The sequence below is a fragment of the Pseudonaja textilis genome, chromosome Z, assembly GCF_049901715.1.
Source record: "Pseudonaja textilis isolate UNSWEBS1 chromosome Z, rPseTex1.2, whole genome shotgun sequence".
Classification (NCBI taxonomy): Eukaryota; Metazoa; Chordata; class Lepidosauria; order Squamata; family Elapidae; genus Pseudonaja; species Pseudonaja textilis.
In genome coordinates this window covers 23,997,953-24,068,736 of record NC_142008.1, presented here as the reverse complement: position 1 = coordinate 24,068,736, position 70,784 = coordinate 23,997,953, and the positions used below count along the sequence as shown (strand labels likewise).

General features: G+C 38.7%; 1 protein-coding gene across 3 annotated transcripts; it reads right to left on the bottom strand.

Annotated features, from left to right (window-relative positions):
* Positions 1-17,942: 17,942 nt before the first annotated feature.
* STAM (signal transducing adaptor molecule) lies at positions 17,943-56,124 on the bottom strand. Of its 3 annotated transcripts, none has more exons than XM_026716076.2 (14): positions 55,857-56,124; positions 50,209-50,293; positions 46,201-46,276; positions 46,015-46,110; positions 40,979-41,125; positions 39,457-39,547; positions 37,752-37,944; positions 28,961-29,055; positions 24,302-24,390; positions 22,308-22,395; positions 21,953-22,007; positions 21,114-21,267; positions 20,260-20,435; positions 17,943-19,037 (listed from the first exon to the last, which is right to left on the bottom strand). In XM_026716076.2, the coding sequence occupies exons 1-14, from the start codon at positions 55,894-55,896 to the stop codon at positions 18,827-18,829; spliced, it is 1,596 nt and encodes a 531-aa protein (XP_026571861.1). In that variant the 5' UTR covers positions 55,897-56,124; the 3' UTR covers positions 17,943-18,826. The 3 variants fall into 3 exon arrangements, with proteins under 3 accessions (XP_026571861.1, XP_026571862.1, XP_087771796.1); XM_026716077.2 differs by having other exon boundaries at positions 46,036-46,110; XM_087915670.1 differs by lacking the exon at positions 55,857-56,124 and adding an exon at positions 50,563-50,579.
* Positions 56,125-70,784: the final 14,660 nt, after the last annotated feature.

Below are 70,784 nucleotides of genomic sequence, written 5' to 3'. Positions count from 1 at the left end.
AATTAATGTAGCCCTATTTTTCTAGTTGAAGGCTGCAAGTTTTTATGAATCTATCTGGTATATATCTTAATAAAATGTTTGAATAAACTACTACTGGGGAATCCCAAGACTGTGAAATCAAACATCATCCTGGAAAAAAAAACACTACCACAGTGTTATTTAGAAAACAATGTCACTGAATCTATGTAATATCTAAGATGTTTAATCTGACTGTTTATGATGTGACTAGACCTACTGCCTTCAGGTCTAAGGTGGGAGCATCTACATCAAATTCAGTGGTGGTATTCAAATTTTTTTACTACCAGTTCTGTGGGCGTGGCTTGGTGGGCATGGTGTGTTTGGTGGAAGTGTCTTTGTGGGCGTGGTAGGGAAGGATACTGTAAAATCCCCATTCCCTCCCCACCCACTAACCTGCTTTCCAGCTCCATTCTCCTGTGCAGGGCAACGAAAGAAGACCCAGCCAATCAGCTAGGATTCTGATCAGCTGGGACTTGGGAGGCAGCAAATAGATGGGGGCAGGCCAACCAGAGGTGGTATTTACCGGTTCTCTGAACTACTCAAAATTTCCACTACAGGTTCTCCAGAACCTGTTAGAACTGGCTGAATACACCTCTGATCAAATTGGCTTCTATCTTTATCTTTACCTTTATCTATCTATCATTGTTCAATTTGAGGCAACTTGTTGAAAGACAAACAATATTCAGAAAACACAGAATTCTTACACAATGTCTTCTCACTACAATCAATGATTCGGAGGAATAAGATTAAATTGTAAGGCTTATTTTCTTTTTTGATGGAGAGATTTGAAGTCTTTTGGAATTCTAATACACATTGTCTAACAAACAAATGAACACATTTCATTTTTCAGTCAAAACCATTGGGAAAACACACCACTTTTTTGTGCAACTGGAATATCAAATTTCAGCTGAATGTTGTATTGTATGAAAATTGGGCCCTTAAAAATGTTTAGTTTAGACTTTAAATAAGGGTTGACAATTTACAACCCCAAAAGCTATGTGAAGCCTTGAAACCGTTTTTGTGGCTCCTAAAAATATTTTTTTTATTTCAATTCAGTGAAAAGTTGCAATGTAGTTTCCTACCGGTATAAGGGAAGAAATAGTAAAACTCTAGTTCAGAAATAATTAAAAAGCCATATCCCTTCTCCCCTGCAAAAGGAGGGGGGAAAAAGGGACAACCCTGCTTACAGTCTGGTTCACAGACCGACACTCCTTTTGTCCAAATGACAAGAGGTAAATATGTGTGATGACATGACAACATAGCAAATGTTTGGGCTTCGCATCAGTCTAAAAGAGCCTCTCCTGGCTCTTTTCCTGAACAACCCAGGTCATAAATATGGCCCCATAAATGTGCCTCTTCTATGCCTTTTCTCCCATACATGCATTCACATGCAATCCAGTATGCCTCCACAAAATGATTATGCCTTCTTTCAACAAATACATCCTCTTTTGTTAGCCCTGCCCAACTTTTCTACTAATTGATGACATTTTTAGCTCCGTACTATTGAGAGACCAAGACTATATAGAACTCAGAGAGAATGGCCTTGGAGGACAGGAAGAGGAGGTACTGCAGTGCAGAGGTGTCAGATAAAATAAACCTGAATCTAGGAAAGAGCTGTAACATATGTGAAGAATGGAATGGAATGGAATAGAATGGAATGGAATGGAATGAAACGGAACGGAACGGAACAGAACAGAACAGAACAGAACAGAACAGAACAGAACAGAACAGAACAGAACAGAACAGAACAGAACAGAATAGAATAGAATAGAATAGAATAGAATAGAACTGGAAGGGACTTTGGAGGTCTTCTAGTCCAGTCCACTGCTCAAGCAGGAGAACATATACTATTTCAGATAAGTGCCTGTCTAATCTCTTCTTAAAACCTTCAGTGATGGAGCGCTCACAATTTCTGGAGGCAAGCTGTTCCACTGGTTAACTGTTAGAAAGTTTCTCCTTAATTCCAGATTGTTTCTCTTTTTGATTAGTTTCCAACCATTGTTTCTTGTCCTACCCCCTGGTGCTTTGGAGAATAATTTGACCCGCTCTTCTTTGTGGTAGCCACTCAAATACTGGAATTCTGCTATCATGTCACCCCTTAATCTTCTTTTCCTTAGACCAGCCAAATCCAAATCCTGCAGCCATTCTTCATATGTTTTCATTTCCAGAACTTTGATCATCGTAGTTGCTCTTCTCTGAACTTTTTCCAAAATCTCAACATCTTTTTTGTAGTATGGTGCACAAATTTGGCTGCAGTGTTCCAGGTGTGGACTTACTAAGGTTTTATAAAGTGGTACTAATACCTCCCATGATCTTGATTCTATGCCAAGGATTGTATTAGCCTTTTTTGGTGGCTGCTGCATACTGCTGGCTCATATTCAAGTGATCTTTCATTAAGACTCCAAGTTCCCTCTCACAGTTACTGTTTTTGAGCCAGGTCTTGCTTAATCTGTACTTACATCTTTAATTTTTCCTGCCTAAATGTAAAACTTTGCTTTTCTCCATATTAAAATTCATTCGTTGGATATGGTCCACTGTTCAAGTTTGTCAAGATCATTTTGGATCCTGAGCTTGTCTTTAGGGGTATTGGCTAATCCTGCCACTTTAGAGTCATCTGCAAATTTGATGAGTTCCGCTTTTATTCCTTCATCTGAGTCTCAGATCAGCTCCTCTCTTCTTCACATGAAGGAAAGAATGGGGAAGTGCATTCGGGTTTGCAAGATTCGGTGACTATAACTTTATGTTAAAAGTAGTATAGATCTACATAATTTTGATTTCTTTCTTTAGCATCTACAGCAATCCAATTTATCTGCATCACTTTTTCTATTCAAAAATTCCATTAAAAAAAGAAGCAACAACAGCAAAATCTTTCTAGTTTGAGAGTCTTTATATTTTTCTATTGTTGGAGTTTGCCAAATGATGAGTCGGTTGATTCTAAATCTTCTTCCACTACAGAGAGCAATATTTTTCTGTGAATGTTTTTAATTCTGCATTAGGCAACCTAGATTTTGTGGAACCACTAGTGACCAGGATAGAACTGCTGAAAAATAAGTAGTTTTCAGGTTCTCAGTGGGAAGCCTTTTCTTTTGCTGCTGCTTGTGAAACAATGTGTGTGTGTGTGTGTGTGTGTGTGTGTGTTAGAAACTATTGTAAACCTCATGTTTCCTTTGTCAAAAACAAAGGACAAAAAAATACTCTTTATTAGAAGTTCCTGCTGTTCATTTCCGTTAGCTATAACCCCAACAATTGTTGAGGTTTTCCATCTATAACTGTATAATATTTTAATAATTCTGAATCTCATATAATTATTATCCTCATGCATTGAAAATGCTTGATATTCTTTAATAATATTGAGGATACTTGCTCAATGGTAAACCTTAGATTATAGTAAGAACTGATCAAAAAATTTAATCTGGTATATTAAAGTTCTGATCTACCATTCCTAGTCATTGTGTACCTTGCATTCAAGTTAGTAATATTTTAGACAATTTAGCCTAACAATATTTGAATCTTTTACTATAGCTTGATTCTTCCACAATATATCCATAAGTATAATCACTATGTTACGATTTAAATTCATCCTGCTTTTTAAGTGTATTGTAGCTGCCATTTTGATTTTTTTTTTTTTTACCATATACCTATTTCAATAAAATTGTTGGATTACTCAACAATTAAAGATCTAAGTTATTAATTTTGGTTTACCTTGCTCAGCATCTTGCCATGGTATTTAATTAATAATTTAACTGATTGTTTTAATCTATTAACCAACTAAAAGGATGTCATAATAGCAGTCCTATCTCTAAAGTACAAAACTAGAAGGAATATTAGACAATGGAAAATACATACTGTGTTTCTCACAAAATAAGGCCGGGCCTTTTTTTTTTTTGACCCCCCAAAAAACGGCTAGGCCATCTTTTCGGGGGTGATTTAATTCCCGCCCTTGCATCCCCAGGTGGGCAGACGGCGACAGCTTGGATGTTGACCCTCGGCATTGGTGTGGTACTTCATATCGGGAAACCTTCCGCCACCGTTGCTTTCCCTTCCCCCCGTGCTGCCGCGCCATTTAGAGCAATGCCGCAGCGTTTGGCACAGCCATGCACAGCCAGCCAGGGCTCCTCCCTGCAACCGGAGCCTGGTGGAGACACTCGGCTTCAGGCGCTCCTGTCATAGCCTTCCCTTCGCCTTCGAAGGCAAAGCCAACTCTTTTAAAAATGACACCCTACTACTGGTATGACAAAGACTCCCCTGCCTAAGAGGGCAGCCCAACCCCGCATGGGGAGGCGAATCTCCTGGGGCTGCAGTGCAGGATCGGCCCACCCCAGGAGAAGCGCCCAGCCACCATCCCTGCCTGGCACCGGACAGAGCGCGAAGAGCTTCACCTGAGGCACCCAGCACAGCTGACAGGCGGGCCCTCCTGCCCAGTGTCAAAGCTCTCGCCAAGGCAGTGAGCACCTCCCCGCTGGACCCTCCGCTCATCCCGCCAGAACCGTGCAGGATGGGCACAGCCAGGAAAGTGAGCCACGGGTGTACGCCCACCTGCCAAGCAAAAGAGCCAGGCCAACCCAAGCTTGGCTTCCTTCCTAATTCCCTCCAGCCTGAACCCAAAGGGGCCACTTGGAGAGGCCGCCTAAGGCAGTTATAGCACCCACCCATCCATGGACAGGGAGGCAAGGCGACGGCCTGCACCACGTCCTCCTCCAAGTTGAGCCTCGCTGAGTGAGTGCCTCTGTCCAATGCCCATGCCGCTGCAGCATTTGGAGCAGCTAGCACATTTAGAGATGTGTGGGAATGAGCTGGGCGAGGGGTGGAAAGGACGGGCAGCTTCGGGCTCTCTCCGCTGGACCCGCAGGCCAGGGAAACAGCACTGATGTCACCTCACCTCCCTGTCTGCGGACAGGTGGGTGCTATCATTGCCTCGGGCAGCCTCTCCCAGTGGCCCCTTCGGGCTTTGAGGGACTTGGGAAGGAAGCCAAACTCAGGTCGGCCCAGCTCTTTCGGTTGGCAGGCGGGTGCGCACCTGTGGCTCGCTTTCCCAGCTCTGCCCAGCCCGCGTGGGGAGCAACACCGTGGCAGCACGGGGAGAAGGGAAAGCAATGGTGGAACGTCTCCCGATATGAAATGCTCCACCAACGGCGAGTTCAATGCAGGCAGCACCATATCCGGGTATGCAACAAAAGTGCTTCCTAACGACCAGCCCCCCCCCGCCACTCCCCCCCATTTCACATGTTTAATATAGGCCTTAATTTGGGGGGAGGGGCTTAATTTGATTTTATGCCTATAAAGCATGCTGGGACTTCCTATTGGGGGTGGCCATATTGTTGGAGAAACACGGAATATACACATACATATACACTTGGCCTTTGAGTTGTGCACAAGTCAAAAGTAAAAGAATGAAACCAGTTTAAAGAAGTGGCCAGTTCCAGCATTAAATTACATATAATTTAATTTAAACTTAATTATTTGGTTCCTTCCCTTCATTAATATAATATCTTTCTCTTTGCATATATTGAGCATTAAAATTTGATGACATTTGATGTTGTTCTAGTGGCAGCAAATCAAGCTTGGGGTTGCACATAAAATCTGGAACTTAAGCTCATCCACCTCTTTTACATAGGAGTCAATCAAAAAAGCAAATGTAAGATATAAAATGACCACATCACTGTAATTCAATTGTTCAGGTGGTCAAGGGCCTTTAGCTATAATCAGATCCCAGATGAAGAAAGAATTCATCCCAGCTGAAGCATCCAGGAAGTCAAGTGGTAGACATGACCATGTGATCACCTAGTTGTGGTGACTGTCTTGAAGTTTTTAGATGTCCAAAAGAAAACCTATCTGATTTCCATAGATTCCCCCTCCTCTCAAAGTCCTTATGCATTTTTTTCTTTCCTTCTCCTATTTCTTTTCATTTCCACTCTTTAAATGTCTTTAAAAACATTTTTTTTGAAAATGAAAAGAAAAAAAGTAGGAAGAATGAATATCTAGTCTATATCAGAACTTTTTGATGGAAATGGAGAAAAGTAATACTTTGTTCTGCATTGTAGCTGTTATCTAAATGTGGACTATTGGTGTAAGATTAAAGACTTCCAAACCTGGCATGATAAGTGTTCGTTTGAGGAAAACAAAAAGAGGACAAAAGAGCCCATCAGAATTTTAACCATAAATCCCATAGAAGGATTTCAATTGAAATTAGTACAATGTAGTAATCAGGGAATCTTGGCTGGTCTTGAAATACTAAGCTGGTTCAAGTGCTGATCTACACTTGGATGAAAAGACTCTAAAAAAAAGCTAAGGCTGTAAAATGGATTGCAACATTGAAAAGAATTGCTGGGAGAAGGAAATGTCAAACCATTTTTGCATTGCATCCCCAACCATCACCCAAGACCCCTTACAAGAAAATGCCTGCAATTTCACCATAAAAATACAGCAAACCCATTTTTTAGTTCCTTGTTTGCAATTTAATATATTAGAAACTCATGCATCAAAAAAAAAAAAAAAGGCATCTTGTTACTTTAGTGGTAATTTTGCCCATAACAAATAACAATCACATCTAGCTAGAAAGTACATTCATTGCCGTAATAAATGTTCTAGTTCATTAATGTAATTCTTTTTAAAGGAATCTATCTTGGCAAGCTATATATCCTCTTCTGAAAAAGTAGTGACTATGTTCATTTCAATAAACATAACTATTGTTCAGTAAATAGTAACCTTCAGGGACCTGGATAGTGAAATCTGTTTCCTTGCTTAAATCAATTGCGCAATGAGGTTGCTTTTATTTCAGGCGTGAGCCAAGCATCTGTTACATATTGTGAAACAGGGAAGATGGTTTCCTTCTAGATAAAGGGCAGCAAGTGAATGCTGTGATGTTTCCACAGAATGTTCTTATGGTTCTCTGGAGTAATTAATCTATGCTTAACATGTAAACAAGCTAAGTTTTGGAGGGGTCTTTTAAAAAGAAATCATCTGGCCTTTTATACTTTACGATTACAATAAATATAAACTGGAAGTGACTTCTTTATATATTTCTTTCCTTTGTGTTACTCCTTTTTTTCTTTTCTTTTTCCAACTTTTGTACTTTTCTGGGTTTTTTTCTTTCTATCACTGAATTTACCTTTTCAAGTAGTCCTCGTATTACAACTGAAGTGGACCCCAGAATTTCTGTTGTATTATCAATGATGGTTGTAAGTCAAGGCACCCATTTGACCAAACCATTCATATTTTGTGGCAGTTGTTAAGAGAATGCCATGGTCATTAAGCAAACACAATGATCTTTAAGCAAACCCATTTTGCACAATGTACATTTTTGTTTGCCCAAAACTGGAAGTAAACACTAGTTTTTGTAAATTATGGTCACATGACTATGGGATGTTATAAATGACCTTAAAATGTGGGCCAGTTGCCAAATGCCTGAACTCACATGACTGGATGGATGGAAGAATTGTCAGAACATTCAATCTAGGTCATAAATACCATTTTGTGGATCCACCATAACTTTGAGCAATCCCTAAGTGACAGGTCATAAGTCAAGAACTCCCTATATTGCTTGTTATTACTGTCATTAAAATATTTAATAGCATATTGGTAACTATTGATAGTAAACTGAAGTGGCTGAAAAAAACATCAGTCCCAATTACATTTCAGGGATCTGTACAAGCAGGGGTGGGATTCTACCAGTTCGGACCAGTTCTATAGAACCGGTTGTTACATTCTGCACAGTTCGGAGAACTGGCAAATCGCACCACTGGCTGGCTCCTCCCCTCCCCACCCGCCCTACCCAGGAGGCTTTCCTGAGGCCCAATCAGGGGTGGTATTCAGGGGGTTGGAGAAGAGAGTAGTGGCCTGAGAGCAGAGCTTCTATTTTTCAGTGCAGACTCAGGTAGTGAAGCTGTGATTCTGCAAGCAACTCAATCTGCCTACGTTTTGCCTGATTTGGGGTAAAAGTTGCTCTTTTTTTAAAATAAAAAATTCAATCTTTACATATATATTTACAATATTTACATACAAGCCATGCCCAGCCAGTCACATGGCCACCAAGCCACACCCACAAATTAGGCCCACAGAACCAGTGGTTAAGAAATTTGAATCCCACACCTGTGTACAGGTAATCCTTACTTAATAATTGGTTGTTTAGCAACTGTTCTAAGTTATAACAGATGCTCCAAAAGACTGCTTGTAGCAACCTGCTATCATATAACTGCAACTTACAACTTTTCTGCCAGAAACTGGCATCAACTTTACCAACAAAAAGTTATATAATCAGATCAGTCACCTGATGACCTGCTTAATGACTGACCTGATTTACAACTGAACAGGCTCAAGTTCTGGACTTGAAATCTGTTCTAGGATTATGGTCATTGATAATTCAAGAAAGCTCCATTAAATATGTAAAACGATTTTGGAGGTCAGATGTGATTGGCTGTCCAATTCAACCAGAGCAAGTAATGGTACATCTTTCCCCTTGAAATGTTTTTCTCCATAATCCTGAAAGTGAAGAGAGCTTAGTTTTTGTCGTAAGTTCCTCAATCTTAAGATTGAACAAAAATAACAGAATTTCTGTGTGAAATTCCCTCATTCCTCCAGGGACTTAATTGACTTAAGTTAATTACTATACTTTAATTTTAAGTAACAGCAAGATAGATGGGTGAATAACTTGATATGACCATGCTTCCTAGCAAAACATTTCAATGGCTAATAATTCCAAGATAGTAAGTGAAATTAATAATTTTGCTTAGGATTTGTCAGTGTATCAATATAATTATACACAAATGTCATTTGAATTTAAATTCTGTTGGCGCCCATATCATATCTATTCTAGACCATGATGTACAGGGGTGGGACTCAATTTTTTTAACAACCAGTTCTGTGGGTGTGGCTTAGTTGGTGGGCGTGGCTTGGTGGTCATGTGACTGGGTGGACATGGCTTGGTGGTCATGTTACTGGCTGGGCGTGGCCAACTCAACATCACTCACATCGAGGCATGCATCTCCTCGCCTGGCCTCTCATGACTGTGGGGATGCTGCAACAGTCATAAGTATGAAAAATGGTCATAAGTCACTTTTTTCAATGGTCATTCCACACCAGCAAAGTACCAGCAAAAGAGGGGGAAAAAAACTCCAGAGACATTTCTGAGACAGGAAGTCTAGTCCTGCCAAGAATGTAATAAGAGTTAACAGAGAGACAGTTTCTGTAAGCAACACCAGAATGTTTCCTTCCTGCCTTCCTTACAGGATTAGGCCAGTAATTTCTTCCAACAACCAGTTCTCTGAACTGCTTAGAATGTTAACAATCGGTTCTAGCGAATAGGTGCGAACTTGTAGAATCCCACCCCTGAGTCTGCATGTCTATTTGAATAAAAAGTATATTGTTTATTTCCCGCATTTCTCTCTCTCCATGCATCTTTTAAGTTTATTTCCTCTATCATTCGAAAGAAGGATTTTGGTAATGTCTTTCTAATTTTCTTTGTTGTTTTCTGTGTTTTGTAGTCCAATTTGTCATTAATTATTCTATTAAAATCTCCCATTATACAAATATTAACATAGTCCAGTTCAATTATTTTCATATGTAATTTCCTGTAAAATTCTTCTTGGTTGTCATTTGGAGCATAGATTGCTATTAAAAGTATTTTTACATTATTGTCCATTATCTCCACCATCAAGATCCTTCCATCATCATCTGTATAGATTTGTTCTGCAGGGATTGTATCTCTAATATATAAAGCCACTCCTCTCTTTTTACATTGTGTCAATGCTGTAAATAATTTCCCTAATTTTTGGTGTTTCAATAAGTGTTCATGTTGTTTTTTAATATGTACTTCTTGTAAGCAGATTATATCAAATTTTAATTTCTCTAATTTATGAAATACTTTTCTTCTTTTAGTAGCTAAATGGAGTCCATTTATATTAATTGTAATCAATTTTCTCTCATCCATTTTAGACTTTATAAGAAGGATTTGTTGCTCTAGTAGATCTTGGTCCTCCTTGCTCTCTGGGTACACCACCTACAGTTCCTTCTTTTTCAATTGTTGTTATACACTCCTCTTGGAATTCAATTAGCTACTCTTTTTTTCTTATATCTTCCTATATATTCTAGATAGAATAACTCAATTCAATTGTGTCAATTCTGTGTCTTTGTTCCTGCCAGGTGAACATGAGACCTTCTAGTATCAACCATCTGTAGTTTACTCCTCTCTTAAGTAACTCTTTAGTCAGAAATATCTATTCTCTTCTCATCTCTCTCACTCTTCTCAGTACTTGCTTCAGTACCACAATTTCTTTATCTTTATACTTTAACATTTTCTATCTTGCCTCCTGCAGTATCTGTGTTTTAATAGTTTTCTTAGTGAATCTAATATGAACTTCTCTTGGTAATTTATTTCTCATTGTGTATCTTATATAGACATGGAACACTTCGTCCATTCCATCCATCATCTTTTCTTTAGTTATCTCTAATGCTTCCACCAGGATTTCTGTCATTATTTTAGCAAGGTTTTCGCCCTTTTCTTCTTCTATATTTTGGAATCTAAGATAAAATTCTGACCTGTTGATTTCCCATCCTAATGATCTGCTCTTGTCTCTTTAAACTTCACTCAATCGAGTACCAATATCTCCAATTTTCTTATATCTTTGTACATCTTGTTCTTCAATTTTCTTAAATCTATCCTCATATTTCATCATCATCTGTTGGATATTCTCAACTTTCTCATCTGTCTTTTCAGTTCTTTGCTCAATATTTTCCATTTTCTTTTCAATATTGTCTGCTTTTGCTTGTATCTTTTGGATTCTTTGCATAATCATCTGGAGTGTGACTTCCTTTTTTTCCTCCTGTTGCAACATTGTCTGTATTGATTGCTGTCCTCCAGATGGTGAAGAGAAAGAAATTGGTATTGAGGAGGCTGAGGCTGCTGTCTTTCTACTCATCTTGTAGTGCTTGATAAAAAGAGAAAAAGAAGAAGAAACAAGAGCAGACAACTGCCACCCAAATAAAAATTAAAAATAAAAAGGGAAGGAGGAAAATCTCCAGGCACTTGTATACCTTAATCCAATTGGTTCCAATTATGTATAAAAAAGAAAAAAATACAAAGAGAAGAAAGGGTAGAGAATTAAAAAAAATAAAAAAGACATTTAAAAAATAGAAATCTATGTATTTCCCTTGATAAAAAAAGTAAAACAAAAGAAGAAGAGGGAGGAAAAAATATGCTTTAATTCCTGAGCCAAAAGGCTGAAGTCCAAACACAAAAATCCAGCTGGAGGGGAAGTTTTAAAAAAAGAGTATAACAAACAGTTCTGCCAGAAAGCAAACCACTGCCACTAAAGGCTCTTTAATGAATCAAAACAGAATTTCCAGTTCTCTTTTCAAGGTCATTTCAATCTTCTTTCTTTCAATTTCAACTCCAGACTCCAACTATCAATAGTTTCGCAGAGGAGCACCCATATAAACAATCTACCATGCTCATCCCACTATCTTTTCAGTAAAAAGCTCAGAGTCCTTGAATGTAACTCCAATGTATAAACAAACAAAAAAGAAAACAATGTATCCAAACCTCTAGATGGCAGTGTTACTTATTTCCCTTCACTTTCACTTCCCCTCATATATCCAAAGCCAGGAATAGATAAAAAAAAAAGTAAAGTCGTTAAAGTAAAAGAAAAAAAGTAGACCCCAAATGAAAAAACTAAAACGAAAAAATATTCCTAATCAAAAGAGACTTTCAAAGAGGTTATTTAAAAAATGAAAAATTAGAGAAAAAGACCAGTCCAGTTTAAAGTTGAGAAGCTTTTACCAAATTCCAGGTTCCAATAAAAAGGAAAAAAATCTTCAATTTAATTTAAGCTTAATCTCGCTGCTTAACCTCTTTTACCTTCACTTTTAATTAGACTTGAAGTCTTTTAGGGTGTTCTCTCCCCAAAAATAGTAAGTAGAAATTTATCTCACCAAACTGACACACTTTCTTTCCAGCTTTTCTTCCCTTCCGGAGCTGTCCCAGCTTCAGCAGCTTGAATGGCTGCCTCTCTGCCACCTGAAAAAAAGGGCTTCTCCTGGATCTACCAGGGACTTTGTGGTGTCCCTGGGATCGACAGGATGTGCCCTTCTCTGTCACCATCACTACGGGATGGTTTAGGTCCAGCAGCGGAGATATTGGTGGTGATCTTGGAGCTTCAGGATCGCACATCGTACCGTCTCAGTGAAGAGAGCTTAGTTTTTGTCGTAAGTTCCTCAACCTTGTGATCGAACAAAAATAACAGAATTTCTGTATGAAATTCCCTCATTCCTCCAGGGACTTAATTAACTTTAATTTTAAGTAACAGCAAGATAGATGGGTGAATGACTTGATATGACCATGCTTCCTAGCAAAACATTTCAATGGCTAATAATTCCAAGATAGTAAGTGAAATTAATAATTTTGCTTAGGATTTGCCAGTGTATCAATATAATTATACACAAATGTCATCTGAATTTAAATTCTTTTACTGAGCAATTGTGTGGACTGTGAACTATGTGGCATTGCTCTGAAATCTAGCAGCCCATGAAGTCTTTAAAAGCAGAACATTTGAGTCATACAATTTGAAAGTATGTGGAACTTCTGTTCAGAAAATTACCAAAAGCTGAAGTGAAAAACTGGTTTATTTTTTACCTCTATTCCAAAACTTAAATATAGTGTTTTTCACCTAATGCCTTCTGGTAGCTTTAGGCCTCCTATCTTGGCTGTTCCCTTGCTTTAACTATCCTGCTACCACTCATTATTTTGTCTACTTGATTAGCCAAATCACCCAATTTCTCAGTCTCACTGCTTTGCTGCTGTCTACATCAAATATCGATTAGATTTTAGACATTTGACTGTTGCTCCATCTATTTTACATTATCACCTCCCCACCATAATGCTCATATTTTCCACTTTGGGTTGTTGTAGAAATGAGGCCAGTCAACCAATAATCCACTCAAATGTTCCCACTGGCTTTAGTGATACAGGATTGGCTTCCGCAACATGGATTTTTGACCATGAATTCCTGACCTATTTCCAGGAAGTACCTAGTACTTCCTTGGTCCCTTCTGCCACGATCATACTTACTAAGGCGCTGTGACATTTTTAGCTCATTCCATATGAGCTAAAGGAGCAATAGGACTAGATAAACAAATTGTCAGAGTCACTTGCTTGAGTTGGGCAGTTATAGAAATTAAGTAAAGGATAAATTGATTGATTGACTTTGGTGTTACCACAACAGATCTAACTGGATTACATTAATGTAATACCATTTTCTTGGAGTTAGTTGATTAGTTTAACAGACCCTTTTGGGTGGTTTCATGACATATTATTTCTCTGATAAGTTCAGTAGAAATGATACCATTAAATGTTTCTCAAGACCCCCCAAAAGCTTCCCATCCCTGCTATTTTATATTTTAGAGGAGACTATTTTATCTATTATTAACCCAGGCACACAGCCATGTCCATTCAACATGTGAAGGTTAATGGATTAGGTTGATATTTTGTGTCCTCATATTCAGAAGTTATTGCTGAAGAGGCATCTAAAGGGCTCCAGACAGATGCCAAGTTAGCTATACCAGTCTTCAGTTCTAGCAGGCCTTTATGAGCATTTAGTTACTAGAATCTAGTAGTCTTATATGGTTACTTAAATACTGTATATGCTATCACAATATTACTATTAGAATATGAAGATTGTTAAAGATTGTTAGATTCTGGGAAATTCTAAGCAGATCCTCTGTAGCCAAGTCTTCATGAATTCAGTCTTATTATATATAACAATTGGTTCAGTAACACTATAATTTATTTTCCAACATAAGATCTCACATTCTTCTTTTGTCTAGAGCAGGGACTGGGGAATTCTTGAAATCCACATATCTCACTCAGTTAGTGAGGCTGACAAACATTATTCTTGAGAATCCAAAACTCTATTTTAGGACTCAAGAAAATTAATATGTATCTCAATATTATATTTATGAAAATGAATGACTATAATTACTGTATTGTGTTATAAAAATGTCTCTCTCATATGTATACACTGCTATCTCTTCCAGATTCAGTATTAATCAGGGAATTTTTTGCTTACCCTCCTAAGATATAACCATGCTTGCTCTCTAAGATAATCTATTCTATATTTCCAACACCTACCTACCCTCTGTTTCTATCAATAGTGTGTAGATTGTATTAATTTGTTGAAATTCTGGACTTTGCTAGGACAAACAATTACTTTCTGGAGGCACTTTCAATTCTGTGTTTACAGTTTATCAAACACCAAGAATGATTCCAAGAACAGTATTTGCTAAAAGTGTGACTACTCCAATAACAATTTTGAAAACATCACTGTTAATACCCTGATGTGTAACATCCAGTTATACAGTATTTTCACTGAGAATCCCAAAGTAATTTATACCAAGTAATCCAACAAGAGTGGAAATATGGATGCTGCTATGAAAGAGGGGTAGTTTCTAAATTTGATGGATAAATACCAAAAGAACAACTCGAAATGTCATAAGATATGTGCATTTAAGGAAAGTTCTACTTGCATTAGATCAGAAACAATATAAAGAAAACCAGTTTCCTTATTTGTGTTTTTGAGTAGTTAGGCATACAATCTCACGTAAGGGTTTTTTGTGCTTACAAAGCAAACCTCAGACTTTAAATTCAATCCAGGGAATGTCCTGCTTTTTCTGCTTGAATAGATTTTAAAAAAAGTTGTATCTTGAAAAGACTGATACCATTCAATCCATTGTAATAATCTTAATAAAAAAATGAAAGATGATTTTGCATTGGTAATTTCAGATAGCTCTCTGAAGTACAGTTACATGAAATCAATCTTCATTTCCTCTTAATAGCATGTGAAGTTTATATATGTAAACAAATAATTGTGAATTTACATGGATCAGGACTGTCCTGCCGATATTCCTTAATGTGGAACATTCAGCAAAGAAATATAGTAAAAACCAAATCAGTAATGGAAATACCTAATTGTTCTTAATTTTTCAAACAACTAAAATTGAATTTTGTAATCTAGTTAATTATTTTGGGGTAACAAAGGAATTCTAATGATGAGATAGATCTTGTCCCAAAAGATGTTGAATGGAGGGAGGGATTTGCAAGTTACACTTTGTTCTGACAGACAATGAGCTTATCAAGGGATCCTAGCACAAAATGAATGAGAGAGCAGACTTAGGGATGAATCAAAACTTCAATTAAGACAATTCATACCTAGATGTTTATTAATTGCTAGTGAAATAGTTTGCAGTTTCACATCATGTTACAGTTGTCTTTCATTTATTTGTAAATAATGAAACACAGTTCTGTTAAAAACTGTAAGCCTGATTCTTGAATACTTGAGGGCTTTCTTGCATTAACTATTGGTTTGAGGTTATGCCACTGTAGTATTACTGAGCTGAATCAATTCACAATGGAGAAATTAGCTAAAATTCTACATGCCAGTTCAAGGAAGCATTCAAAGCTATAGTGGCTAAATTGATACAACCAATTACTGAGCATAAGTGTTTTGTATGCTGACAAACATATTGAATACTCCATATTTCAAAAAGAAAAATACCAAGCTCTGATACTATTTTTACAGATTCCCTTTAAACATCACAAGAATCCAAAAGAACATGAAAATGTTCCATGGCAAAACAATCCAGAAACCCCAAACAAATGCTTATTTACATATATATAATACATATAATAATAATTTATAATATATATGATAAATTATGCAGTTCAGTTTTTACACGAGGAGAAATAAAGATGAACAAGAAATTGATTTTTTTTCCATGGATTTTTATTTTATTTTATTGGCATTCTAGAGAGAACTACAACACTGAAACTATCTGACAACTGAAATCAGCGGTCACAAGCTTTGGGAATGTACAGATTTGTGTTCAACTTCTCTTTTTCAATTAAATTAGGGGATTTTTCTGCCGATTTTGAAATTTTAAAATCAGTTATGTAAATACATTACACTTTTCAGGCTTGATTTTTTTTGTTTATGTGCAATTTGAAAGTGACATAGGGTCTGTGTGCAATTTGAAAGTGACTTTATTTCACCCTTTTCCAAACCTCCTTATGTTTGGAAAATATACTTTCTTAGAGTGAACACCAGGTTGGGAAAAACTGAAGTAATCCAACTAGCAGTAGTTTCAGTATACTGTTTAAATCCTGTATTTGGGGATCCTTTTAGAGGAAAAATTAGCCTAACCTAATGTTTATTCTATCAATGAATTATATCCCTTTTAATTTTGTATTCATTCAATTATCCTTAAGTACCATTTTCAATAAACTATTCCAAAAATCTCAGCCCATCTGAATAAATTATTATACATGGTTCAATTTAATATATATTAAAAATTTGGAAGATTGAAAATTTGAAACAATGTTAGAAAGCAATATAACAATGATGGAGTTAACTGAAGCACTTAAGAAGCAAAAAAATGGAAAGGCACCAGGCCCAGGTGGGCTTTCAGCAGAATTTTATAAATCACTACAAGAATCGTTAAACCTTCCATTGCTAGAAGTTATGAAATTATGTTAAAGAAGAAGATACCCAAATCATAGTTAGAAGCTTATATTACACTTGTCCCAAAAGAGGAGGCCGATCCATTACAAATCAAAAATTTGGAAGATTGAATTACTTATCTTTAGTATCTCTGTTCTCAGAGTAAATGTTTATTAATTTTTCTTATTTGTTCTTCTGTTAAAAGCTATGTTAAGGTTGTTGACAATTTCAGTCCAGCAAGTTTCAGAACTTTATCTGGAGTACCAGAAGGTTATAGATTAGCAACTGGTGAAAGAACAGGAAATACAGAGCAGGAATACATGGGAAGCTTTCACAATGGAGGGAAGTGAGATTCTTCACAAGGATATGCAATAAAACCTGTGCTACTTATTCATATTGATAATATGCATTAGCTTGCAAATAGGACACACTGAAATATTTTTAACTCAGTGCTCTGTAAATCCTTCTCTCTAAACCAGGCTAATAGGCAACAAAACAGCAATTAGGATTCTATAATAATAAGAATTACATGAATATCAAATAAAAAAATGCTGAAGGATCATAATCAAAATGAAGAAAGCAACAGTTCCTAATCTCAATTGGTACTTATATATTCTAATGATATTTGTTAAGTATATATTGATAAAGGTACATGTAACAAGGCCATGTTTTTAAAAATGCAATGCATTCAAATTTAAAGCGGTTGGAATTAAATAGACTTTACCTCCTAAACGTAAGTAGATTTAGGATTGTGCATTAATAAAACATAGCTGTTGTAAGAACAGTTGAGTGGATTTGTCTCTGCAAATTGAGCAGAAAACTGATTAAATATGGAAGTTTCTATTTTAATCAAAATCAAGGCAAATCTTGGCTCCCTATGTGTTTCGCTACTAGAAAGTAAAAGAATCTGCTTCCTGTATTTAGCCTTCTAACTATACCTAAAATGTAGGTTGCTGTAGCTCTAGAAATGGTTTGAAAAATATATAAACATACCTGTAATTCTCTTAATGCCCCATTTAAAAATGAAGCAAATATGTAAATATCCAAAACTATACACCATAACTTAAGAAAGAATCCAAAATAATGAAGAAGTTGCTGCTTAGTGAAGTATTTTTAGAAGCAATTCTCAATTCAGAAGAATATTTGCCAGAGAAATTAAAAATCAACTAGTTTCATTAACTATATTCATTCATGTACGACTCTACTACTGAATCAGGTAATAAATTTCAGGACTATATTCATACAGCTGAACTTAAGCTATGAGTAATTAAATTATTTCATTCCTTAATCAAAGTTGATCTTGGACGCATTTCTCTCCATGAAATTGACAGTTGAAATTGCTCTGTACCCAATAAGACTATGAGAACAATAGTCCAACAAAGACCATAAAAAGAGTTTCTTTTACAAACACACACAGTCAAGGAAAGCGGCAATGATGGCAACCTTTTAACAAGACTTTAATAAATGTAGTGTTTTCATTATTCCAGTTTAGAAATATCATTCATTCACATCCAAAGTGTCCCACTCAGCAGGTTACATAAAACTAGCATGGAAATGTAAGTCATATCATTTAAACAGTAAAGATAAAACAGTTCTGTTTCATGGTTCCATAAATTTAGCAGCTTGCCACCTCTTGTTTTGAAACCATTACTGATAAGCATAATACATTTTCTGAATGAAGAGTGTCTGAAGTTCTAGCCTACTTTGGTAGATAGTCATTTCATAGCATCCACAGGCTACAGGAAGGCAGAAAACAACACAACTGCATTCATTGTATTACTAATGAAAACCAAGCATTTCAGGTTCAATAACATATCCACAACCTGTAAATATTTGACATACAGTATATGGGTTAAAGCAAACATACTTATAAAATCCATGAACATAGTCCATGTATGACCATGGCTCACAATTAATAAAACAGTAATGTAAATTTAAACATGTTTTATATTCACATGATCACTATAGTAATTCAGAACAGCCACTAACACAAACATATTATATGTACATTACATATATGCCACAACAATTTGCTGAACTGGATCTTTACAAACTCAACAGCTTCAGCAGACATAAATAACCTTGTACCAATGTTTAGGCATTTTAAAGGAATTAAATATTCTAAATATTTTAATTCCCTTTCCAAAGATAAACCAATAATCTTAAAAGTCAGTGCAAATAGAATCATCATACTTCTTCACCAAAGGAGATTCTTATTAAGCCAAGGATAACCCATGTTTAAGATATTAAAGAAATAAACTCATAACTTTGTAAACTGCCTTCCACAGAGGTTAGAGTAGATTAGGAATCCAAAGTCCTATACCCTATAGTAATGCCTTCTGTGATGATGGAGGCTGTTGTGGTGGTTGGTTTCCTGGAGGCTGGGGAAGAGTTGAGGTGACTAAATTATAACTTGGCATCTGGGATAGAGTTGCAGAATTCTGATAAGAAGTAGCCTCAGTAGCTGCAGGGTTTGGGCTGTAGACTGCAGCTTGGCTGGAGTAAGTGTTTCCTGGAACAGAACTAACCATCGTGCTAGAAATAGAGATAGGAAGGGAAAGAAAGTAAACAAAAGGATACAAAACAAAGTTCACAAAAGTAATCAAATTCTTCTATAATCCTATAAACATATAAACACAATAAATTTGAGCTTCTTTTCCAACCTCAGTGAACAAATAGTTAAGAAAAAATACTTGAAATAGAAATATGAAAGCATTTACTCAAATCTTTCCAGTCAAGTCTTTTAAACCAGTTTCTCCAGGGAACACAAAAATGTTTCAACAGTTATTGATTTACATGGATGATCTCTTAACTGTACTGTACCTATTTAGGCTGGGAAAAACTAGTACATTTGTCTTTTGATATTCTTCTATTTTCTAAACTGCTGTCTTGCTGTAACTTCTTTCGCTGCTTTTATGCTTGAAATATAATACAGAAAACAGGTAACAGATAATCAGACTTGGAAGGGACCTTGTAGGTCATCTAGTCCTACCTCCCGCCCAAGTGGGAGACCCTACACCATTTCTGACAAATGGCAGTCCAACCTCTCCTTGAAAGTCTCAAGTGATGGTGCTCCCACAACTTCTGAGGGCAAGCTGTTTCATTGGTTGATTGTTCTACAATTTAAGAGAATCCAAACTGACCTCTCAGAAAGCTAGTTAAGTTATGTGACATAATTTATTGATATTCAGTAAGAATTATTACTAAATACCATTGGAAGACATATCAAGTTTTCATGGATCTTATTCACATACTATTCTATAAAATCCATTCTATTTTTTAGTCCTGGAAAAGCTTCCCAAGATATGATAACCTGCAATTTAACTTCAGAAAAGCACCTTTATCAAAGGACAAAGAAAAGAAAAAGTCACTTGGAAATCTAAGAAGATACATATTATTTCTAAGGTGCCTGAAGTCTTTTGACTACCATGAACGGGAATGTTATAGCTTTTCCTCCCAAAATAGTATTTCAAACCATTTTAAAAATCTATTATTAAATTAACACGGAAAATAAGACTCATTCCTGACTAATCCTAAGCAATAAAACTAATTTATGGAATTCTATTACAATTATGTTTTTATTCTGACTTTATCCATGTTTTTTAAAATGAAGAACAAATCAAATACATTAAAAAAGATTTTTGAGAAAAATAATTGAACACAGTTTGACGCTGAATGTTTCTTGTCACTTTCCACCTTAAGACTTTCTAGTTTAGTTTAAATTAAAATTTAGATATTTTAATTTTTTTTCAATTACTTTGTGTAAGATGCCTGGACTGGCTGGCTAGCTAACCCAGGACTTGCTACTGGAGGAACTGTGCCTTGATTAAGAGATGGAAGTTGATCTGATGGAAGGCTGTAGCCTTGCACATGACTCATCTGTGTATTTCCTCCTACCAAATAAGCATTGCTTTGAGGCTGTCCTTGATAAACCTAAAAAACATCAAATAGGAAAAAACAAATCACAACAATAAGCCAATTCATTTCCAATTTATGCTTATTAATTTAACCCTCCTCCCAAACAAAAGACTGTAATAATATTTACTTGCACCTTAAGCAAAATACAGGCTCACTAACATCTTTTCATAATCTATTATATAACAGTACATTAAAGTATTTCCTCACATCCAAGAATATGAGTAGACCCCATCTCTCAAAAATTATTAAACTTGAAGTCATTTCTCTCCATGTGGACTCAATTACAATGCTGATCAGTGTACACCTGAAGGACTAAGTTAAGGATAGACTATGGAAAAAATCTCTAGGTAGTCACTACAAATCAACACCAACTGGATGAATCCATCCATCAAGCAATCATTTATTTCCAAGATTAATGTAACTTACTATGAATTTTGGTTCTATATAGTAGAACTTGGGTATAATAAATTTGACCATAACTCTGGACAGATGATATAGTCTCATTATTTTTTGTTATGATATAATTTCACATTAATACTCTCCCCATAATTTTCAAAAAGTGTACAATACAAGCCTCTCACATTCTGAATAGCATTGAATATTTATGATTAATGTATCTTAACAAGTTTATAATGATATGGCTCAAAATGGGACAATATCTCTACAGGTTTTTAAAACATTTAGGTGCATTACCTGAGAGTTAGACACATTAGACTGAGTTATATAGTATTGAGGGTTTTGTAGTTTTGAATACATGGAGTACATTGGATCTTCATTCATCAACTTAGTATATAATGAGAGGGCTTCCATCACTTTTACATTGAGTTCCGAAAGTTCTGAGTGCTTCCTAAATAAAAAAAATAAAAAAAATTTTTTTTAAATAAAACATCGCATCATGATTTGTTAACAGCTTATCAGTTAATAAGAAATAAAAATCATTCCACTGCAAGTCAAAAGTAGGAGCACAAAGCTATAGTAATAAACTTTTACAGGACAAGCCTCTTGCTTCCTAAGTCCCTTTTTACGACCCTGTAATCTCTTAATTCGGATAGAACTGAGCATTTACTAGCCGGATGTACTTCCTGAAGCCACACATCACTTCCTAACAGCAAACAAAAACCTTCCAACCCTTTTAAAGAAGTAAAGAATTGCAAGGAAATAGTCACAGGATAAAAATACCTTAAAAAAATAAAGTTGACCATCAAAAAAAGTAGTGAATGTGTGCCCTGAATCTCAAGTAGCCAACTCTATGTCTAGTCAAATGGGAAAATGGAAACAATAATGGCTACTATTAAAAAGGCTAAATGACATTAACACACACCATTTTTAAAAATCTCGTGTAGAAATGTGAACTGCGGTAAAAACTCTAAAATAAGCCAACTAGTTATAAACCTGTCAAAAAAATTTCTGAAAGCCAGTGTTGCCCATGGTAAACTTTGTAGTTTTTCCTTGTCCCCCTCCAATGTTAAATCCTTGGCATAAAAAAGCTGCCAATCCCTACTGTAAGATACTAAGCTTACTGCTATTCTTACCGGTCAATATCTTCTAGCTTTTCATCAATGAGAGGTCCCATTTGATGGCACATTGCTAGAAATAGAGATATTAATATGCTTTATTTGCTCCAGCTGTTATAAACGTTAACATTGTATTACTTCCAGATTCCTTATTCTATAACATCTCAAACAAATAAACAAGTGCTGTAGATAAATGATGTTATTAGACAATAGAATTTTCACTGAATTAATAAACAAATAAAAAGATTTAAGACAGTTAAACAAAGCTAATTTTGCAGAAATGGTCGGGATAGCTTAGCTTGGCAGTTTTGGAAGAGATTTTTAGGTAGGAGGTCTGTTATGTGACATTGTTATGTAGCATTAGGAAGCTTACTTTCAAGATGGACCAGCTCTGGAAGATCTGGTTCGTCATCTGCTGGATCTGCACTTTGCAACATTTGCAACAGCTGGTCCATTTTATCCTAGAACATGACATACAAATTCTTTATTTGTAACTGCATGAGGTGTGTGCAACAATTTGAATATATTTGAAAAATATTTTTTTCTTTCCTTCAAAATGGACTCTTTTTCTTCTCTTGCCCCGAGAGTTTAATTTTATAAGTTCATTTAAGTGCAAAAAGGTTTGTCATAGAAAATCAAACCTCATTGCATCATGCAGAAATAAATATATTGTTTCTATATATGGATTATCAGGGTTTTTTGTTAAGTTAGTCGTTACTCCTGGAGGTTATAGGCTTCCAAAGATCATCCAGCTGCCTTTGTGCCAACATGGAACTAAAACTTCCAGTCTTCTAGATTCTGACCAGGCATCTTAGCCAATTATACCAACTGGTTCTCATGGATCATATCATTACATTTTCTTAAATAAAAGTAAATTATATGCCAAATAGTCGAATATTCACTTTTCAGAGAGAGCAGTACCAGTATTACCAAGCTAGTTGCAAGTATGTTTAATAAAGCAGTTGCATTTTTACACCAGATTTCTTTCAATGAAACATGTTTATGTGAACAAGGAAGTTCTACAATTTCCTTTGTAGAAAATAAATTGTATAAACTAAATCATACATTTTAATATATTCATGTAAAAAATTTAATAAGTATCACTGAGTTAAAGAAATACTGGTCAAATTAAATTTTATACAATTGTTCTGCAACAATAAATATAATTTTAATGATATTAATTGATGACTTCAACAAATCTATTAACTAGCCTAAAATAAAAGTAACATTATGCCTGAAAATATTTATTTATTTATTTATTTACTTACTTTATTTATTTATTAAATATGAATGCCGCCCACTCACTCTCAGTTACTCTGGGCAACGTACAAAAATATAAAGAATTCACAATACTATGAATAATTACCAATTATACTATCATTAATAAAAATAGAATATTTCAACATATATAAGCTATTTCAGAAATCTTTTAAGAAACAATAGAATAGAAACCTGATGGCTACCAGTAGTCGTTAACTATAGCAACAACACCACCTAGTGATTAAAAAACAAATAAAATGGAGTAGTGAAATGCACGAATATAATGTGGCACACATCCATTAAATTCTTCTAAATCGTGCATTTTCCAAATCTTTTGGTATAAAATATAAATAGTGTAATGAAACAAGAAACTGAACTTTAAAATATTTAAATCAACTTATGTAATATTTATGAAAATGCATATTTATTTACTTATTTGTTTATATGCTACCCATTTCACTATCAAAACAATTCTAGGTAACTTATAGTACAATAAAAATATAAATAAAAGAACAATTGACTTTTGATAAATATTTGACTTGTTTGCCACTCCAAAAATAATCTATATATAGGAATAGGCAGTGGACCATAGAAGTAATAATTGAGTATGAGCCAATGGATTGGGTAAAATATTAAATCTTTGCACTCAAACAAGGAAAGATTCAGGGAAGTAGTACCTCCCATTATTCAGGCATGTCTCTTTTCTGCCTCTATGTGAGTTGTTTTAAGCATCACATTGAGCCAAGAAATCCTAAAAAGAGGTGAATGAGTGAGAAGTTGAAAAGTGCTGTGCTGGTGCGAATTCTGAACCATTTCTTCAAAATAATTTTTGAAGCATACAGAACTCTAAATATTAGTTTCCATTATATTTTCTTCTCAGCAAATATGTTTATTAATGTTTCAATTAAATAGCAGTGAAGATGCTTCTAAGGGGAAACAACAGGGGAAGAATAAAAGCTATTGATACAACTTAATATGCTTAAAACAGAAAAAATTTTGGTTGTGGGGTTTTTTTTAGTACTTTCATCTATTGAGCGCACTCGGCCAATTCCGAAATCAAAACAGTACTTCATGTATTCTTTACTGATGACTGGATTTTGTACATACTTCATCAATATACATTGGTTCAGGTTCTGGTTCAATTGTTTCAACTTGAATTTCATCGCTAAACTGTACCGTTTTCTTTTCAGACTTCACTGCAGGAAAAAAAAAGAAAGAATACTAAACAAAGTGCCAAATGTTTACAATGAAAAATAACTTTACATCAGATGTTAATATAGATTCAGATTCCTACAGCATTCCAACCGTCCAGAATCTTCCCACCACCAGCCAAAATATTATTGTGACTTTTAGATCCTGCTGGCAGTTAGCTGCAAGTTAGGAAGAATAGCAATTTCAGGGGCTGAAAAGACTTTTCACAGAGGAGGAAATCAGAAGGGCAAAGAGAAATCAGTATACACCATCTCAGCTTCCACTCCAATTTGATTTGGTGAACTGAATATAATTTTCAAGTGAGCTATGTCCACATAATTGTCATCCTATCCAGCTCCATTTTATTAGTCGCCTAATCAGAATATAATGAGGTACAATATGAAATGATTTGCTAAAATAAACATATGTCTTTAGCATTCCCATAATCTTCTATGAAAGCTACTTGATCATAGAATAACGATTATAAAACCTGGCAAATACTTGTTTTGATAAACACATACAGACTTTGTGGCAATTATTCATTGCCTATAAGGTTCTTACACACTAATGCTTTCTGATTAGTTCTATAAAATTCCCAAGTACTGATGTCAAACCATTCTGTAGTACCATTATGTGTGCTAGTTCAGTTCAGCACTGCCATCATAGCTTCATTCTTCTCTGACTGCTATTTTCTAAAAGGAATAAATATGCTAGGAGATAAGACTTTCTACTCTCACATGGTTTATGAGAAATCTGTGAAGCGATTTTTCAGTAGCAAAGCTTAATGACTTAGTTAATAACAGTGAAGGCTGCCTGCAAACAATCTAGCTTCATCAGAGCAAAGGTGGGCAATGTCAGAAATGTCACAATTAAGCTTGTGTGTTTTTAATAGTGTGAGAGGGAAAGGTGCAGGGCAAAAAAATTGTTTGTACCCTGTTCCCCTTTATCTTTTAAAGTTGTCTGCCCTTCCTTTATTTGACAGTTTGGTTCTATTTTAAAGGGTTCTGAAAAGAAAGTATTGCACTAATTGCAAAAAGAAGGAATCATGAGAAAGAAAGACGCTCTGCAAAGAGCTGAAGGCAGCACTGAACTGAGCTCAGCCAAGGAAGATCCACAAGATCCTTTCCCCATAGGAACAGCTGGTCAGCAAGCTCCAGCAAGTAACCAGCATTTATCGGTATCACCAACAGCAAAAACTATAATGCTAGTAGCGTTGTAACTAGCTCTGGCAATTATGCAACACAGCAATGGAAGTGAAAAGTAGGAAGACTCAGAAATATCTTGAAAGGATATGCCTGAAGTATTCTAGAAAGATCCTGAAGCACCAGAAACTAACAAAGGATTCTGGAAAAGAGCTGGTGTGAGTTCCAATCCTCTTGAAAAAGGGGGGATAGATCCAGAAACTACACACCAATCAGAAAAGACCTAGGAAGATTCTGGAAAAGATAATCAAGCAACCAATCAGCCACCTAGAGGCAAACAAAGTCATAATCAAAGAAGCCAAAATGGGTTTGTGAGATCATGCTAGACAAATCTTATTGCTTATTGACAAAGAGACAAAATTAGTGGACCAAGAGGAATGCAGAAGGGCAAAGAGAAATCAGTATACCAATTCTGATTTGGTGAACTGAATATAATTTTCAAGTGAGCTATGAAATTCATAAAAAAAGAAATAAGGCCTCCACATAATTGTCTATCCTATCCAGCTCCATTTTATTAGTCGCCTAATCAGAATAGCTACTTGATCATAGAATAACGTATAAACCTGGCAAATACTTGTTTTGATAAACACATACAGACTTTTGGCAATTATTCATTGCCTATAAGGTTCTTACACACTAATGCTTTTCTGATTAGTTCTATAAAATTCCCAAGTACTGATGTCAAACCATTCTGTAGTACCATTATGTGTGCTAGTTCAGTTCAGCACTGCCATCATAGCTTCATTCTTCTCTGACTGCTATTTTCTAAAAGGAATAAATATGCTAGGAGATAAGACTTTCTCTCTCACATGGTTTATGAAATCTGTGAAACGATTTTTCAGTAGCAAAGCGAATGACTTAGTTAATAACAGTGAAGGCTGCCTGCAAACAATCTAGCTTCATCAGAGCAAAGGTGGGCAATGTCAGAAATGTCACAATTAAGCTTGTGTGTTTTAATAGTGTGAGAGGAAAGGTGCAGGGCAAAAAAAAATTGTTTGTACCCCTGTTCCCCCTTTATCTTTAAAGTTGCCTGCCCTTCCTTTATTTGACAGTTTGGTTCTATTTTTAAAGGGTTCTGAAAAGAAAGTATTGCACTAATTGCAAAAAAGAAGGAATCATGAGAAAGAAAGACGCTCTGCAAAGAGCTGAAGGCAACTGAACTGAGCTCAGCCAAGGGAAGATCCATAAGATCCTTTCCCCATAGGAACAGCTGGTCAGCAAGCTCCAGCAAGTAACCAGCATTTACGGTATCACCAACAGCAAAAACTATAATGCTAGTAGCGTTGTAACTAGCTCTGGCAATTATGCAACACAGCAATGGGAAGTGAAAAGTAGGAAGACTCAGAAATATCTTGAAAGGATATGCCTGAAGTATTCAGAAAGATCCTGAAGCACCAGGAAACTACCAAAGGACTGGAAAAGAGCTGGTGTAGTTCCAATCCTTTAAAAAAAAGGGGGGGGGGATAGATCCAGGAAACTACACACCAATCAGCCCAACCTCAAGACCTAGGAAGATTCTGGAAAAGATAATCAAGCAACCAATCTGCAAACACCTAGAGGCAAACAAAGTCATAATCAAAAGCCAAAATGGGTTTGTCGAAAACAGATCATGCTAGACAAATCTTATTGCATTATTGACAAAGAGACAAAATTAGTGGACCAGAGGAATGCTGTAGATATAATTTACTTGGATTTCAGCAAGGCATTTGACAAAGTAGACCACAATCTACTATTTGATAAGAGAAAAATGTGGGTTCAACATCATCACCAGATGGATTCATATCTCGCTGACCAATTGCACTCAATGTGCAGTCCTCAATGAAACTGCATCTACATGGAGGAAAGAATACACTGGGGTACCCCAAAACTCTGTTTTGGACCCAGTATTCCTCAACATCTTCATCAATGATTTGGATGAGGGGATAGATGGGGATCTCCCTTGCAGACACCACCAAGCTGTCAGGAATACCCAACACTCCAGAAGATAGGCTTAAGATTCAGAAGGATTTTGCCAGGCTTGAACATTGGACACTATCTAACAAAATGAAATTCAATTGTGAAAAAAAATAAGGTTCTACATTTAAGAAAGAAAAACCAAATGCACAGGTACAGTATAAAAGCAATTGTGAGAAAGAACTTGGAGTCCTAGTGGACAATCACTTAAATATGAGCTAGCAGTTTGCTGCAGTTGCCAAAGAAATCCAACGCAGTCCTAAGCTGCATAAACAGAAGGATAGAATCAAGATCACGTGAAGTGTTAATACCACTTTATAATGCTTTGGTAAGGCCACACTTGGATTACCTCATCCAGTTTTGGTCACCACGATGTAAAAAAAACGTTGAGACTCTAGAAAGAGTGCAGAGAAGAGCAACAAAGATGATTAAGTGACTGGAGACTAAAACATATAAAGAATGGTAGCTGTAATTGGGCAAGTCTAATTTAATGAAAAGAAGGACTAGGAGTGACATGATAGCAGTCTTCCGAAATCTCAGGGGTTGCCACAAAAAAGTGGGAGTCAAGCTATTCTCCAAAACACCTGAGCGCACAACAAGAAGCAATGGATGGAAACTAATCAAGGAGAGAAGCAACCTAGAATTAAAGATAAATTTCCTGACAGTTAGAACAATTAATTAGTGGAACAACTTGCCTCCAGAAGTTGTGAATTCTCGAACACTGGAAGTTTTTAAGAAGAGATGGGACAACCATTTGTCTGAAATGGTATAAGGTTTCCTACCTGAACAGGGGGTTGGACTAGAAGACTTCCAAGGTCCCTTCCAATTCTGTTATTCTATTCTATTGTATTCCTATTCCCATTCTATTCTATTCTTTACAAAACTTGAGAAGCTATGGTATATTCCACCTAGGCAAATAAATATGGAAAAGAGAATCTGACTTGAAATTACAGCCACCAACTGTTAGCAACACCAACTGTTAGCAATACTAAATCTCTGACAGCACTGCAGCTTTCACAAAGCATAGAAAAAGCAGGCAGCAAGCCAACTTTCCTTCCTTCTCCCCCACCCCTCAGTACCAAGCTATTTGGCTACATAAGTAATTGCAGATAGAGGTGGGGAAGGATTTAGGGGATGTTGAAAGCTTTAAAAAGTATCCTAGATTAAGTTAAAATGGAAAATAGATTAGGAGATATTAATTAGAATATAGGACCAATGAATTAGAACTGGATAGAGACTAGGAAGAAGAACAAAGAAGAACAAATATAGAAACAGAATCTAAAACTAAGGGTCTTTTATTATAAAGAAAAATATTTTCTGTAGTAGTAAAATCCTTTTTGAAGGGAATGATTTAGCCTTTTTCTTATTCATGTACCATCTATCCAAAGATCTATGGCTTTTCTCTCACTGTGCTACTTACTCATTTCTGGTTCAGCAGTAAGATCAGCGGTTACAAAATTGGAAGGAAATAATCCTGTCCCTTGATGAGTTTCACCTTTCCACCAGTTTGTATCACTATGAATGATGAAGAAAATAATTACTTAGAATGGAAAAACAAAGGGTCGAGCAGTGACAAGTTGCATTCCATTTCTACCCACCAAAATACTTTGGACAGCATCCTTGATTAATTCTTGAAGCCACTAAATTAAATACACCCTTTTATCTACTTATCTGTAGATTTATTAAGAAATGAATAATTCATGTGAAACTAGTAAGATAAAGAGCAACTATTAAGAGAACTCTAAGGAATATGGAACACAAGGTATCTTTAAAAAGCAGCTTTCGTTTAGTAAAAGTCATTAATTCAGTAAAACCTTGATTTTACAAAGGAATAAAGACATGGTATTAGTTATTGTGAAGTCTGATTTATAGTTTGCAATAAATTTTACATAATTTACATATAATGTTAATAAACAATGTAAAAAGTATTTGGTCATTGCCTGATATTTTTGCCGACAGGGAATTTTACTATATTACAAATGAATTGCTGTCATAAAAATTAAAAAATATCTTCCTTGGATTATGATTTCAAATTTTAAAAAATATTTAAATTAATGTTCTAGAATAGTGCCTTTTATAATACCAAATTACATTAGCTTTCTTAGATTAGTTGCCCAAAATTAAATTGTACAGAACCAGGATGAAAACACTGTTTTATGCTGATATATGAGGAAGTGACTTTAAAAAACCCAAACTGAGTTTCAATCAGTTTTAAGAAGTGATAAATTATCAAGAACTTGGATACTGGAATACCTTGATTTAAATAAATAAATGAACTGGAAAGGTACATTGGCTTATCTGAATGTTCATTTTCTGTCTTGGAGGAGTGAGTCCAGATAGGATGGGTTATATCAGCTTAAATCAATAGAGCTGAGCCTGCTCAAAAGCAAGCTCCACCCCTTTGCTGTGGCCACTCCCCACCTTTCGACAAAGCATCAAGATAGACAGGACGTGATTCAACTAATGCAGATAAACAGACACACATTAATTCACCCCACTAGCCCACCCCAGACCAAACCAGGGTGGGGCTGGACTCACTCCACCAAGACGGAAAATGAACATTCAGGTAAGCCAATGTTCCTTTTCCTGTCTATGGTTATGTGAGTCCAGATAGGATGGGACATACCCAATCCTGCTAATTCCAGGGAGGGCAATAGTCTGGTCCTACTTACATCAGTGTTCATGTACACTTTGCAAGACTCTCTGCCAAAAGCGGCATACGCCGCAGGAAAGGCATCAATGCGATAATGGTGGATAAAAGGAGACAGAGAAGACCAGGTGGCTGCTCTGCAAAACTCCTCAATGGGGGCTTGGGTAGCCAGGCCGCTATTGTTGTCGAACTTCTGGGTGAATGTGCTGTCACCCCTCTTGGAATCAGAAGAGCCGGTGTGATAAGCCTTAGAAATGCAAGCCCTAATCCACCTGCCCACCGTCATTGGCGACACCTTCAACCCCAAGGAACCGGGTTGAAATGAGAAGAACAGAGCCTCCATCCTGTGGAACGGCCGGGTCCTCTGGATGTAAGTCTTCAACGCCCTTCATACATGCCATGATCGCTCGAGAGAATGGGCAGGAGAAGGGCAAAAATTGAGAAGGACAACTTCCTGTGCTCCATGAAATCTGGAATTGATTTTAGGAATAAAGGAGGTATCTAACCGAAATACCACTCTGTCTGCATGGAAAACACACAAGAGCTCTCCTTGACAGAAAGAGCAGTTAACTCAGAGATCCTCCTAGCCGAGGTGATGGCTATGAGGAAAGCCACCTTGAGAGAGAGGATATATAAAGTTATGGATTTATGTGGTTCAAAAGGTGGAGACATTCAGGCTTTTAGAACTTTGGGAAGATCCCAAGTGAGAAATCTGGAAACCACTGGTGATCTTAAATTCGATGCCCCTACGAATGGTCTGACTGACAGGGAACCTTTTCGGTGTAAAAACAAAACCGAGGAAAGGGCTGCAACCTGTCTATGCAAGGTATTAGTGGAGAGTCCCTTGTTGAGACCCTCCTGCAAAAAATCCAAAATATTAGTCACAGAAGCCGAAATGGGGGAAATTTTGGATTTCAAACACCACTGGCAGAAAACTTTCCAAGTGGCCTGATAAATTCTGTTAGTGGAAGGCCATCTGGCTACTAAGATGGTCTGGATGGCCTTCTCAGAAATCTTTTGCTTCCTTAGAGCACTCCGTTCAACCACCATGCGGTCAGCTGGAACCACTGAGGATCCAGGTGTGAGACTTCTCCCTGGAGAAGGGAGACTTTGAGAGGAGGGATCCTACAAGGAGTGGAGCATGAAAGGTTCGCCAGATCCACGAACCAAGGATATCTGGGCCAGTATGGAGCTATTAACAATACTTCTGCCTCCTCCTCCAAAATTTTCCAAATCACCACTGGTAACAACAGGAAGAGGAGGGAAGGCATACAGCAGCCCTCAAGGCCAACGGCACCTCAGGGCATAGCTCCCTTCTGCCCCCTGGTGCGTGAACCTGGTGAAGAATCTGGGAAGTCAGGCATTGGCCAAAGAGGCAAACAGGTCCACAACTGGAAGTCCAAATATCTGAACCAGCTCCTGAAACAGAAGAGGGAAAATACTCCACTCTGAGGGGTCAATTTTTGTTCTACTTAGCTAATCTGCTTGTGTATTATTCCCACCCCCGGATGTGTTCCGCCCCTAATCGAAAGGAGATTCTTTTCTGCCCAGAATCCAAGACCTTCAGCCTCTAACACAAGAGCTTGGGATCTGGTACCTCCCTGTCTATTAATGTGTGCCTTGGCGGTGGTGTTGTTCGTCAAGGACATGAGAATGAAAAATGTGTAACCTAAATTGTTTGAGAGCAAACCTAACAGCTCTTAATTCTAACCAATTAATTACTCTTCCCTTTTACTGAGGGGGACCACAGACCCTGTGCCAAGTTCAAGTCTAGATGGGCTCCCCAGCCGTAAAGACTGGCATCCATGATGATGACTATACAGGAAGGTTCTTTGAATGATTGTCCAGCGTGCAAGGCCAGAGAAGACCACTATAACAATCACCTTTTGATTGATGTAGGGACGGAGAACCTAATAGCCAAAAGACTCCTGCCCGCCTTTTGATGTGGCAAAAGGAACCATTGAAGCTTTCTGGAGTGAAGCCTGGCCCAAGGTACAATGGAGATGGTGGAAATCATACTCCCTAATAGTTGGGATAGAGAAGCCAGAGAGGAAGAAAGAGCCTTTACAATCTTCCCAATCATAGACAGCACACTGTCACTCCTCTCTTGTGAGAGAAAAACTTTGTAAGAAAGTGTATCTATGTTAGCCCCCAAATGCAATAAACTTGTGGTAGGAGAAAAATGGGTTTTCTTCTCATTTATGGAAAACCTGTCGTCTTGTAACGTGTTAATGGTAATCTGTAGATCCTTTAGGGCTTGGTCTGTAGAAGAAGACTGGATTAAAATGTCATCAAAGTAAGACTGAACCCTAATGGGGATACTCCTCAAACGGGCTGCTAGGGCTGCCAAGATTTTTGTGAAAACCCTGGGTGCAGAGGACAAGCCAAAGGGCATGGCCCTGTATTGGAAATGTTTGCCTTGGTAAGTGAAACGTAAGTATTGCCTATGTGAATGGCAAATTCTGATATGAAGATAAGCTTCAGTGAGATCTATAGAAGTGAGGAAGTCACCCTCCCAGTTGCTAGCCAAGATAGTCTGTAGTGAATGCATCCTGAAACGCTTGTACATTACAAATTTATTGAGCTTTTTAAGATCTAAGATGGCTCGCCATCCCCCAGATGATTTAGGTACCACAGACAGAAATAAAATCCCTTGCCCTGTTGGTCAATGGGGACCTTTTGTATGGCCCTGATGTCTAAAAGTTGTTGAATTGCCTGTTCCACCATCCATCTACGAGATGGAATTCTGGAGACTGAACAAGGTACAAAAAATCTGGGAGGAAGAGATCAAAATTCGAGGGATAGACCCTGTTCTAACAGTTTATAACACCGAAGCGTTGGATGTGATAGTTTCCCATTGGGCAGCAAAATGGGATAATCTGCTCCCAATGGGAGGACTACTGCTATCTTTATCAGGAGTGTCTGAAGAAGCGACTTCCTCCCCCATGAAAGGGCCTCTTGCCTGAGTACTGCGGTCTGTCATAGGCTGCTCTGTCCTGAGGGCGTTCTTGCCAGTTCTAGGGTTGCCTCTGGGACCCTTGAGCCCATGAAGTGCCCTCTCCTCTGAAAGAGGATCTACAGTTATAAGGAGCAGCCCTGAAATTGGAGTGTCGATTTAGAGAAGGAAGATACTTCTACTTGTCCCTGGTTTCAACCAGGTGCAGCTCCAGGACCTCACCAAACAGCTTGTCCCCTTTTACCAACCATCTGCTCGCCAACTCTTCAGCCAAAACATTCTACAGGCAGCGATGGATGTGGCGATGGCCTTGGAGGCAAACCTGGCACTATTCAAAGTAGCGTCTGTGGTGAATTCTGCCTCTGTGACCAACTTATGGATATCTTGATGAATTCTCACTTCAGATGCAGGGACTCAGTCCTGCAATTGGGGAAGCCACCGTAGAGAGGATCTTATGAAAAAAGAGGCGGCTAACGCCACCTTGACTGGCGTCAGCAGCTGCCAGGTGAGTGCACTGGAGAGATTGCTCAATCCTCTTATCCTCAGCTTTTAGTGCCTCCTCAGGATCTGCCGGATTGGATGAGGCAGAGATCATAGCCGCAACCGGTGCATCAATGTCGGTACCTGTAGGGAGCTGGTTAGGTCGGGCCCCATAGTGAAGAAACGCCTCTCATTGGCTGACAGCGATAAGGAAGTACCAGGGGCTTCCATCTGTTTTTGTATAACATTGAGGAATAATCGAGGGACAGGCACCATTTCTGGTCTTACAGCTGGTTCATTGAAAAATTGATCAGGTGGCACCATCACCCTCTGTTTCACCAACATCAGCCCCAGGCCCCAACTTTGCAGTTTTCTTGGCTTTGAATAATAAAGCCCTAAACTTCTGTGCATCAAAGATGCCAGTAAAGGAAGGTCTTTGAGGAGCCATATCCTCATCCTCTGAGAAATCAGATTATTTTTTCTCTTCTTCAAGGGTTCTGCCAGAAATGCTGGGTAAAGAAGGCACTGGGGAACCTCTGTCCCTGAAAGAGTAGGTTTCTCTAGCATGAAAAGACGGGTCTGGTTCTGATTGATCTGAGGCCTCAGAGATATTTCCTTTAGATGCTCAAAGAGCCTCTAGCACTCCCCTTCTGATAGCCTTAGCAATAATGTCTTCCAAATGAGCTGGAACAGCCTCTTCCTCTTCCTCAGAATTGTAAGGTTCAAGAACAGGTCTGGCCCTTTTAGGGGGAGGAGGAAGCAGCTCTGCCACAATTGTAGGCTCCCTATTATCCCTTTCAAGGTCTCCCAAAGGAGTTGGATCCCCAACTGCAGAAGAATTATCAGGGGACCAAATACCAGGGCGAGGGGGCGCAGTAGAGGTAGAAGGCCCTACTTCTAGTTGTAAAACTGGGAGTTGTGCAGACTGATCTGAACCATCATCAGGAAGGGAAGATCTCCTGCCCTTCCCCCCAGCCACATGGTGGCGTTTCTCCAACCTTTTTCCAGAAGCCTTTGGTTCTTTCTGGACCTCTGGTTCAGCTCTGGCTTCAGAGGCCTTCCTCTTCTGTCTGCCTCTGGATTTTCCTTTGGAAGTGGAAGGGCTGGACTCCCTTTCTTGTTCTTTATCAGCCATCTCACCTGGAGAATGAATTAATTCACAAGAAAGAGGCCAAGAAGGGAGGGGACCTGCTGGAAGGAGGGAAGAGTATTAATAAATCCAATCACAAGGGAATAATGCAATAAAAAAGCCAGATCCAGAAACAAATTAATCACCTTACCTGGGAAGCTGGCTTAGCAAGCCTTTGAAGGCTACTACTGGGCTGCAGCCACACCCTGCCAGTCATACCAGGTTTTGGACCTGCAAACAGGTCAGAAAGGCGTCCACGCAATTTCTCAGTGCTGGAATGCAACGCAGCACTGGCAACGTGATCAGTAGCACCCTCAGCTGGGAGTAATCCCTGCCAGCTGGGATCGGGCCGATGCCTGATCAAGCGGCTGCCTTGCTTTCTCCAATCCTTCTGCAAAGTTCTCCTATGGCTTCTGCTCTCCAGTCTTCTAGCCGCTGCTGCAGGCTGCTGCGCTGTGCGTTTTACAGCCAAGGCAATCCTCTCAGCAAAGCAGGAAAATGAAAGAGAAACTGCAAGCGGTTTTTGCTGCTGCCGGGCTGCCACACCAATCAGCTGGTGGCCCTTATCAGGCTGATTGCCTGGAGCCATCCCACGTGGCCCTGGCTCCATGCGCTGTGCCTAAAGCCTTTTGAGCAATTTTGAAGCTCTGGGAGCGAAAATCAGCCCAATCACTTGAATCCAGCAGTTTACAAGCCTCAAAGTTGCCTTTTAAAACTTTTTTTCCTTTAACGATCAGGGTCCTTTGCAAAACAAGTCTAGTCCTGGCTAAGACTGAGTCAAAAACTGGGGAGTGGCCACAGCAAAGGGGCGGAGCTTGAATTTGAGCAGACTCAGTCCTATTGGTTTAAGCTGATATAACCCATCTTATCTGGACTCACGTAACCACAGACAGGAAAATTGAGTAGACTTCATTTCTATTTACATTTCTATTACATAATGTTGAGCTAATATTTTTTTCTAAATAATTAAGACGGACACATAATCCAACAAATTATCAATCAAGTGGCACACTTTATTAGATTGCAAGAGCTAAAATGTTTCTTGCTTAAAATGATGCATTTTGCCATTACTGTAGTGGTGATCCTTGTTTACTAACTACTCATTCAGAGACTGTTTAAATTTATGATGTCATTGATAGAGCAGTACTTAGGATTGATTCCAAAAGTCTCAGCCATTGCTGTGTCCCCACAGTTACATGATTGTCACTCAGATGCTTAGTGACCATCTCAGAACTGCAACACTGCAGCATCCTGAGATCATGATTGCCATTTGAAACCTTCACTGACAGCTCACAAGCAAAATTACTGGAAAAGGAGGCAGGAGATCACAAATGGTGACCATGGGACATTGCACTTAAAAATGGTAAGGTAATTTGCTTGACGATGGCAACCAGAAGTGCCATTACTAAGAAGTGCAGTTACATAACATCATTCTTTACAACTGTTTTAACTAGTAATTGAATTCCTATTCAGGCAATGCAAGCATTAATTTGAATTAGTGCTGAAATGCAAATAAGAAATAAGAAAAAAATAATTGCTAAAGATATTTTACCATTTCAAATATATTACTGCTACAAAATTCCATTCTTCCCTTTAAAAGGATTAAAAAAACTACTAACTTCAGTTTTTCTGTAGGCCCATGGACAATTTAATTTGTGCTTTGCTATGAGACCAAAGCTTTAATATAAACAGTATTTTTCTTCATTTTTATTATCCTACATAACAAAACTACTGTAGAACTTGTATTCATTTTGATTAATTAGCCTTTTCTGTTTCTACAACTCAGGTTTTATTTTTAGCATCCTGTCACATGTACTCACTGCATTATACTAAAATATTGTATGCATTGTTATTGATGTTTTAGAAAGAGTTTAGACTTTAGACATTTTTACTGTCTTTTCTAAATAATCTCCATCACCTTTTAAAGGGATTAAGAATATACAAACCTGCTGAATATCATTACTGTGCCCAAGACAACATACTGATTTCACTCCCCCAAAAATATTAATGGAAAAACTGTTTTTGCGATACAGCAAAACAATGCTGCACAAGAATTTCGTAAGACAGGCTGTGATTTACTGTAGTAACCAAACAGTTGGGGAATTGGCATGCAAGTCATCAGTAAACTCCTACAACCATTACATGATACTTTACAAAAGGAAATGGTTGCATACTATTGACTTACATTTTCTCAGATGGCAATAAACAAATTCATTCTGTCCATACTTCTTTAGACTCCCACCAACTATTTTTTTCATTCCAAAATTAGGCCAAATAAAAGAATCTTTTTCAAAAATGCTGATGCTCCAGAACAGATGCACTATCAGAAGGTACTAACTGAATAAGCCAGTTACCTGATTTAAATACAGTATAAACTGAAGACTGAGTTTGCATATCGCTAACATGCCAAACAAATGGCGAAGTTCTATGTGTGAACCAGAGGCTATGGCATAACATCTTACAAAACCATACTTTCTGATGCTCTAAAACACTAGCTCCATTCAGACATTTGTGTGGAGAGCTCAAAGTGGAATAAAAACAGATCAGAACCACTCCCCAACCTCAATATATTCCGGCAGGAAATCTAAAGAGGAAATTGTACTTGTGTACACTTAAAAGCAAGGACCACCATCAGCCTTTTGAAATCCACATTAAACAAACAATTGTATTCACATATAGTGCTTATGGTTTTCCACATAAAAAAGCTTTTTTTTCTGGAAGTGGCCTATCTGTATTCATTTTAGTAGATCCTATTATTTAAAAAAAAAACACAAAGATTGAAAAAAAACAAATAACACTAGTCTACTAGAATTATGTCTAACGGATAAGCATAATCTGATTCATGTTATTCAAAAGAATATAAAATGTCCAAAGATCATTAAAACATAGGCCACAGTCCTACTGAACTGGACAGCATCAAATTTTCATAATTGAAAATAACAAATATGAACCAAAATGTTTAACAATTCTCTATTTCCAAGAGATACTCCTTTTACCTGTCATCAAGAACAGTGATAAGTTCTCCAGCTTTAAATGTTAATTCATTATCTTCAGCAGCTTCAAAATCATAAATTGCTCGAACATTTCGCCCCTCATGTTTGTGATTTGTTGAGAGAGTTGTAGTGTTTGGATAAAGAGTAGAAAGTGGTGTTTGCTGTTGTCTTTGTTCTTTCAGTGATAATTCAATAGCTGTGAAATAAAAAAAACAAAGAAAAGAAATTCTCCTTTCAGTTGTGTGATTATTTGCATAATATATCTTTCAAAGTAAAAGTGGAAATATTCATTTAAAGCACAACTTATACTGAAGATATACAATTATGCCTACTAAAACAGTAAGGTTCATGAACTGATTCTCATGTCAGCATTTTAATATTCTTGGATAACATACTCCAACTTTTAAAAATTACTAAAGTTTAAGTTTATTTGAGGACAAAGCAATTATGCAGAATAAAAGAAAGGGAAAATGCTTCATAAATTACACATCAGTATAAATATGAGAAGACCTACCTGATACCAGTTTAAAAGATATATTAGATATATACATAAGACCTGCTTGTTTAAAACAAAAAAGACTATTTCCTGTGTCATTTCTAAGCAGCGGAATGCCCCTTTGGAGAAGTGACTGACCCATTCTGTCATCAAAACAATTTTAAAATATATATTTTCCATTTAACCTAACATATTAACTAACAGACTAATACATTAATAATGGTCAATATATTTTATTGGCTTTTAATCTTTTTCAGTATAGAGTTAATTCTGTTTTTAATTCATGTTGCATGGTATTCTTATTAGCCAGCTTAAATACCTTTTTCCTCTGATGGAAAAGTAAGATATAAATCCAATTCAAGTACTATTATCTCATTTATCATATCTCCCCGATCTCTTTCTGGACAGCTTAATCTTCATTATCACATATGCAAAGGAGTAACAGTAGTACTAATAAATTTATAATGTACCTATAATTAAATGCAGTGTAGAAATTAGGATTTTGGCCCTAGAGTCCATAACTACTCACATTTGTATTTCTTTCTGGTGCTGTTATTTGGATGAGTTTTATATTCAGTCTTTTTCTAACTATTTTTCTTCTTTGCAAGTTATTTGACATTTTAGTGGAATTTGGCCAGAATGTATTCTGCAGAGCCTTCAAAGTAAAATAAGATTAAAACAACATAGATTAAGGTGTTGTCTTAGTCTCACGTTATTTTCAAGGCTCTATAGAATACATTTTGAACAACAATCACTAAGGTTTAAAATAAGCATATATAAATATATAATGTAAGCATTATATAACCTCTTATTATTTTCTTTTGACTTCCTATTTACAATGCTGGTTGTATAATAATTCTTCTTTTGAAGCCAAATTCTCTGGTTGCCAACTTCCTTGGAAAACAGTTTATTTCATAATTGGTACTCAGCAATAATTAAGCTTTAGTCCCAAGTACATCTGTCCACACATTAGTTGTATTGCCAAATAAATGTGTTTTGGCATCATTGTTTAGGCCAGCTTTTTTTCCTATTTTTTCATTTCACAACAAAAAGCTACTGAATATTTTCAAAACTACATTTTCATACAAAGAATGTATATATATCCTCCAATATAGCATATTAACCGTACAATTATTGATTTTTATTAGATTTTTTTTAAAAAATACCAACTGTAAATGTTGAATGTTTATATTGTCTTTAAATTAAACCAACCTTTAGCTAAATCCTCTTCTTCTTTCTTATTTGCTACTGTTCCAGGATCTTTGGCTACTAGAGCTGGGCTTGCTTTTGCTTGTTCTGCAGCCTGATCAAAACATAGAGGAACAATACTTAAATTTAAAAGAATTATTGTAATATATTCAATCTATTAAAAATGGTCCCATTGTTTTAACATATTTCCAATTGGCTTTGAAAAGTCAAATAGACCAATGGTCTATGAAGGAAGCATACTGTTCTAAAAAATACAAATCTGCAAATACCCACCCAGAAAAAAACTACTTAAGTTTCATTCTAAATTCAAAGATATGCATGACAGGAATTGATAGAACTTGGTATATCTGTTAAGACGTTCACTAAACATGTAACGCCTAAAATATAAGAATATAATCTATATGAACTAGGTAATAGTAACTTATTCATTAAATAAAAAGCAAATTCTTTTTGCACTTAAATGCCTTTTTCATTATAAAAACAGCACCTATGGATATGAACATGATACTTCATTATGTTCACTCCACTGATTTCTTTGTTGAGGTCAGGAAACAAGTAGTCTACAATTGCTATAACAGGTCAGGCATGCAGTTTTTCAAGGTTAAGGGAGAGTTCAGGAGTGCTGGTGGTATTCAGGCTTCACTAGACATGCTTCTTTACCATTCAGGGCTACATAACTCTGACAGTTTCTGGAACAGGATCGGTTTTAAAATCAATGGTCTGAATATAGTAACAATGGCAAGTTTTACTGCTTGCAAAAGCACAAGCAATGATAAATTTTGTTAGCGGATTAGAGGATGTCAAGTTAGGTCTTGTCAATTCCGTTTTCAGTGACTGGGAACTCAAATGATTAGCATTTGAACATTAAATAAATTGTTTTATGAACTGGCATATCTGAAAATCAATGTATTAGAAACCAAGTTGCTTGCCTGAGACAGAAAATCAATACAACGTGAATTGTTTCCTTGAGAAATGTGAATGAAAAATGAGAAAAGATAGGATGAAGAATAAATAAATGCTGAACAAATATGGACTGAATACCAAGTGAGTGACACAATATGAAAGAAGGATGTTGAAGTGAACCAGTTCTACAGAGAGAATTAAATTTCATTCCTTCCATATAAAGGAAGATAGAATATTACAAGAGGAAGAGGAAGACCAATTAAATCATAGTTAAATTTTGGTATTAAAAAACATCTGGGTGATTTTGGACCAGTCGCTCTCTCTCTCTCAGCCAAACCCACCTCATAGGGTTATTACAGGGAAAACAGGAGGGAGAAAAAATATTAGATATGTCCATCTCCTTGAGTTATTTATAAAAAAAAAAAGTGGAATAAAAATAAAATAAATAAAAATTGATGGAACTAATGAAGGCCAAAAAAGAGAAAGATGTAGTTTAAAGAACAAAAGGCTATGTATGAAGTAGTATATAGAAATGTACTAGAAGTATAGAAGCAGTAAAAATATAGGAAGCAAGAACAGTTTATTAGGACACAAAGATAATAGTTATTTATTACCACTTTACCTGTGAACCAATAACTGGAAACATGACACCCTGTTCCTTAAGGTTTTTTATCATAGCAGATATTAGACTAAGTTGAGGATCATTCTTGAATTCATCTGTCCATTCGACCATGAGTGCTTTTAACTTTTCACAAACCTTTGGATGACCCTGTGAAAAGGGTAAAATATTTACTGTAAGATCATCAGACTCAGCCTTAATTACTGTTTTAGACTGATATCCCTAGACAAATGGACTAATTTCTAATAGCATTCAGAGGATACAAAACTATTTTTCAAAAATGTTTTTTAAAATGTGCTTTCAATCTCACGCAAATATATACACTTCTGGGCTATTCCCATTGGGTTCATAACCTCTGGTGATCACAGAAAAAGAAGTGCAAGATCTATTTTACAGACAAAAGCCAGGAAAAGCACCAGGGCCAGACAAGATAACTCCTTCTTGCTTAAAAGTCTGTGCTGACCAATTGGTCCCCATCTTCACCCGAATCTTCAATAGATTACTGGAGATATGCTATGTTCCTTCCTGCTTCAAACGTTCTACCATCATCCCAGTGCCAAAGAAGCCCTCCATCAAGGAACTGAATGACTACAGACCAGTTGCTCTAAAATTGGTAGTTATGAAAATCTTTGAAAGGCTAGTGCTGTCCCACCTGAAAACCATCACGGATCCGCTGTTAGATTCCATGCAGTTTGCATACTGAGCAAATAGATCGACAGATGATGCTGTTAACATGGCTCTGCATTACATCCTACAACACCTTGAATCTCCAAATACCTATGCAAGGGTCCTCTTTGTAGACTTTAGTTCAGCATTCAATACCATCGTTCCAGACATTCTTCTAACTAAATTAAACCAGTTAACAGTACCTGAACACACTTGTAAGTGGATCATAAGCTTCTTAACAGACAGGAAGCAACAGGTGAACTAGGAGAAGCACATCTGATACCTATACAATTAGCACAGCCCCTCCCCAAGGCTGTGTGCTTTCTCCACATCTCCCTATATACCAATGACTGCATCTCAAACGATCCATCGGTTAAAATACTGAAGTTTACAGATGACACAACAACGATCAGTCTCATTCGAGACAATGACGAATCTGCATACAGACAGGAGGTTGTACAACTTGCCTCATGGTGTAACTGGAACAATCTGGAACTGAACACACTCAAAACCGTAGAAATGGTGGTAGACTTTAGAAAAATATTCTCCCATACTACCACCTCTTACAATACTAGACAACACAGTATCAATAGTAGAGACCTTCAGATTTCTAGGTTCTATTGTATCACATGACCTAAAATGGACACCTAACATCAAAAACGCCATCAAAAAGTGGGACTTCCGATTTGCCAGGCAGCGGCAGAGATTCGTGACACCGCGCGATCCCTGCTGCGCTCTCTGCCGAGGTGCCTCCGATCCGTTTGGATTTGGAGGATATAGCTGCCCCATAGAGGCAGCTGAAGATAGGGAGGACCCGGACAGGGGTTTGGGGGGTGTCGCAGACCCCCTCCCCAGCCGGCAAAACCCCCTTTTCCCAAGGCGGAGGAGCGGCGGTCAGCAATGGCTGCCACAAAGAAGCCTACAGCTGGACAAGATTGTGCAGGAGGAATAAAGTGGGAAGAGTCGCGAAGAAGTGAAAGTTGTTTTTGCTGACCGGGATAAAGTAAGAGAAAGTACCCAGGAACTTGAAATTTGCCAAAGATAAATTGTTTCCAGAGAGATTTACAAGCGGCAAATGGAATTTTAAAAAGGAAAGTTTTCTTTCTTTCTTTTCACTCTCCTTCCTAACGTGACAGCGGATGGAACCATAAGAGAAATCAGTAAACCTGCATTGGAGGTAATTAAATGGTGAAGGGATAAGGATTTCTGAACATTTTTTTTTAAAAAATAACCTTTTTGCTGTGAGTGGGAAGGGAGAGGGAAAAAAAATTGGAGCAGAATTTGAAAATAAGAAGATTGCCTAGAATTTTAAAGAGTTATTAAACATTAATAAGACTTCTAAAAGATATTTTAAATGGAGCTTTGTGACTAAACAGTAACCCCAGAAAGAGAAAGTGAAGAAAGGAGAAAGTATTAAAAGAAACAGCTTATTTGGATTGTTTGGTGATCTTGGAATTTCTGAGAAATATCTTTGATTAAAAGCACTTGGGTGGTTGTTTGGAAAAACTTTTTCTTTCTACAATGGCATCACTTGTGGATGAATTGAAATTTGAAAACCAAAAATATAAAAAAGAACAAGAAGAAGGGAAGGATTCTCTTGGCACTCTTTTTCAATTTTTAAAAATGGCGGTTTGTACTTATGAAAAGCTGACTGCGCAACAGGATGACTGGGATAAAGAAGAAGCCATTTTTGATGAACAAATGACTTTATTTGGGGAAGGAAAGGAGAAAGAGGAAAAGGAAAAAAGGACTTTTAAGACTTGGAAAAACAACCCAAAAAGAGAAAAATAAGGTGAAAAGTGGATACTATGTTAGAAAACAACAGAAAGGAGGAAACCAGAAGAAGAAAAGGGAGGTGGAGACCAAGGGGGTAAAAAGGGCAAGGAGAAGAATAAGCAAGGGAGAAAGGAAGGGATGAGAAGCCTCAATGGTGAGGAGCAAGATGCAAAGAAACAAAATTCTTTTAGAGATAATGGGTAAACTATTGAAAAAGGGATTCTGGAAAGGTACATAAGATTGTATTTTTATATTTAGAAGTAATCTTAGAAAATTAGAAACAATATGTAATTCAAAATGTGATAAAACGTTTAGTGTAATTTAGTGAAACTTTTGTGAAGAAAAAGAAAGCAATGAAATAAATGAGAGAATTGGAGTAGGAGAAGGGAAAACATTTTAACAAAGGAGAAGAAGTGGGAGGAGGAGGTCCCGACCAGACTGAAAGCAGCTAGGGCTGAGGAAACGAAGCCACCTCAGCTCGCGTTGTTTTCTGAGCCTAGAGCCAGGGCGCTTTCATTGCACGGCGGAGCTTCTTGTTTCAGGAAACACCGGGCATCGTTGCTGCCCCGAGGGGAGGGAGATTCTGTGCTGCGCGATTGGGGGACTTCGTGGCTTTGGGTGGGTGGGTGGGAGCGAGGACGGACGGAGTCTGCGAAGTGGGGCTTGCCTGCCCTTGCTGCCTCTGCTTCCTTAGGGGCGGGGAAGGGGGCTCATCTGGACCAAGGGTGAGTCTCCCCCTCAGTTTCCCCTGAAGGATCTTCCGTCGCTTTTGCCTTCTCCCTATGTCTTCCCTCTGTTAAAATCCCTCCCCCCCACACACACTTATTTTCAGGCGGATAGATTTCGTGTCTGAGCATTCTCACATGACAGTGGGTCTTCCCCCCCTGTAAAAACAGTTAAATAAAGAAAAAACAATATATCCTCATGCAAGAACTTTTCTGCTTCCGATTACCCCCATGCTTACAAGTTGCAAAGGAAACACGGAAGCAGGGAAGTGGCTGCCTAGCTCCGGAGCTCCACACCATTATTTTTTTTCAGAGGGAATCTCACTTGACTATAAGCTAAGGGGTTTTTTTTCAGCACAAAAAATGTGCTGAAAAACTCGGCTTATACTCGAGTCAATAAGTTTTCCCAGTTTTTTGAGGCAAAATTAGGTGCCTCGGCTTATATTCGGGTCGACTTATACTCGAGTATATACGGTATGTGTTTATAAGGAAATGTGTCAATGTTGTATAAAATAATGTTTTATTTGCTTTGTTAAAATTTATAAATAACTTTCAGAAAAGAGGTTTTATGTTCTTATGTTTTGTTTGTCTTTGTTTAAAAACTAATAAAATTTGTTTAAAAAAAAGTCATCAAAAAGCACAAAAAGAATGTTCTTTCTGTGCCAACTCAGAAAGCTCAAACTGACCAAGGAGCTGCTGATACAGTTCTACAGAGGAATTACTGAATGTCATTTGCACCTCTATAACTGTCTGGTTTGGTTCTGCAACCCAACAGGACAGACACAGACTTCAGAGGATAATTAGAACTGCAGAAAAAACAATTACTACCAACCTGCCTTCAATTGAGGACCTGTATACTGCATGAGTCAAAAAGAGGGCTGTGAAAATATTACAGACCCCTCACAGCCCGGACATACTGTTTCAACTCCTTCCCTCAAAATGACGCTATAGAGCACTGCACACCAGAACACCAAGACACAAGAACAGGTTTTTTTTCCAAACGCCATCAGTCTGCTAAACAAATAATTCCCTCAACACAGTCCAACTATTTACAAAGTCTGTATTACTATTACTATTAATCTTTTCATCACTCCTTATCGCCCATCCCCTCCCACTTGTGACTATATGACTGTAACTTTGTTGCTTGTATCCTCATGATCTATATTGACTGTTTCCTAGTATGATTTGATTGCTTATTGTACCCTATGACTATTATTAAGTGTTGTACCTTATGATTCTTGACTCTCGACAAATGTATCTTTTCTTTTATATATACAGAGAGCATTTGCACCAAGACAAATTCCTTGTGTGTCCAATCACACTTGGCCAATAAAAAGAATGCTATGCTATGCTATGCTATGCTATTCTTTAAAAAAGCCAGTTTTTGAGGCTTCCATAGGGGACTCAAAGAAAAGAACAGTTCGTAAACTTTAATAACTGATTTTTATTATCACAAAATTCTGTTTATGTAGTGCATTCAATTAACAATAGTAGAGACAATATGATCATTTCCTTGGAAGTGTACTCAGATCAAGTTATATATACATTGAGACTTCTGACAGTTACAGTGAAAACATTGGAGGGCTTTTTTCTGTCTTCCCATCCCAACCTTGGTCTCTGTTATGCCAATTTAACAAAAACATATAAGCACTTTAAGGACCAAATCATTTATTATGGCATTAATGTTTGAGAATTAGTACTTGCTTCAACATAAAAACGCGGATTATTTTATTTTTTCTAAAAGACAGCATTCCTATGATAATCATATAGTTATTTATCTTTATGGATATTATTCATACTGAAGCATATCTATTTTTTATAGTATGATTCTCCTAAACTGACAGCTGTATAACCAGCTTTAAACTATATTACCTTATTTAGCACATTGCTTACTTCGCTTGCAAAATCTCTTGAACATACTTCCAAATGGAATATTTTACCACAATTTGAGACACATGCTCCAAGAAGCTAAAGAGAAGAGGGGGAAAAAATCAAGATTAAGTATTTAACAATATAAATTTATTTTATATTTTTTTAAAAAAATTAAATGCCACATACTGTTAATGCCTGCATAGCAACATGAGGATCCTTGTGGTTCACCCTCTTCATAATAGAACGAAGACAGTCCTTAGGCCTGAAGAAATAAATGTTTTTAAAATATATTGATGAAGGCTGCTACAGCCTGAAGGAGACAATTCCTAACATACCCTGAAGCAAAGGCATTATAGGATCTTATAGGTTAAAAATAAGCTTTCTGAATTGGACTCAGGAGATAATTGGCAGCCAATGTAACAAACGGGGTGCGGGGACTGATATGCTTGCATAGTAGTTCTTATCCATCAGCATCCCTGCTGTATTCTGCATCAACTGTGTTATTTTCAATCTAGTCATGTGTACAGTTACCTAAATGGATGGTGATAAATTCATAATTGATTGTTCCAAAAACATCCCAGCCTGGGAAAAGAACCAGTTGGCCCAACCAGCCATAGCTCATCAAATGACACCTTGGCCGTGGCTCCCACCTGACATTCCAGCAAGAGTCAAAGGTCCTAGGTGGACCTTCCCCTGCAGGAGAAAAGTGATTCCATCCAAAGCCAACAGACTTCAAGCCAGGTGTTTTAGGACAAGCACCAATTACCCCTTATTGGAAATTTATTTCTATCCATCCAGACGTCACAACTTTCACACTGTCAAATTTGCAAGGCAATCCAGACAAATAGCACACCCAGAAGTACTAATTCTAACTTTATTGTAAGGTTACACTAACAGAATCTTCCCAAGTCTGAAACTACCTCTCTCCTTCCCTCACCTTACAATTCAAGAAACTAGGGAGAGTCCCTATGAAGAGATTTCCCATATCCACATTCTTTCTGCTGATTCAGCCGCCATTTGTCTCACCACTGTCAAGTTTATAGCTCTTTCTCCTGTCTCCCAAGCTCATTCTTACATACCATTTTTAATATCAACAGCATCTGCAGCATAACTGAAATAGTAAATTTTCAATTGAATACCATCAGTGCACAGTTAATACCTCACCCTAAAGCAACACATGGCCTCTTCCAAATGTCTTATGGATGCTGATCTGTAGTGAGGAGAAACAGAGTCGTATTGCAACACAGACAGGAGCACCCAATAATAGAACTGCTACTTTCCTATCAGTGCTGATTGGAATTCCATTATTAAGGTAGAAGTGAACCACTGCAGAAAAATTCCACCAACTCCCAATCTCCAGAGGTGGTTCAATACGATAGCATTGCTATTGATTATCAAAAGCTTCTGAGAAATGTCTGGATGAATGGGGTTATTTTCCCACCATCTGGATCCAACACAGCCCATCTACCAAAAAACAAAGTTTTGGTTCTGAATCCAGATTTGAAGGAATCCAAATAATCAGCTTCACCTGAAATTCAAACAAATCCCAAGCAGTATCTCAAAATTCTATCCAAGAGGTATTTAACTTGAGTGAATATGAGAATATATATATTGGTGAAAAACCTAACAAATATATCATAATGAATAGTGCAAGAGCCTTGGGTAAAAAAGCCTGGAGTGACCAGCAACTGCCTTGCATACTGTAAGGTAAGACTGGATATGCTTTGTCAGCAGAAGGAGAAAGACAGCAACAGTCAGTGTATTTAGCATATTTTTGGAATGCAAGATGGCAGGGCAACTGGGGCTTTGCACCAGGGGTGAGATACGACAGGGTTAACTACCGGTTCGGTGATTTATGATGTGCTTCCCTGCACGCTGCAAGCCCACGCCTGTAAATCGTCATCAGCACGCTGCGGCAGAGAAGCAGTCTTTGAAACAGCCCTCTTTTCCTGCTTTTTTAACTGCAACTGTGCCTCACACGGCAGCTGAAGTTGAAAAATCAGGAAATAAAGGTCAGGTAAGAGCCCGGGTACGCGGGTGGGCAAAAACATCAGCCGACATAGAACTGGTTCTATGTCTGCTGCTCTTCAGAGATACTGGTTCTACAGAGGTGGACAGAACCAGTAGAAACCCTTGCTTTGCACTATTGTGTTATGGTGGCTAACTGTAGTATGAGGCTGGAGGCAGCATTTCTCAGAGACAGTGACAACAATAAGGATGAATTAGAGGCCTGGGGCAGTGGAAACTGACTAGGTCCTGGGCTTCCTCTTCAGTCCTAGCCACTGTGTTGCCTATATAAGGCAGCCAAAAGAGCAAGGAGGCAGGTTGGGAGATAGGAAGGCGGGAGAATTGAAGCACCCTTGCAGTTGTAAGTGCAACTTCTAACAGTAAGCTGTAACTTCGAACCATCATACTACCTGTACAGACTTCTATTTTGTATATTCAGGGTGGTCTGAAGGAATATACAGCTAAAAGGGAGAGGGATTGTCTGCAATAACACTGCAGCTTCCCAAAAAAGAGACAGCACATTCTAGAAAAGTGCAAGAGACTGTGCCATCCTGAAGAAAACGAGGGAGGAGGAAAAGATTCAGGATAGCCACATCCTGGAATCTCAAAGGTATATTAGGTTAGACGATTATAACTTTAGTCCAGCAAGATTCTGTCTGTTAAGTGTAAGCAATTAAGAACTAAACTTGATTCAATTTCACTATATCACTTTTGATATAGTGAATACCAGATTATGTTAGCATATAGTATCCCTTTGGTATAGATGCTGAAACCTAGAGTTTGTGAATTCTAGTCCTCCTTTAAGCATGAAAGCTGGCTGGATGACTTTGGACCAATAGCTCTCTCTCAGCCTAACCCATGTCACAGGGCTGTTGTTGTGGAGAAAATAGGAGACAGAATATTAGCTAAGTTCATAAACATATAAACGCACACAGGTATAATCAAAATCTAATAATGATGGTATAAAAATGCAGTATTTTTCATCAAATATAAATATTTAGCTGAACAGAACTGTACTTTTAATTATACTACATATTGGGTTATCTTTATTTGGTAACACAAAAGAATCTTTAAACAGAAGTAATACACAGCATATCAACAAATGCCTCAGTTTTACAGCCTTGTAGTAATAACTACAATAATGTTACAGAAAAGCAGTTTAAATAATCCATCGAGCAGTCATAAAAGAGAAATGTAGCAATATATGTATCCTAAATTATATGAAAACCTTGGTTTTCAAAGTGTTGTTTTATTTACTACAAGACTTAAAAAATTATATTTATATAAATCATATGCTTCCAGAAAGTTCATTTTTTTTCATTTAGAATTATTTGTTCATAATTTTAAAGTGCTTTTCATATTCTTCTAACCCTTTAATCTATTTTAAAATCAACATACATTAAAAGCTATTGTATTACTTTTCTGTATTTAACATTTCAAAAATAACACTATCTATGCTTATACTAGAACAAATACTATTATGTACATTTCAATTATCTAAAAGTTTATATCAAGTCATAGAAATTAAGAAGACATAATTTCAGGCTAAATTAAATGTCAACGAATACTTTTATTATTAAACAGAATGATAGTCTGCAGGGGGGAAATAAAATTCAAATAGTAATTTTAGATGTGAGTCTTTACCTTGCTAAATGAAACTTTGAATTTCCTAAGCCTTAAATATAGCACTCCATATTACACAGTGCTTCTTGAAGTTTCCTTATTTATAAAATATTTTTTCAAATACTGTTATCTTCATGTTTCAAACAAATTCAAGAACAAGGAAATTAACATGAAATAAACTTTTGACACAAACAAAAACATACAAATTCATGAATAAAATTGGCTTATGTTTGTCTCCAAAGTGTTTGTTCAAGAAATTAATTAAAATAAAAATCAACTGAAATTTGAAGAGTATATGAATATTGTAATAAATAAAGGATACATTCATGGGTTACCTAATGCAGGCTTTAATAAACTATTATATTATTAGCCACATACAATTCTACTAAATGCATTCTGAAATTTCCTACATTTCTGCAAAAAAAGCTACTATAAATAATTTGCAAACCTGGGCATTACCACATATAATGTTATGTTTGTCTCAAGAGGTGCCTCGCATATTTTAGATGTCTAAACTTTTCATTTCAAAGATTGCTGAATTAATTCAAACAAGATAATTCTTACCCAGTCCGTGATTGTCCAACTTTATCACAGATATCTAAGATGAGACCCCAGTCTTCAGCAGTATTCATTTCACTGGTTGCTTTCTCTTAACAAAAAGAGAAGTGAAGTATAAATAAAAATTTAGTACCAACATTTGTGCTGAATTACATACTATAAATTTTAAATTGATATAAGGGATTCTATTGTTAAAAGATGATAAAGTTTTCTTTTAAGCAGGCATAATATTTTTTTACTTTTTTAAGAATATATACTTGTAATGTGAACATATTTAAGAGAATTTCATTACTGAAAACATTGACACATTGCTTTATCAAGTTAACACATTTATGCTACAGCTATTACTGTATATCTTACAAGCCAGTAATAATAATTTGTTTCTCATTGCACACTCTATATTTGCTTTTAAACATAGTTTAGAACTATTCATAATTTCTGACTTCTAGTGGGTAAGTTAAAGTCTTTAGTTCACAGGATAATGGAAGATATGTGGCAATAATTGTGAGTGCTCTGTAGTTCTTGCCACAGCTTTCTTTACCATCTGTTGTAATCATGCTTAAGTATACTGTCTAAATCCAAAGCCTGACAATTTAAGCTTACAGATCATGCTGAGCTTGCCAATCATCCCCATGATACAACACACCTTCTAAAAATATTTATGTTTGATTTCTATCTTATATTTCTATTTTGTAAATACTTGTCTAAGTACAGAGACCACAAACCATTTCACGTTACAAAAACCTAAGTAGAAATGCTTTCTATCAAAGATCAGCAGCTTTATTTTTTGTTCCATATTCAAACTTAGAACTTCAAAAATGATTCTTATTCAGCAGTTACTCTGATAGTAATATTGCAATAATAAAATGATGTCATTCATATCAGCAATCCATGTGTCCTACATTAAAACTTAAAATTTAGAACTTCTCTGCTCCAGGGAATTGCATGTGCAAAATAAAGTTCAAATTATATACTGAAAAAACTTTCACAATAATGGATCAAACACATTTCTACGAACTAAAGTTTTATTTGTAAAATAGATTTGATAGAGTCAGTTTGGTATTAAAGGTATCAGGGTAAAAACCAGGAGACTGTGAGTTCTAATCTTTTCTTAGGCACAGACAGTTGAATGACCTTGAGCCAATCACTCTCTCTCAAATCTAGGAAGAAGGCAATGGCAAATCACCTCCAAAAATGTTCCCATTCATAGCAATAAGTAGGAAGCAGAACACAATGGAATAGGAGTGGGATCTTCTTCCTATAATCTTGGAGAATCTCATTTTTCAAGGGTTTTATGAATTGTAAGGCATACAAATCCCTATTCCTTCCAAAATTATTGTTTCTTATAATCAGCTAACCATATAAAAATATTTAAAACATCAAAAAAGAAACAAAATGTGTCTTAAAAGATCTTACTTGCAGAATATTCAGCAACTGACTCATATTTATGATAGTTGCAATGTCCTGGGGTCACGTGACCTTCTGACAAGCAAAGTCAATGGAGAAGCCTTAACAACTATGTTACAAACTTACAACTTCATTGATTCACTTAAGAACTTTGGAAAGAAAAGTCATAAAATGAGGCAAAGCTCATTTAACAAGTATCTTCTTTTGCAACAGAAATGTTAGGATCAATTGTGGTCGTAAGTAAGTCAAGGCCTACCTGTACAGAAATAGCAAAAAAAAGAAACTGTATACCTTACTTCAGCAGTCTCAATCTTTCTGGCACCAGGGACCAGTTTTCAGAAGAAAAACTCTTTTCCACAGACTGGAGGGAGGGGCGGTTGCACGCCACCTCGATCCCACGCATGCAGAGATTAAGCTTTGCTTGTTTGTCCACCCCATGTGTGGCCCGAAAGCTAACAGGTCATGGTCTGGTAAAGGTCATTGCCTGGTGATTCAGGCTTTTATTTGATTTCATGAAAGATGGAAAAACTGATGGGAGAAATTTAAAGATGTGGAAATGCCAGTAGAAAAGCAGTATGTGGTTTGTTACTAGGAATTGTTAATTGAACTAAGTCATATAGCTGTGTGCTTCTGCACGTGTTGTATGAAAATAAGAAATAGTTATGTCAGTTGTATGAGTTGGGAATGGGTGACGTGATTAATATATGTGGTAGATGCAATAAAAAAAAAATGAATGGATGCTGAATGAATATGAATAAATCACAAAACTGAATGACCAAAAAGACCTAAGTGATCTACTCACATTGACAGAATGAATGAGGATTGAATAACAAAAGATATAGTCAGGAAAAGTGAAAGTCTTGAGAAGAATGGGAAAAACAGAAAAAATTGTGGTTGGGTGGCACTAATTAGCTTCTCAAAAGAAAAAGGTGAGATGTTTAAAGAACAAAAGACAGTTTATGAAGCAATATATAAATGTGGCAAATATATAGGTGTGGTAATTATCTTTCACAAAAACAGATGTCAAGAGATATAATACAAGTATAGATTTAGCTCATTCTCCTTTTCATATTCTATGCTTTAATTTTAAATCTTGAAATTTCAAATATTTAAACAGCTCATTTTAAGAGGAAGATATAGGGTGGTGATTTGAAAAGTTTACAATTCCTATTTCTAAATTCTGTTAGAAGATCCTGATAGAAAAATAAAATGTAGATAGGAGAATATGATCTATTAACAAATTGCTTCTCTACCAGCTTGATAAAACAAGGCAGTGCTTGTCATAACATTTGTTATGTCACTCCGAGAAGTCATCCTTGAATTTCTCAGTGTAGACTTTAATACAAATGAAGCATTTTCCATTTCATATATTGTTTCAGTTTACTGCATATTAACTAACGCAGCCTGTGACAAACATGTTACAAGTTCCTATGAATCACTGATGACTGTGTATAACAATGAAGTTATAAACAGAATTAACTTCATTTCATTTAATATCTTTCATGCTTTGTTGGTGATAAATTACAACAACCTGCATTTCCATTTTTCTAAATATCATATAACTTTAAATTTGAAGATTCTTAGTATTAAGCTTTGTATGGAAAAGATTTTTCCACATCAATCTCTTCAGATAGTTTGACAATGTTCACCAAGGATAATATGTTGGGCCAAAAGACTAGGTTGCCTATTCTGCCTTAACCTCTGGACCGTTCACATCTTTCTCCTGGAAAAAGAAGTGTTATTTAATAATTCACTGCAAATAAGCAAATCAATTTTGCAGTATAACAATATTTCGATACCATCAACCATGGTATTCTCCTGGGACAGCTTTGGGGGATGGGAGAGGGAGGACTTGTGCTGTCCTGGTTTGTTTCCTTCTTCTGCGGCCGCTCTCAGTCATTGTTGATAGGAGAGATTCAGCCCTCGTCCACTACTTTATGGGGTTCCGCAGGACTTGGTACTCTCTCTGTTCCTGTTCAACATTTATATGTCACTATGGACTGAATATTACCAATATTCTGATGATACTTAGCTGTATGTCTTGCCCCACAGTGAGTTAAGTGATGCCCTATCCTCCCCCTTGCAATGCCTGGAGGCTGTTGGGGCTGGATGGGGAGCAACGGGTTGAAACTAAACCCTTGCATGACCGAGTGGCTCTGGGTTTGGGGTTTGATGGCTCAGGGAGAATTGACACCTTTGGTCTTAGATGGAGTGGCACTACCCAAACAGACCCTGTGCGTAATCTAGGGGTTTTCCTGGACTCATGGCTCCTGCTCAAAGAGCAGGTGGTGGTCATGGCCAAGAGGGCCTATGTGCAACTGCAGATTGTGCACCAGTTACGTCCTTTCCTGGATCAAGAGTCCCTACTCACAGTCACTCATGCCCTAGTCACTTCCCATCTTGACTACTGCAATGCGCTCTACATGGGGCTGCCCCTGAAAAGCATCCAGAAGCTCCAGTTGGTGCAAAATGCAGCAACCTGCATGGTTTTGTGCAGACCCCAGCATGCACATGTATCACCTCTCCTGCCAGAGCTGGATTGGTTGCCGATTTGCTTCCGGGTGCAATTCAAAGTGCTGCTTGTCACCTTTAAAGTCCTTCGTGGCTTGGGCCCAGGTTATCTGAGGGACTGTCTCTTGCTGGTCACATCTATCGTACCCATCAGGGCAGGGAGGCAGGGAATGTTGTAGGTCCATTTCCAAGGGAGATATACCTGGTGGGACTCAGAAGGGCCTTCTCTGTGGTGGCTCCCTCTCTCTGGAACATCACCCCGCCCCCCCAGAGATTAGAACGGCCCCCACTCTAATACTCTTCTGGAAGGTGCTGAGCACCTGGTTCTGCCAGCAGGTCTGGGGAACCCAGAGTGGGATGAAGCCCATTAAATAGCTCACGTTATCTACTGTCGCCAGGGCGGGGGGGGGGGGGTTGGGGAGTGATTTTGTTATATTGTACTATATTAATTTATTTGATTCTTTTTAATAGTTTTTATTGTTTTAAATATTTTATGTTCTGTAAGCCACCTTGAGTCTCCATGGGCAAATAGGCAGCAATATAAATTCAATAGATAAATTAAATAAATAAATAAAAAGTTGCACTGTGTAAATTCTTATACCAAAGGCACTAATAAAATATGAAAATGATACATACCCTTTAGATTATAATATGCAATGATTTAATGTAAGTATAGGAGTGCTTCAGGTTAAAAGCTACTTCCAATCATAGAGATGGAAGTCTACTAAGGCTTTCTTTATATTTTACAGAAAAAGTCAGTAAGCCAAAAAAACTGAAAACTACTAATATCATATAATATTCAAGCAAGACTCTGAGGTAAAATTAGCTTTAAAAGTTCCTGAAAAGATAGTTAAAAGGCTGAAGAGAATAAGTAAAGAAATATTATTTAAAAAGTACAGTAGGAACTAAATTTCCATTTAATGTTTCTAAACAAAAGACCACAAAGATCAAAATCCCATGGCACAAAAAATAATTACTGGAGCTTTATTTAGTGAGTGTATGGCAAATACATGGACGTATAGTGGTTCAAATGTTAATGTCCAGTCCACCCAGCCATTCAAGGACAGGTGGTCTGTGTTGAAAAAAAATAAGACATTGGGCCTGTGTAAGCTCTTGATGGACATTTGGACACAATGTGATGGATATTTTGTGGAGGGGCATCACAGTCACATTACTGGAGCTAATATTTTGGGAGAATAGGTTTGTAAAACGTGGTTAACTTTGAATCATCTTCAACTGAGGGGGGGTTTGAGGGGCCGTTATAGCAAGCAGAAAAGGACTAAATTCCTCGAAGCCCGAAAACAATGTTAAAAACACTACGCGGGTTATAAACGGTGTAAGAAAGAAAATAAAAGATAAAAGGGAACTTTCTCGATGTTCCTTCATGTTTTTAGCTTTCCCCACTTCAGAGACCCCCGAACCGGGGATGAAAAGGGACTGAAGTTAATTATTCTGAAGGGCACCGCGTCCGGGAAAGGTTGGTTTTAAAGACAGCTGGCCTAATTCAACCCCGTTTTGCTCCAGTCCCCGGGGCAGAATCCAAGGCAAAGTATTCTTCCGAGGAAGAGAGCAGAAGTGGTCCCATTGTAGGGGGAAAGGGGAGAGTGGGAAATGAAGCAGAGCCTCACAAAGACCCGGATGACGACATCGTGAGGAACGAAGGGGGGGGTTCCAGGAAGAGGACCGCTCTGGACAGGGCTGGCGTGACGACAGGTGGGCCTCCCTCACCCACTTACCCACATCCTGATCGAAGGGGTTGCTGGTGAAGAGAGGCATCTTTCCCGGGTGGGCGAGCGACTCAGCAAGGCGAGTAGCGGCCGCCCCCCACGACTTCGTGTGAGGTAGGATAGAAGACGGACTCGCCGATGACTCGACCGAAGGCACCGGCGAACGGAAGCGGACCAAGCTCCGCCCCGCACCCTCTCCACGTTCTTCTCCCGGAGCTCCCCCTTTCTTTCTCCGCTGGGCAATCCAGACACCGCCTCCGTGGGAACCGGCCGCGCAGTGCGTGTCGGGAGAAAGAGGTGTCTTCCGCATTGCCTGAAGTCCGGCATTTCACCTGCCGAGGCTGAGGGAGGGGAGGAAGTTTCACGCTTTTCAACAGGTTCCTCCACATTTCAAAACTAGTTGCGTGAGTGCATAGGGATACGCGGGTGAAGTAAAACATTTAATAATCTCAGGCTTGATCAAGACAAGAGCCGGTGGGCCTTCCGATGAGGCCCCCTCGAGCACAAAACCATAGAGATGGAAGGGCCATTTGGGCAGTAGAGTCGACCTTTTTGTTTTGAAAGCGTCAGCTGTAGATGAAACTAAAAAGACGGTGCTTGGTAGACCTAGGAACGAATTGTTCGAATAGATGAGAAGAAATTTGAGTCAAATCTTTTATTGTGTGCTCTTTTGGGAAGGCTTTAGTATCTGACATACTCCTTCAAGCACGGTACTTGAAAAAAAGACAATTTTATAAAGGCCTACTTGTACTATAATAGATTTCAATTGTGGGAAAACAAATTCCAATGGCCTGTTAAGAGAAATTTTGAATAAAATCAAAACCTTTATTTCAGCCATTAACTCAGAGAGCAGTACAATAACTATATGAACCTGTATGAACCTTGTTTACTAATAAATTAATTACTAATAAATCTAAAACAAATACAATAGCAGGCAAGTTGTTCCACTGGTTGATTGTTCTCACTGTGAGGAAATTTCTCCTTAGTTTTAAATTGAAACTCTTCATAATTAGTTTCCATCTGTGATTTCTTGTCTTGCCTTCTGCTTTGGAGAATAGATTAACCCCCTTTTCTTTGTGGCAGCCCCTCATTTTTTTTAGATTTTTATCCTGTCTTTCATACATGAGCTCCAGGCAAAAAGCATACAGTTCCATCCATACAATTTACCATGCTGCGCAGAAAAAACGACTGTCACACAATAAGTTTCTGCAGCTGATTGTAGACCTAAATCTGGTTCTCGCTTATGGCAATCCAGCTCCACCGTATCCCATTAGCTGTACTAATTCAACAATGGAACAAATTAACCAGAGGAGTGGTGCCTCACTGGCCATGGAAAGAATTTTGTCTTTCAGACAAAGACTACCCAGCCTTCTGTCTGGGGTACTTTCCTCTGAATTCTTGCATTGAATAGAGGAATGTATTTATTTACCAATCAAATTTATATAGCTGCCCATCTCACATAAAGTGGCTCTGAGTGGGTACAAAAACTGAAGCAAACAATAAATATAAAAACAATGTATATAAAATCCATATTGAAAAATATTGTATAAAAACAAATATGCAAGCCCTTAAGCAAAGAGGATAAAGCAATAGTGCAATCTAGGCATATCGCCAGAATCTGAAGCCAAATAACACAAACTTGTTTTTAAGAAACTTCTGGAATGTCAAAAGATAAGGAGCTGATTTAATTTCAGACTGGGGGCAAGAAACTTCTATAAACAGGTTCTACAATAGCGAAAGCATTTATCCTAGGACCCATCAAATATAGGTCCTCAGCTGATGGAACATATAGCATGATTTAATGTGGCTGACTAACAGCCAAGGAAAGTTGGTTCCTCAGATCTCTTTGTTCCATAACCAATCCTATGACATGAAGGGCTTTTCAGGTTAAAATCAGCAGTTTGAGTTAGAACTAGAAGCAAAATAGCAACTACACTGTTCTAGGAGTGTGCATAACTACACATGCTGTTGCATTCTGTACTAGTTGAATCATCCTTTTCAAGGACATATACTATAGGACCTGTTGCAGAAGTCCAGTTTGGAGGTCATTAGGGCATGATGTAAATAGGGCCTGCTGATTCAGGAAAGAGTGCAACTACTGCATAAGATGAACATTTAGAAACAAATAAAGTTATAACTAAAAGCCAATATGGGTTTGTTAAAAATAGATCATGCCAAACCAATCCTATTTTATTCTTTGACAAAGTGACTAAATTAGTAGACCAGCGAAATGCTGTGGACATAGTACACTTACTTTAACAATGACATTCAGCAAAATAGACCACAACCTACTTCTAAGTAAACTAGAAAAATGTGGGATAGACAGCATAACCACCAGATGGATTTGTAACTGGATGGCAATTGTACCCAATGAGTCATCCCTAATGGTACTACATTTACATGGAGGGAAGTAAACAGTGGGGTGCCACAGAAGTCTCTCTTATGCTCAGTACTATTCAGTATCTTCATAAATGACTTAGATGAGGGAATAGACTGAGAATTCACCATGAGCGAATAGGCGGCAATATAAATTAAATAAATAAATAGAAGGGCATCTCATCAAATTTGCAAATGACACTAAGCTGGCAGGAATAGCCAATACCCCAGAAGACAAACTCAGAATCCAAAAAGATCTTGACAAACTTGAACAATGGCCCAATCCAACAACATGAAATTTAATGTGGAGAAAAGCAAGATTTCACACTTAGGTAGGAAAAACCAAAGGTACACATATAGAAACCTGGCTCAAAAATAGTAATTGTGAAAGGGACCTTGGACAATCATTTAAATGTGAGCCAGCAGTTTGTTGCAGCAGCCAAAGAAGCTAATGCAATTCTTGGCTGTATAAACCGACATAGAATCAAAATCACATGAAGTATTAGTATCATGCTATAAAGCCTTAGTAAGGTCACATCTGGAATACTGCATCCAATTTTGGTCACCACATTACAAAAACAATGGTGAGACTGGAAAAAGTGCAAAAAAGAGCAATTAAGATGATTAAAGGCCCACAGAGTAAAAGATATGAAGAACAGTTGTAGGATTGTACAACCCCAGCCTAATGGTACACACCTCCGACTCTGCCTGCTGGACTTGGGTGTCATCCTCAAATCTGGCTCTGAGCTCTGCCAGGAAGGCATTGGCATTCCCTAATTCCAGCACCGCTTGGTTGTGAGAGCTCCATCATCCAATCTGCAACTTCCCCCTTGAGGTTGTAACAATGGCATTGGGTTGGGTTCATCAGTCAGAACCTTGACCTTGGGTTTAGTTAATCTAAAGAAAAGAAGGACTTGGAATGACATGATAACAGTATTCCAGTATTTGAGAGGTTACCACAAAGAGGAGGGGGTCAACTTATTTACCAAAACACCTATAGGCTGGACAAAAAACAATGGATGGAAACCGATCAAGGAGAAAAGCAACCTGCAACTAAGGAGAAACTTTCCATTAGCTAGAACAATTAACCAGTAGAACAGCTTGCCATCAGAAGTCGTAGATGCTTCATCACTGGAGGCTTTTAAGCAGAGATTGGACAGTCACTTGTTGAAATAGTATAGGGTCTCCTGCTTGAGCAGGGGGTTGGACTAGAAGATCTCCAAGGTCCCTTCCAGTTCTATTCTGATTGAAGTTATGCAAAAGATCTAGCCACAACATTACTTGCTCATTGAGCAGGAGTTGTGAATCTAACAGACCCCCAAATTGTGCATTGTCTGTCTTGAGGCAGCACAACACCACCTAGCACCAAACCATAGTCCTGGAATCAGTGGGCCCTAAAATTCAGAGTTACACATTCTTGCAAAGGTTCACTGAAATCTTTAAAATGTAGATCTTAAAGAGGAAAGGAGAGAACACTGATGCCTGTAGCACCCAACATAATAGAGGCCAAGGGTGGAACATATCCTAAAAGCCTTTCCAATTCTACTGTGAGATGGACAGCATATACAGTTAATAAACAGAATATTTCATTTCATTCCTTGTTACTTTTAACTGAGCATCTGTCAGGCTCAATGGATCAGGACCATAGGCTACGTTGTAATTCAAAAATATTACCAAAGCTAAAACACAAATATCTAATCAACTAGCGGACAGCACTAAATTGGTGCTAGATAAGGGTCAGTGGAATTCATGGGGATTTGGATCTCCTGTGGCAACACATGGACTCTAACTTTATGGTGCATTTAACTCCCTCCCCAGCTGTCTGCTATTCTACATCATCAATTCTCTTCTAATTCATCTTTCAAAGCCAGCTACAGGTTGAAAGCTAGCTTTGAAACAGAGCTAATCTATCAACTTTAGGCTGCAAAATCCATACAATCAATTAATGTCTGCATTTTTTTTTTTTTTGGCTTTGCTGATATCTCAAAAGATTGTTAGCCCTAACAAAGCTTTCTTGTGGATCCTGGTTCACTAAGATGCTCAATATGATAATTATCCTTCAGCAGATAGCCAACAATACTCATTTCTGATACCAGCGCTACTAAGCTGAGTATATCCACATACTTCACAATATGGCTGGTGAAACAACCTTGGGTCAATAGGGTGAACAACAGCAGACTTAGGACACAACCTTGAGGGGAACTTATGCTCAAGAAAATATTAGTCCCAACTCACACATACTGGGGCCTATCAATAAGAAAATCAAGAAACCAGTTGCACAAAGATGTATTGAATCCTAAAAGGCCCATTTTGTCTTGATGCTGAGGAACATAAAATATGTACATAAATCTGTTCTGTCTCACCTGTAGCCACAAGGTGAGGGTCCAAATGTCCCAAAGGAATAGACATGAACAAATAAAATCAGGAACAACAGAGTTAACTTTTCTCTGTAGTCGTCATTGGCAGCTTTCCCAGAAGCTGTCTTCAAACCCAGATAAGGAGCCACACGATAATTCAGAGCCGAAATGCAAACAGAAGGCTTCTCCCAGACTATGAACGTAATTAAAGAAGTTTGACCCGAACAAGGATCGTTAGCTAACACGCCTCCTTATATTCCTTGAAGGGGTGTATCAGTCTCTCTAATTAGTCCCTGATTTGACGTTTCCTTTCAAAAGGTGCCTGACGTCTCAGCTTATGTCTAGTACTTGCATCAACCCAACATTCGTCATTTTGATCATCACTCAAAAACTCTGGCACGTTCTGTGGATCAGCTGCTGACACCTGAGGCATAGTGGACATGGAAGGATCTGGAGAGGAAGGTGATTCCGACACTTCCTCATCCTCCTGGCTCACGTCTGCATCTCCCATCAAAGCAGGTTCAAATTCCAATGCCAAACCCTCCTCATCACTTGAACCTGTGTCTTCTGACACATCAGACTCAAAGTGTACAGCAGGTTCAAACCTCCCAGTCACAACACTATCTCTCACCGCAGGGCCCTTCCCACGAGTCTGATGATCCGGATGTGGCTTCGATGGAAATTGTGCATGATATAGCCGGATAAGGTCCAGAGCATGCACCTTGAATGCATCCTCCCAGGAACAAATCTCTGTTTCATTCTCCAACCTCCCTACGAGGTACTGAAATCGTCCTTTCAGCCATCGTGAATCGTGAATGCCAACCACCGTGGCATCAACAACAGGATCATCGCTGGGCCCAGATGGAGAAACTGTATTGTCGTGAGAACGGAGAGTACACGATGGGGTGTCAGGGACCAGAAGGGAACAGTGGAAGACAGGATGAATGCGCATGGAGTGCGGTAGGGTGAGCCGATAAGCAATGGGATTGATGACCGCCTCGATAGGGAAGGGACCAATGAAGCGATGATCCAATTTCTTAATCGGATGATCAACCCGGAGATGCTTTGTAGACAACCACATCCTGTCCCCCACAGCCAGCGGAGGCATCTCCCGACGTAAACGATCCACGAATCTTTTATAGTCCACCTAAGCCCGTTCCAATTGTTGGGAAATCAATTGGTGCACTGAATGTAGTTCAGACAAAAATTCTCGTGTCTCTGGAACAGGGGAATCCAAGATCGACAAGGGGAAAAACCTCGGATGATAACCCACATTGGCGTAAAAAGGCGTCATGTGGGTAGAGGAGTGCTGAGAATTGTTAAAAGCAAACTCCGCCAAAGGAAGATAGGTCACCCAGTCGTTTTGTCATTGATTAACAAAACATCTGAGGTATTGGGCGAGGATGCCAATTACTTTCTCAATCCCGCCATCGGTTTCCGGATGGTGCGCCGACACTAAACATACTTGCACCCGTAATGCATTCATTAGGCTCTTCCAGAATTGAGTGCTGAACTGGACACCGCGGTCTGAAACAACTCTGTCTGGTAAGCCATACAAACGGAATACATGTTGCAGAAAAAGTTGGGCAGTAACACGAGCCGATGGTAACCTTCTACATGGGATGAAATGGGCCATCTTGGTGAGCATGTCAACCACCACAAGTACTGTCGTATAACCCGATGAAGAGGGCAAGTGTGTTTAAAAGTCCATGGAAATTGCCCCCCAGGGTCGGTTCGGAGTCTGTAGTGGTTGAAGGAGGCAGGAGGCGCACCCGACGCAGCTTTTGCTTGCCAACATGCTACACAAGAGGCAATATAAGCGAAGACATCATGCCGAACTCGAGGCCACCAAAAAGTCCTTGTGACTAGATGAAGGGTTTTGAAGAACCCAAAATGACCCGCAGCTGGGTTGTCATGACATTGGGTCATGATGAGAGCTCTAAGTGTCCTGGTGGGCACGTATAATCGGCTCCGATGTCGTAGTAAACCCTCCTCCAGAGTCCATGGGGAGTCGGGTCCAATTTCCCCCATTCTCTGCTGTGACCAATCATCTACTCTCTGCGTCTCTCGTACCCGAGCTCTCAAATCCACCGGTTCCTGGATAACCGCCAAAGATTCCGGTGGCAGCACCATACGTGAAGGAAGAAGTTCTTCAGGACATAGATATTCCAATTTGCGGGACAAGGCATCTGCTTTTTATTTTGACCACTAGGGATGTACATGACTGAAAAATTGAACCTAGCAAAGAACAATGACCATCGGATCTGTCGTTGGTTCAATTTCTGAGCAGTGGTCAAGTGTTCCAGATTCTGATGATCCGTCCGAACTTCCACTTTGTGCCGAGCCCCCTCCAGATGATGTCGCCAGATCTCAAACGCAGCCTTAATAGCCAGCAACTCTTTCTCCCAAATTGTATAATTACGCTCGGAAGTAGTAAGTTTCCGTGAATAATATGCGCATGGAAAAAGAGGTGCGCCATCCGCTGGGGATTGTAACAACACCACCCCAATGGCCACGTTGGATGCATCCGTCTCCACTACAAATGGATGATGGGGGTCGGGATGCCTCAAGATCAGTTCCACAACAAAGGCTTTCTTGATGGCCTCAAAGGCCTGTTGGTGTGGAGGCCCCCACTGGAATGGAACCTTCTTGCGAAGGAGCTGGGTGATAGGATCCATCAGTTTAGCAAAACCCGGGATGAAGGACCTGTAATAATTAGCAAACCCCAAGAGACGTTGCACGTCTTTTACTCGACGAGGGGGTTCCCAACTACACAGAGCCTCCACCTTGCGCGGGTCCATAGCAATGCCTTCGGGAGAGATGATATGCCCCAAGAACTCTATGGAAGTCTGGAAAAAGAGACATTTCTCCAGTTTCGCATAGAGTTTATGCTCCCGAAGACGTTGTAATACCTGGCAGACTTGGCGAAGGTGGCTTTCCCTGGAATTAGAATAGATCAAAATGTCGTCCAGGTACACCACCACGAACCGATCAAGCATGTCTCTGAAAATATCATTCATGAAATGTTGAAAGACCACAGGAGCGTTGGTCAAACCAAAAGGTGGCCGTATCTAGTACCAAACGCCGTCTTCCACTCATCTCCTTTGCGCATCTGCACCAGATTGTAAGCCCCTCGAAGATCGAGCTTGGTGAAAATAGTGGCCTCTCGTAATTGCTCCATCAGCTCGGGAATGAGCGGCAAAGGATAACTATTTTTCACCATAATGGCATTTAACCTGCGGTAGTCACAACACAAGTGCAAATCCCCCATCTTCTTTTTCACAAAAAGGACAGGACCAGAAAGAGGAGACGACGAAGGTCTGATAAACCCCCGGGCCAAGTTCTTGTCCAGAAAATTTCAAAGAGCGGCCAATTTGGGCTCAGACATTGAATACAAATGACCTTTGGGTAGCGGAGCATTGGGTAGGAGGTCCACAGGACAGTCATAGGGTCGATGCGGGGGTAACCGATCCTCCTCCTTCTCGCTAAAAACATCTAACAAGTCAGATAGTTCAGGAGCTACGGAGACAGTGGGAGCAGCAATGTCTTGACCAGCACAGATGTGTTTTAGATGGTCCACACACTGGAGATTCAGGAACGAAATAGCGTTCTGTGCCCATGCTACTTGAGGGTTGTGCAACCATAGCCAAGCCATTCCGAGAACCAAGGGCAGATGGAGGTCTGAGGTGATATAAAAGCTAATCGCCTCCTCATGGTCCCCAATGACCAGGCATAACAGCTGAGTAGCAAAACGAATAGGCCCAGACTGCAGTTCCCGCCCATCAATGGTTTCCACTTTAATGGGAGGCTCCACAGCAACCAAGGGAATTTCATAATGTGTTGCAAAAGCCCGGTCCATGAAATTGGTAGTAGCCCCCAAGTCCACCAACGCAATCGCAGGAATTCCCTCCGACCGGGACTGTAAGAAAACCTGCGTGTCCAAAAGCAAATGTCGGGGAGGACCAGAGTTCACCTCCGCTACTTTGGGCGGTTGTGTGGTATGTGCCCGACCTAGGGTTTCCCTGAGGCCAGGCCTGCCCTGTTTCCCGACAGTACAGGATGAGATTCGGGCACTGGCTTTCGTGCCCACCATCATTTACCAGGACAGGAACTGGCAAAATGTCCTGAGCCCCCACAATACAGGCACAAGCCTCCCTGAAATCTCCGCGTGCGTTCTTGTGCCGTCAACCGAGGGCGGAGTGCACCCAACTCCATCAGTTCCTCAGTCCTGGTCACGGCACTATGGGATACCAGGGCGCTAGTTATACGGGAGGTTGCGGCCGTGAGTGGGAGGGCGGCTTCGGAACTGGGCATCTGGTCTTGTGCCATTGAAGCTGGGCATTAATGTGCAAACATTGCACCACTAGCGCATCCAGGGTTAGAGCCAGCTCCACATACACCAACTCATCTTGAATTTCTTCTGCCAAACCCTCCTGAAAAGCATCCATGTGGGCTGCCTCATTCCAAGCAGAATCCATGCAGAGCAGACAAAACTCTTCAATAAACTCTTGCAAAGGGCATTTCTCCTGACGAATGTCTTTTAAATGTCTGCCTTCGGTTTGAGTTTTTATGGGATCCTCATACATAGAGCGTAAATGGTGCCAAAAGCCCTGATAGTCGTTCAATAAAGGACTATTTTGCACCTGCAAAGGAGTGGCCCATCTTGCAGCCGAACCCAACAAGAGACTGATAACAAACCCCACCCTAGCCCGGTCATCAGGGAAATCTTCTGGCTGTAAAGACATAAACAGTTGACACTGCCCCAATAAAAGCCAAGAACATTTCAGGCTGTCCAGAGAATTTATCCGGCACAGCTACTGGGCATTTACTATGGGGAGGGGCAGAAGGAGCAGCAGGGGCTTGCATCAGCATAAGATGGTTAACCAGCTGGGTGACTTGTTTCTGCAATACCTGGTTATCCTGCAGAAGCTGGTTAATCTGTAGCTGTCACTGCTCTAACTGTGTTTAGTCCATCTTGGTTAGAAGATAGGATGAAGGTTCGGGTCAAAAAATGTTCTGTCTCACCTGTAGCCACAAGGTGAGGGTCCAAATGTCCCAAAGGAATAGACATGAACAAATAAAATCAGGAACAACAGAGTTAACTTTTCTCTGTAGTCGTCATTGGCAGCTTTCCCAGAAGCTGTCTTCAAACCCAGATAAGGAGCCACACGATAATTCAGAGCCGAAATGCAAACAGAAGGCTTCTCCCAGACTATGAACGTAATTAAAGAAGTTTGACCCGAACAAGGATCGTTAGCTAACACGCCTCCTTATATTCCTTGAAGGGGTGTATCAGTCTCTCTAATTAGTCCCTGATTTGACGTTTCCTTTCAAAAGGTGCCTGACGTCTCAGCTTATGTCTAGTACTTGCATCAACCCAACATTCGTCATTTTGATCATCACTCAAAAACTCTGGCACGTTCTGTGGATCAGCTGCTGACACCTGAGGCATAGCGGACATGGAAGGATCTGGAGAGGAAGGTGATTCCGACACTTCCTCATCCTCCTGGCTCACGTCTGCATCTCCCACCAAAGCAGGTTCAAATTCCAATGCCAAACCCTCCTCATCACTCGAATCAGTGTCTTCTGACACATCAGACTCAAAGCGCACAGCAGGTTCAAACCTCCCAGTCACAACATAAATCTGTACATAAGATATACATAATCTTGGAGCTCTTGTTCATCTGGGTACAAGTGATGGTGAGTCACTACAATTTGTTAAATTTAGGTATAATAGACTAATTGCTGAATATTCTGCAATGTTGCCTCTTGGGTGAGCCTGGATGATTGAAAATCTCCATAGATATTTTTCTATCATATCCTTCAGTATTTTTAAATAAAAAGCTAAAGATCTATTTGAGTTTGATTAGTATAGTTAAGAAGTCCAGATTAATAAATTGTGGCTTGATATATTGACCTAAATCAAGTTTTCCCTCTTTTGACATAATTTTCGTTATGTTAGAATATAATATCAAGAAAGAAAATATAAAACTGAAAAACCAATGTGCATTCTGAAAAAGCTTAAAGGACTAGATTCATCGTTACATAAATACATGAATAATTATTATTTCAATGTTTTTAAAACTCCAAGGTGATCTAGACCTAGAAAACCCAGAACTATGCCGCCTCCAGTCTGATCTAAATATAGTATATAAAATCATACATTGCAATGTCCTACCTGCAAATGAATACTTCAGCTTCAATCATAACAATACAAGAGCACACAATAAATACAAACTCAAGGTTAACGACGCCAAACTTGACAGCAGAAAATATGACTTCAGCAACAGAGTGGTCAATGTTTGGAATACTCTACCTGACTCTGTGGTTTCTTTCCCAAGCCCCAAAAACTTTAACCTTAGACTAGGGGTGGGCAAACTACGGCCCGTGGGCCGCATCCGGCCCATTGGTCTGTCCAATCCGGCCCGCCCCTGAAAAAAAATCAGTGGGCGTGGCGTATTGCCCCGCGCCGCGTGGCCCCCAAAGCTGCAAAACAGTGCGGAGCGCTCTCGGGGTAGGAAAGAAAAGAAGAACTTTGCAAAGGCCTCGGCTGGGAGTTTGAAATCATCTTCGAGTGCGACCTCTCTGAAGGTGAGTCCCCGCCAATCCCCCTTTTTTTCCCGGGGCTTTCAGGCTTAAACTTTGCAAAGGCAAAGTTTGCAGGCAGGAGCGTCTTCCTGCCGAGGAGCGGGAAGGGTTCCACCCGGCGGGTGGGTGGGCTGCTTGGAGCGGGCTGCTTGGAGCCACCTAAAGCTAGGCCGCTGCTGGTGGAGACTTGCCCTGCCTTGGTGGCCCGTTTCCCGGCTCGGCGGTCCTGCTCAGGCGGCACTTTAAAAGCCCTCCTCCTCGCGTATGTGCCCGACGAGCCACTCACCATGACGGCGGCTCCCAGCAACCTGCTGCGTCCTTTTTCCTCGCAGGCACTCGCGCCTGGCCCCGTGCCGCGCAGCGGAGGGAAACCCGGAGCGCCGTCGGGTCGCCTCCTCCAAGCAGCCCGCCTGCCCTCTGGGCAGAACCCTTCCCGCTCCTTGGCGGGAAGACGCTCCCGCCTGCAAAGTTTGCCTGTGCAAAGTTTAAGCCTGAAGCCCTGAGCAACTTCCCAGCAACTTGCGGCTTCCTTTTTCCTCGCGGGCACTCACGCCTGGCCCCGAGCCGCACGGAAGAGGGGGAACCCGGCGGGCAGGCGGGCTGCTTGGAGGAGGCGACCGCCGGCGCTCCGGGTTTCCCCTCCGCCGCACGCGGCTCGGGGCCAGGCGCGAGCACCTGCGAGTTGAAAGGAAGCCTAAAGTTGCCGGAAGTTGCTCGGGTTTCCGGGCTTCCAGGCTTAAACTTTGCACAGGCAAAGTTTGCAGGCGGGAGCGTCTTCCCGCCGAGGAGCGGGAAGGGTTCTGCCCGGAGGGCGGATGGGCTACTTGGAGGAGGCGACCCGGCAGCGCTCAAAGATCCATCTTATCCTGGGAACCCTTTTGTTGAACTATTACCATCTGGCAGAAGGTACAGAATATTAAAAACAAGCACAAATAGGCTGAAAAACAGCTTCTATCCCAAGGCAGCAGCTCCTTTGAATTCCACTGTATAGTGCAGCGTTGGTGAGGTGTTGCAGGTTTTAGGTTCAATGTGTGGAGTGTGAAGGATGTGTGTTTGTGTTTATTTTCATGGTCATAATATGCACTGAAGATGGTGTTTGATTTCATTGTACGAGGTGCAATGACAATAAAGTAAACTAAACTAAACTTAACTCCAATCTCAGCACCCCACATCCATTAAGCTTACCCAACCCAAAGGACAAGTAATTATATAATAGGGATCCTGCTTCCTATCTTATTTTCATTCATCACAGACTGAAACTGTACTCCATTCTAGGACACTTAATTACTGGTTTAACTAAAAACCAGTTTTTCAAGATATGTCACTCCATGTCTCCCATGGTAGTTCTAATGAAAATGGTTATGCTCTGTTCTTTATGAACACCAACTTCTTTACAAATTTTATCCCATCTCAAAAACAAAAGTTATACCAAGTATGTTTTCTTCTGTTAAACAATATGAGAGCTATCAGGTTCTAAGAAATCTCTTTAACATCTACAGTACCTTCCACCAAAGTGATACCTATTTATCTACCTACTTATTTGTAATTGCATGCTTCTGAACTGCAAAATAGGCAGGAGTTGGGGCAAGTAAGTGGAGCTCATCCCATTGTATAGCATTCAGATCTTGAACATGTTAAATTGTCAGCTTTCCAGTTCGGCCTCTAATTGTTGAGCCATTGTCCCAGAGGTGGTATTCAGCAGGTTCTGACCAGTTCTGGAGACCAGTAGCAGAAATTTTGAGTAGTTCAGAGAATGGCAAATATCACCTCTGACTGGAGATTTTACAATATCCTTCCCCTGCCACACCTATCAAGCCACACCCACAGAACTGGTAGTAAAAATTTGAAACCACAACTGCATTGTGCCCCCGCTATAGTGATTACATGATTATAAATACACATGTGATTATTATTCAGTCCAGAAGGGACTGATTTTTAGTATTCAGTATTTATTTGATTTGTCAATCGCTTACAAGATACAATACAATACAAGAATAAATATAATTTTGAATACATGAGATAGATACTTATAAGAAAAATAAAAAACAATAGGACAGGAAGGGTAGGCACGATTGATGTGCTTATGCACGCCCCCTATAGGCCACTTAGAAAGGGGCTGAGGTTAATAGTAGACAGTCTAAGGTTAAAGTTTTTAGGGTTTGGGGAAGAAACCACAGAGTCAGGTAGAGAATTTCAAACATCTGTTGCTGAAGTCGTATTTTTTGCAGTCAAGTTTGGTGTGGTTAACCTTGAGTTTGTATTTATTGCGTGCTCTTGTATTGTTATGATTGAAGCTGAAGTATTCATTTGCAGGTAGGACATTGCAATGTATGATTTTATATACTAAATTTAGATCAGACCAGAGGTGGCGTAGTTCTAGATTTTCTAGGTGTAGAGTTTCAAGTCTGGTGGCATAAGGTATTTTGCAATGAGTAGAGGAGCAGAGAACTCTTCTTGTGAAATATTTCTGGACTTTCTCAACTGTGTTAATATCAGATACGTAATGTGGGTTCCAGAGTGATGAGCTGTATTCAAGTATAGGTCTAGCAAATGTTTTGTATGCTCTAGTTAGTAGTGTGATATTACCAGAGAAGAAGCTACATAAGATTAAGTTAACAACTCTTAATGCCTTTTTGGCTATGTAGTTACAGTGGGCTTTAGCACTTAGATCATTTGAGATAAGTACTCCAAGGTCCTTGACAAAGTTTGGATCCTCAACAAGGTCTTGACCATTTAGCTTGTATTTTATTTTCTGATTTTTTTCTGCCAATATGTAAGACAGAGCATTTATTTGTTGAGATTTGAAGTTGCCATTTGATTGACCATTCTGATACATAGTCAAGGTCTTCTTGGAGGGTAGTAGTATTGTCTGTGGTGTTGAATAGCTTTACATCATCAACGAAGAGAACACAGTTGTTCTTAATATGATCACAGAGGTCATTTATGTAGAGTATGAAGAGAGTTGGTCCTAAAACACTGCCTTGGGGAACACTACCATTGACAGGTACAGAATTTGATAGGACGCTCCCAATTTTGACCATTTGTTGTCTGTTTGACAGGAATGCTTCTATCCAGTTATGTAGGTGTCTAGAGATACCATAAGTTTTTAGTTTTAGTAGTAGTTTCTTGTGTACTACTGAATCAAAGGCTTTACAGAAGTCTATGTAGATGGTGTCTATTGCTTTGCCCTCATCGAGTTGTGTAGTCCATATGTTTTTGCAGTGTAAGAGTTGCAGATTCCAGGATATTTTTTTCTGAAAAAAATTGTTTATTAGAGAGTAGATTGTTTGTCTCTAAGTGGAGGATAATGGATTGATTAATAATTGATTCCATGACTTTACAGGTGACACACCATAAGGAGATTGGTCTGTAATTTTCAACTACACTGGGATCTCCCTTTTTGAAGATGGGGATGGCTGTGGCTTGTGACCATAGTTTTGGCAAGGTGCTGGTCCTGAAATATTTTTCTTTTTTTAAATTTTTTTTATTGGTTTTTAAAACAAACATAAACAAAAAACATAAAAACATCAAGCCATCTTCAATATATATGTGTGCCGGTTGGTTTACAAATTGTTTTGTGCTTCCATTTCATAGTCTTGAATTACAATTACATTGT

Bases quoted from the DNA above. Each gene is read 5' to 3' on its own strand.
- STAM (XM_026716076.2), bottom strand. From the start codon at position 55,896: ATGCCTCTCTTCACCAGCAACCCCTTCGATCAGGATGTGG. The intron at 41,126-46,014 runs GTAATATAGTTT...CCCTTTTCACAG, and splicing joins TAAGCAATGTGCTAAATAAG to GGTCATCCAAAGGTTTGTGA. The intron at 37,945-39,456 runs GTTGGTTTAATT...TTTATTTCACAG, and splicing joins AGAAGAGGATTTAGCTAAAG to CTATTGAATTATCACTGAAA.